Consider the following 51492-nt stretch of genomic DNA (forward strand, 5'->3'; position numbering starts at 1 on the left):
TCCTGTCAGGCCAGACTATCCAACAGGTCTGCATCCTGATCAACATACAGGAACCTGTAGTACCACCTTACACCAAAGGGGGTGCTGTTTGGATCAACATACAGGAAATTGTAGTACCACCTTACACCAAAGGGGGTGCTGTTTGGCTCAACAGGCAATGTGGTCAAACCCTAAGCCACATGCTGGGCTCCTTCACACTGTCACCTATAGGCGTGGAACTTGGACTTGCTCTAAAAGCCACACCGCTAACTGAAGTGTCACCCTACGTAGTTCACAGCTGGCTCAACGAATGCATGGTCACAGACATCAGCATTCCCAAAGCCCACCATCTAGAATGGATAATGGACCACGGCCCCTATGACTTTGAACGCAAGTTAACAGTCATTAACTTAATACCAGCTGCCATGGTCCCAGAAGGAAGCTTAAGCAACACAAGTTTCACAGCATCCTTCAAGAGCATCTCCATCACTTCCATCAAACTGGTACCCACAGAACAGGTGCACAGAACGGAGCTGATGGAGGACAAACACCTTGCAGTACCCACAGTCGCTAACCAGCCTGCCTGTGAAACTCAGGAAAGCGCTGCACCTCGGACAGCCAACCTGACAGCTTACACTACAACAGAGGAGCCCTTCCCAAGGTTTGAGCCTAAAGGCCAACAGATCCAGAAAGATGCAAGTGCGCTAAAGAATGATGCAGACTGTCGAAGACTCAGAAACGTCTTGCACAAATTCAAAGTGACATTTGACAAAGACCTTTTATGCTGTGGTCTCACTAAACTTCACACAGTGCATAGTGCAACACACCCAAATGCTCCTCCCACCTTAATCAGGCAGTACGAAGGTCACATCGCCCCACATGAACCAGTACAGGAGGTTGTTCATTCAACAGAAGGAAAAGGTGTTATCTGCCCATGCAACAGCACCTATTCAGTCCCTACCTGGTCCATTGTCAAACCAGACAGCAAGTGGCGACCCACCAGCGACTTCAGGAGGCTGAACCAGCAGGTGCCACTGCCACAACGTGCCAGAAAGCACAAGTCTGCACGGAGCGGAGATTCAGCGGCCTATCAAAACTGCTATAACAGCACACCAGCGTTGACACTTGAGATACTGGTACCCCAACAACAGCGACCAGCCTGTCACAGATACCTCAAAGAGAATGCGTGCCAAGGAATGCCCACGGCCTATGTCGATGGACGTTCCTACAACCATGAGGGCATCCCACAGGCAAATGCAGGGGTACGATGGTTAAGAAACCAACCCTGCCAACCACAGAACAGCAGGTGGGGTCCCCAGTCATGTCAATATGGTGAAGCAGCAGCTACCCTCAAAACCCTTCACGTCTCCTCAGCTCATAACATCAGGGAACTCATGTGCACAGACTCACACGTTGCCAGACCTTGTTTCACATGCCATCTTCTGGGCTGGAAACAAACTGGTTTCAAGACTGAATGCAACAAGCAGGTGAAACATCAACACATGTTCCAGACACGTGATCACCTCACCCAAGCACACGACATGATCGTTTACTGGGAAAAGGTGAAAAGATGCTTGAAGCAACCAGGGCGTGACAAAGGTGTGAACGACCAAACTAATGCCCTTGCCAAGACTGGCACACTGCATAACAAGCTATGGTCACACCCACCCCATTCACCCACCCTTAGTGTGGCAACAACAACCCGCAGCCAGCGGACTGTTCCTGCAACATTTCCCACCTTACTGCCACTGCCACTGACAACCAAACTTTCCAACATTTCCATTCGACATGTTTTGTACCACCACTCAGACCCCTCCAACCTCCCGTTCCCGGCATCTGGTCCCACGGCGGCCCCTAGCAACAAACGACTGCACGAGACCGACCACATGCTGCGTGTGGGAATAAACTTTCTAAAGTATGTCCCTGATGTCCTCACAGCGCCAAAGCTTGTACTGCCACAGGGCCAAAAGGGGGTGAACTGATATACACCCACGACACACCATGTGCCAAACACCATGGCACCAGAACTACGGACGAGACATTAAAACAAGTGGCGCACTGGCCCAGCATGCAGCAAGATGTGGCAGAGCACGCCAGAGGATGTCAAGTTTACCGTCATGTCCAGACTGCAAACGCAAAGCACCGAGCTTCACTGCAAAACCGAGGAATCACATTTCCACGGTCAGTCGACCAGAAAGACTGGACGGTAAAACCTCCTCTGATGCTCATGGCCATCACAGACACCGTACAGGAGTCAACTCAGGTGTTCCCCACAGAACTACTGATGGCACGGCAGGTGCCACTGCCGTTGCATCTGTACCAACCAGGAGACTTGAGTCTCATCACAGCCTGCTCCCCTCATCAGCATCGCAACAAGCTCCGCCTACAACTGAGAAAGCAACTCGCAACACAGAGCCAAACCCTGCAAACCACCTGCAAATCCTGGAAAGGTATTGCGGTGGTTCTCCGCACTCACAGTTTCCTGCTGATCCAAACTGCGAACTCAAGGAAGCAACTGTTTACAGTCCTCCAGAATGACTTTGCCCAAAATCAGCTGGTTATAGCTCTGTTGACAGACCTGCTGCGAGAAATTAGCTTCTCTATGGACAGAGTGGCTATGAATAGGAGTCCTCAGTATCCTACACAAACTGTGCTGGACTTTGCTACTGGCAGACCCAAAGACATGGTCAATGTCAGGTGGCGGCAACGTAACACCCATGCCAAGAAACACACCTCAGTTGCGGTAGCCTACCACAACAGCAACCCACGGCTGTGCCCGGCTCCCCACTTTCGCAGGTGTAGTTTCACCAAAGACTTTCAGTACTTCTGCCCAAACCAGCTCTTCCTCAGAAACCACACTGAAGGAATGGGCCGGTTGCAGCCCATGACCAGCGACACACGCTGCCCGGCCAAGCCTCGCACCCCAGTTATCGGAACACAAGCCGAGACTGTGGGTGATCGACTGCTCATCCACACCCCCACTCATGCTGCCATCGTAATCTACAATCAGCACAACACCGCCACTCATGTCAGGCTGCCCAATCCAAGTAAGAGGATCCATTTACCCCTGAGTTCCATCCTTTATCACAGCCACCTGGCAGTGCACTGTCTCTCAAGCAAAGAGGACCAGTCAGAACTGGAAATCCCATCTTCCCCCAGGGATCACAATCACACCTTAGATCCAGGAATGGAACTGAGGATTGACAAAGGGGGTCCCAGCTAAGTGACAGTACTCCCACTGATGCAGCCCTCCAAGCACTCTCACGACTGCCTGTCCTGACCAGCTCACCTAGAGCCCGAGCTTGGACTGCTGCCAACACAATCCGTTGCCTCTCCATGGCAATCAAGTACGCACTCGCCCTGGGCCTGGCCTTCATCCTATCCCAAGGGATCAAAGGGATGCAAGAATCCACGGACAGGTGCTTATCTGCTCTCCCTCAAGGACCAGTAGGAACCACCTGCTGCGTGACCATCCGGATCCATGTGCCATCGAACTTGGTTACCGTCCAACGAAGTCCGCACAGGAACTTCGTTGGCCGAAAGGGGGAATCTGTAGCGTATGCACACGTATCAGGATAATCAATAAACTTTGGAATGTTCAGAACGCCTTTAGCATGCTGGACTGGGTTGTAAAACCCCCCCAGAGACTGACCAGATCCACATTCCAACACCCCACACACACAGGGACACACAAAAACACACACACAGACAGACACAGAAACACACAATCATACATTTTCAACTGTATTTGTAAACTACCACTATGCTGAAATATATATTTCATATATTTTTAGGGCCTATGCATGTTTCCTAGTGTTTAAATGAGTGTATTTGTGCTAGTGTGCATTTTAACGATATAATTTTGTCTGTAAACCATAACTTCTCTCCTATGCCTTTCTGACCTATCGAGTTTGGTCTCTCCGTAAAGCTCCGGACACGAGCTAGTCACTGAGATATGTCACACCGCTGATAAATGCATTTTTCTATGTGTTTAATGATACTGTGAAGAACGCACTCCATTTGGAGATCTGATCTGAAAGTCATAAATCATGCAGATTAAGTCGTGAGGCCAAACAAAGGAAAAGCTTTCCCGCCAACTTTGCACCCATGTTATTGGCTACCCCACCTCAAGGAGGTGTGTCGGCTTATCTGTCATAAAAGCAAAGACGCACAATTTCTGTGCTCTCTCCCGATTGTCTCACGAGCATCTCGTGCACGTTTTTCCCGGACCCCTCCGGTGACCACGCGCTGCCACCGCGCTCAGCTTCGGGATCGCCATCTTCCAGCGAAACTCACTCTCGTCCTCAGTTCAAACCTTCCCGCTGAACGGAGGAAGCCAACGAACTGCACCAGCGCTAACCTGAAATTCGACACACGCAACCAATGCAAGTATACTGCCGTTTCTCAATCTTAGATGATGAAACTGATTTCCGTGCTGGCTTAGGACTGGTTGTGAGTTTGCTACTTGCCTTCTCTCTCTTTCCTTCTCTACTTCTATTCTTGTACATAGGTGTGTATTTTCTTGTATATATATTTAGAACCTCTGTATTCGTAGTTTGCATATATTAAAACGTTATTCATGCTCGATTGTTCTGTTTGTTCTTTCAGCGGAAAACCCAAGTCACTTTAACGTTTTTCGATCGCTTTATGCTTTAGTTATTTTCATGGCCAGAGAATAACTCCGTTTATAATATTCTGTGAGGGACTTAGTTTGCTGGACAAACGAGCAGTTTCTCTAAATAATTATTAAACCAGAACTAATCATATATGTAATTGATTATAATTCGTTGTAATTGATTCACAATATATGTTTAATTCCCCATTGGGTCGATATATGAATCATAATTTATTCATAACCTTATGAATTATTATATTCATATTTCATCCATAAATTGATTAATAACCGCTACATTTCGTTACACACTAGATATACCTGTACATCAGAATAAGAATGGCATCTACGCTAATATCTGTCTCTCTGCTTATCCTGAGGTTTGCCGGGTGCTGGATCCAGGCCGTATCCAGATCAGATGGAGAACCTGTGTCTGGACCTGACTACAACGTAGCCCAGGAGACAATGGGCCTAAAGATCCAATTCTGGCTGCATCTATAATTCAGATTTTTAATCCCCGTATCCGCTTACATATATTTATATATAATCTATTTTTAATTTCTATAATAAAAATGTACAATTCAGATTTTGATCTCCATATACATTTACATATATTATATATATCTTCCAAGGGGTTTTTTCCCTCCTAGGACTTTTTTCCCAGTGCTAGCACGCTGGGTTTTTCTCCTAGGGGGGTTTTTCCACCCCTGGAAGTCAGCCGACGTTGGCTTAATGTAGCACCATCTTGTATATGTTACATATTACCACGCTTGTTTGTACAGTTTATTTTTAACCACTTCCCTTTTTTCTGTGCTTCTAATATGTAAAGCTGCTTTGAAACAATTACCAATTGTAAAAGCGCTATATAAATAAATTTGACTTGACTTGACTTGACAGTTGACATTATAAATAAAGGACGTTCGCATTGCCAAACTATAATGTCTCTACTCCGACGTTTAACATGGCAAACTGTCACACACAATTTCATCCTTAAGGCCATGCATATTCCAGGGCATACAAATGTCATTGCTGATGCTCTCTCTCACTCTCGTTTGCAGGTTTTCAGATGTTTTTTACTCAAAGGCATAGCAAAATCTTCTCAAAAGACACCAGACAAATGTTTCCCCATTACACAAAATCTTCTGCACAGACTAGTATCTTCTTTATGTAACAGTTCATTTGGCGTGTACATTAACATCCTATCCTATTCGTAGCTTTCACTTTGCCTTCTTTTATATCAACTAACTAGCTTACACAATTAGTTCATGATTCCATCATGTCAATGTTTCAGCTATTCATGACCTGAGTTTTTATACCTATCGTGGCTTCATTACCATGTTATGTTTTACGGCTAATCATAGCCAGTAATTCATGCCTAACGTGGCTTTATTTATCAGGTCATATTTCACAGCTAATTGTAGCCAGTAATTTTTGCCTAACGCGGCTTTACTTACGTCATGTTTCATGGCTAATCGTAGCCCAGTTATTATGCCTATTATAGCTAGTCACTAGTTGATGTTTCATGGCTTATCGTATCCTTAATTCATAAATGTCTTATATCAATAAGCCTTCTGTGGCACATTAAACATAGTCTTATGATAGATTTCTTTCATGTTAATGTATTACAGTTTACAGAGTTAGAGTTATTTATGCCCATCGCGGCTTTACTTATTATGTTGATGTTTCACGGCTAAGCGTAGCCCAGTTCATTATATCATGGCTTCGTTCAACATCATCTGCGATATCGAGCATTCTGCCAATCGCGGCCTATGTGATTGTCCTTCACGAACAATCATGGCTAACTTTCACGGCTTCTCACAAATTCGCTCCTGCAAACTTGTATAGGCTTATAATTTTCTAACCCATATCTCCTCACCCGATATGAGTTCGCGATAAATGGCTTAGGTGATCTAATTAGTGTTTTTATTTACACATTTCATTATGCCACATTTATAAGCTCATAACAATGTCTATATTGTCTTCCTCACTCAACTCTTGTATTGTAAACTCTTCCACTTACAATTACAGGTTCTTAGGTAAGCACGGATTACTTCTTATTAAAAATCAAGAGTAAGGCATTAAACAGACAAATTAAGTATAAATGATCGTATGTGTATAATTTAATCTTTAAAGACAGGGAAGATTCCCTAATTAAATAAAAAATGTGTGGGAGAAAACAAAAATATGAGAAAACAAAATTCTTTATTAATAAAATCCATAAAGCAGAAGTGTTTTGAGAGCATTCATCACGTGGGTAAACAGCGCCATCTTTCATCAATGAAGAGAGAAGAGGAACTGCAGATTCATCTCGTTCAGACTTACTGAATGTTATATTTTAATATCATTTCGGCAGATGCAAATATGAATTTATTAATGGCGTTTCACAGATTATACCGTCTTTGCACGGTGCATTAAAATGCAAATTCTGTTTTCTTAACTAATGATATAGGGTGGGAGAAATCTGATTAACAAGAGAAAGTATTGAACCGTCGCTAAAATAAAGCAGTTTGGGGGGAAATCCCTTAGAAATAATAGCAAATCAGTCGTTTTTCAAGCGTTTTCGCCGATGAATCGCGGATTTGATGTGGTGGTCACGCGCTTGTGAATCCTACTATGGCGGAGGATTTGCTCATGAATATTACGCACGTAACGCCACGTTCATCCAGCAGCCCTCACCAATTGGTTGACAGGCAAGACATCAGTTAAAGATCTGACCAGTTAGCGGCTCCTCCTAGAGTGACGGCTTGGGATCTGAATATTAATGAGATTTCGTGACCGAACGCTCCAGTGAAATCAGCGCGCGACTGCAGCCTGACTCGATTAATATTCATGAGCGGCGGATCGTGAAGCGCCGCCGGTCAGTCGCTCATTGGTCGCGTCCTGCGCCAATTGCATCGTAATTAGTGCGGCTGCGTTGCGGGGCGATTAATTTGTCTTCGGAGAGAAAGACGATAGGATGAGATAGCGGGACATACAGATGTGTCCTGTCCGATCTGCCCACAGTAACAGCCTCTCTCGCCTGCGGTGTTTTCAGCATCAATAACTGGATTAGGTTTTGCGCTTTAAGGCTGTTGCTGCTTTAAGACGGCTCAGGTGGAGCAGGATAACGGTAAGTCTTTCCCTGGATGAATAATGTCAGTTTATATGGAGGCGACGGGCCGAGGCGATGGCGTATTCAGTCCCTCACAAATACATCCACATCCCAATATCATCCTCATAAATATAGCTGCATCCCTTATAAATGCATCTACATCCCGTATTATTCTCCGTATAAATGCATGTGCATCCCATAATAATGTCATCCGTATGAACAGGCCTATAATGCATCTTTAACACACACGCACACACACACATGGGCCTGTAGAGTCACAGTGATGGTGAATGAGTGAAGCTCAGGATCTGCCCTTGACAATCTGCGCTCGCGGATGATAAACAGTTGCGCAATGTTTGTGTGTGCAGCTGATGCGCGTGTAGAAGCGCGTCTCCGCCTCCTCTAGTGCACACACTGCCGCATCTTCATCATCATCATGGGGAACAGGGGCATGGAGGAGCTCATCCCGCTGGTCAACCGGCTGCAGGACGCCTTCAGCTCCATCGGCCAGAGCTGCAACCTCGACCTGCCGCAGATCGCAGTGGTGGGCGGGCAGAGCGCCGGGAAGAGCTCCGTGCTCGAGAACTTCGTGGGCAAGTGAGTGATGGACATTACAGTGCACACATTTAATAACTGGCAAATCACTACATTTGTTACATTTAATAGTGTGTACTGTAGGTACATAATAATGTGCCAACTACTACACAAAAAGGCCGTAATGTGTTTGAGATTTAAAGGGTTAGTTCACCCACAAATGAAGATTCTGTCATTAATTACTCTCCCTCATGTCGTTCCACACCCGTAAGACCTTCGTTCATCTTCAGAACACAAATTAAGATATTTTTGATGAAATCCAAAAGGTATATGACTAGCATATACTGGAGTAATACTAGAATATATTCTATATATATATATATATATTCTATAATAGAATAAGAGATCAGGATACATTTTGTGTGCAAAAACAAAACAAAAATAACCACTTTATTCAACAATCTCTACTCTTCTGTCATTATCTTACGCTGGTGACGCAGTGAAGCTTCTGTGTTTACGTCTGAACGCCGGCTCAGTATTGGCCAAAGCTGATCACATGATCAGCTGACTCAGGAGCCGGCCAATAATGAGTCGGCGTTCTGACGATGAACCTGGAAGTGCTGGACGTAAACAACGTATGAGAATGACACAGAAGAGAAGATGTTGTTGAATAAAGTGGTTATTTTTGTTTTGTTTTTGCGCACAAATTTTTTGGGTGAACTCACCCTTTAACTAATAATCAGGGCAGGTAGCAGTAAACACAAGAATGTTTTGAGTAATAATAGTAAATAATGAACAAATGATTATAAACATATGGATAACTGGTTTGAAAGTAGAGCTGGAAGATTCTGTCTAATAGAGATCACGATTCTGAACAGACGACAAAACAACAAGTACTGGTTCAGACAGAATGTTAATTGCTGCAGTGTATTTGAAAATATTAAATTTATTTGAATAAAAAAATAATCAGTTTGAATTAATGATTCAAAGACGCATTCATAAAGATCTCACTTGTTTAATTTCTGGATGAATCAGCATTTTTGAACAATGATCATTAAAAAACATGTCGCCACCTACTGGTGTAATCGAAACGATCATTATTTGAGGCTCCAAGTTACTTTCAAAAGGTGATTTACTCTGTTTTGATCACTACCGTAAACATCATGTTTATATCCTGTAACTATAATCTATAATCTTCTATGATCTTTTGAATTATTGAATGATTGTAAGACAGAAATAATGATATTGCGTGTCAACGGCTCTGGATCATCTGCAGCGCCACAGAGATCTGAATGTTCGCTGCGATCGTACTTGTCAGGGGTTTGATAGAAATAGATGAATCTCTTTCATTTAGGAATAAGATCACATGGGTGTTTGAAAAAAGATCACGATTATTTAATGATTAATCGTGCAAGAACGTTACAAGGTGGTTTGTGTGGGCAATAAAACAGAATGAGGAGTCAAATATCACTATCATCAGTATGTGAAGGCCTAACCTCACTGTCAATGTCTAAGAGATCTGAGAGAGATTTTGGGCTCAACTAGCCTGATTTCAGAGTTTAATTTCAGAAAGTTCAGTCAGGAATAGGAGAGATCCGAGAAGCCCTGAGGAACACCTCTGGAAACTGAGACTGTTAGCAGCTGAAGAAGATCATGTTCTGAAGTTTAAATACAATCTCTCGAGTCAGACCTGACTAATGCTGTGAACAGAAGTTAGATGAATGTGTTTAAAAAATATTGCCTGCCTTTTTCTCAAACTTAAAGAGCTCAGAGAATACAAACTTCCATTACAACATATTAGCTCACATTATGGATATACACTCATTAGTAAAATCAAACAACAAAATGTTTCCGTATTGTGTGTGTTAGCGAGGGTTAGACGTGTGAGGAGTTCCAGTGGGATCAGTTCCAGTAACACTTTCTGTTTGTCAGTAATCCCCTGCAAAATAATGTTTTTTTCCTGCTGCAAAAGTCATGATTTTGAGATCTTTTCTTTTAGGCCCAGACTACACAAGCCCGGTAACAGTGACAAAGGGTCCAGTTCCAGGTTTATACTATATTAGGTTTATAATTTTAATCTTTAAATGTTGGATGAATGTCCTTTAAGAGATCTTCAGTCTAAGTGAGTCTGAGTCTTGAACTTTTCCAGGAAGGAAATTCCAAGCATCCCATTACGTTTATATTAGCCATTAGCCAGTTTGGATTTATCCGGTCCGGCGGCCGATATGCAGTTACACAGCATTCCTGAAATTATATGAAACATTTATCACAAAGTTCACTCAAAAATATTGGATGTATTGGAGTGTTCCTCATTATTCTTTGACAAGGCCACCAGTGAGGTTTAATTGGCCATTCATACATGGCGAATTTCAGTTAAAGTATTGTAAAACACCAAATGTTCATGATCTCGGACAGGGTACCAGCAGATTTGACACAGGTGTGTTAATCAGGTGATCAGGCACAGCTATAATAATGTCTGATGAAGCGGTCTAACCCCAGTAACAGTAGACACGTGTAGGATGGCCGTGAAACACATACATCGGTCCTTCATGATGATGTTGTGATGTTGATCCAGTGAGACGGACAGCACTAGTTCGGTTCTGTGTGTTTTCCAGGGATTTTCTTCCTCGTGGATCTGGCATCGTCACTCGAAGGCCTCTGGTTCTGCAGCTCATCAGTGCCAACACAGGTGAAGCCGTTTCTCTGAACTTGAGAATCTGAGTCTGGTTAACATGCATGTGTGTGAGAATCTGTGTGTGTGTGTGTTTCCCGTGTCGTCTCGACTCTACAGAGTGGGCTGAGTTCCTGCACTGCAAAGGGAAGAAGTTCACTGACTTCGATGAGGTCCGTCAGGAGATCGAGGCCGAGACGGACCGCGTTACTGGGGCGAATAAGGGCATTTCCCCCATTCCCATCAACCTGAGGGTCTTTTCCCCGCATGGTACTGGAGCAAAACACTGCTGAAACAAAACCTCACTGCGTATGCTTATATACAACATAACTCATCTTTAATCTGAGGAAAGGTACAGCTAGACTGAGTTTTCAAAGGTTAAGACAAGCTTTGAGGTTATGAGACACCTCAAATCTTCTAGCATTATTCTTTCAGTCTATATCCTGTTTTATTTGCCTTCTCTGCCGGTCCTCGTCACGACTCCTCATCGCACCATCTGTCCTCTTCCCTGTGTGCAGTGCTGAATCTGACGCTCATCGACCTGCCGGGCATCACTAAAGTGCCGGTGGGCGATCAGCCGGCGGACATCGAGCATCAGATCCGAGACATGATCATGCAGTTCATTTCTCGAGAGAGCTGCCTCATCCTGGCCGTCACCCCCGCCAACACTGACCTGGCCAACTCCGACGCGCTCAAACTGGCCAAAGACGTCGACCCTCAGGGTGCGTGAGAGCTGCTGACACACACGGCCAGATTCACTAAACACACACTCTAGCGTGAGAACACAAGCCCATTACAGCGCTGATGGGAGTGAAATGATGAGATGATCTTCTGACAATTAAAGAAGCAGCAGCTCATTTCCATAATGACCAACACAATCCCAGCTAACATGAAGATGTTCTGTGAACGTTTTGCTCACCTTCCCATTAAGTTATGAAAACGTTATTTCTGAATGTTCTCTAAACAGGTAGTGATATTTAAAAAAACACCTAACCCTTCAGAAAAAACGTTCTTTGAACAATATATAAAACATTTATTTGTGTTAACGTGAACTAACTTTGAACAAATGTTCTGTTAGGGTTACTGGAAGAACTGTAAAGTTCACAGCTTTGCCAGAACATTAGCATTACCAAGAGCAGTACAAATGAGCATAGAGCCGATGATAATCAGCAAATTAAAAATAAGGTGGCTTGTCAGATAACATCTTCCTCTAGCAATCCAAATAAATGAAGAGGGCTGGAGAAGATTCGGTCTCTTCTTTCACTCCGTCTGTTTCCTCTCACAGCAAATATCACAGCATGTCAAGCACTGAATGGGTTCAGATGTGCTTTTCTGGGCATTAAATAATAGCAGATACTATTAAAACCGCAAACCTCAGGAAATCATGTTGTGTGATTCATTTAAATACTCTCCTAACATAAATTTTGTGTCTGAAAGAGAAACTGTTACAAAACCACATGCAATAATGTCAGTTACAAAAATAACTCTTTTCATTGCTAATTTCTCACCTAAATCCGTATTTTTTAATTCCAGAAGAGTGTTTGCACAGTGCTGTCTGTTAGTAAATCTGGCCCGTGTTTGAGAATCTTACTCAATTTAAATTGTAAATTAATTCCTTAGGTTTAAGACAATAACATGAAGGCTTATGGTGTATTTTATTTGGAAGACACATTAATATATGATTCATTTCTGTCACGATTAAATTCAGTGGTTTAGTTTTAACAGTGTTTGATTAGTTGTATTCTGAAACAACACTGAAGTCTCGAGGTCTCTCGAATGTGTGTCATTACAGGCCAGAGGACGATCGGTGTGATCACCAAACTAGATCTGATGGATGAAGGCACAGACGCTCGAGACGTCCTGGAGAACAAGCTCCTGCCGCTACGCAGGGGTAAGAAACTTCTTCTCTGTCTAATGTCTCTCTTTTTTCCAGTTTTAGTGAATATTTTTGGCCTCAGATCTCCACCACACCATCACAGCCTCTCTGGGGAGAACTCACTAAACGCTTGTGTGACCTCAGCCCGAAACGTACATCTCTTCCATTATCAGGGTTAGTCTGGGCTGAGTGTGCGGTGTGAGTATTTAGATTCACTCACTGTTATTCTCAAACGCCTGAATGACGGTGTTTAATGATGAAACGATGGAGAAGAGTGTTATAAGCAGGCGTATCTCCAGCGGTTGGGCTCACTTTCAGCTTTTCTCCAGCCGATGGAGGTGTCTGGACCACAGTAAAGCACAGCAGAAGATGAAAGTGCGGTGCACTCATCTGACGACATGTGAATGTTTCCGGCACAGAGTTTGTGGCCGTGTTTATCTGCTCTGTCTAGTGCTTTCAGCGAAAGGGGCACTAAAGCAGCGTTCAGATGAATGAGCCGTGTTTTCTGTGTCTCTCTCAGGTTATATCGGGGTGGTGAACCGCAGTCAGAAAGACATTGAAGGGAAGAAGGACATCAAAGCAGCTCTGGCAGCGGAGAGGAAGTTCTTCCTCTCTCATCCGTCCTACAGACACCTGGCGGACAGCATGGGAACCCCACACCTGCAGAAAGTCCTCAATCAGGTACGCCTGCTCTGTCAGGTGACACCAGACTTCACACGCTTGTAGTTTCCTTTCCTAAACGTGCGTTTGTGTTTCACAGCAACTGACCAATCACATCCGGGACACTCTGCCTGCCTTCCGCAGTAAACTGCAGTCGCAGCTGCTGGCGCTGGACAGAGAGGCGGAGGAGTACCGTCACTACCGGCCCGACGACCCGTCGCGCAAGACCAAAGCCCTGCTGCAGTGAGTGCTTCAGCTTAACTCTACAGCTGACGGCCTCCAGATAACCTTCTGAACAGGTCCTTACAGGAATACTAACCTTTTAAGACCGGGTGGAGCGCCGGCGCTCCCATTTGCATGTCTCTCTTTAAGAGCCAATAAAAACTGAACCCATATAGGTAGCACAAAAATTCTTTTTGCATACAAAACCAGAGACTTTACACGTTCAGATCAAGCCTCCAACATGCTTCTGTTGCGTTGATTTCACCCTCTAATGAGTCTGAGTTATATGCGTTTACAACAATAGCATAGCCGCTAACTGAATACAAATATGTAGATTTCACATGCTCATAACTTGAAATATGCACATCGTTATTTAAAGCAGATTCTCATGATTAAAATGAACCCAAAATCAACATAATATATTGCGTTTATCACAAGATATTACTCAAGGAATGATTTAACATACTTGGCTAAAAACATGCCTCTCATCTCTCCGGGATGCAGTGTGTATTCAGTGTTCCCGGACACATCCATGTTCATTTTATAATGTGAAAAATAGGTATCATCTTAAAGCTTAGAAACTCATCTTTTTAATGCATCTTAACCATTTTGAAAAACTCCTAACGAGTGCTGAGAAGTGCCTATAAACCAGAGTTTACCACCCATGAGCGCCATCTGGCTGCGAAAAAATTAATAGCAATTTATTCAACTATACTTTATGCTATCACCACAAAATTTGAACCAGATGCAGCTCACATGTAGGAGAGCATCACCAGAAAAGAGTTTTTCTCCAATCTTATTCCCTTCCTGAGTTATTCTATGTCAAATTTTAAAAAATAAATTTAAAAAAATATATATATATAATTTTTTTGTCTTTTATCAGCGGTTTCTCAGCATGAAAATGTCCAAATGTAATGTAATTTATATTTTCTATCAAATGATACCCACCTTTTGACTCTCCTTGCTACAGTTTTGGAGTTATGAGTCTTTATTTTTGTGTGTGTCGCTCAGAAAAAACCCCTCTAAAAAAGCCTTCAGGTTTTAAAGGGTTAACAGAACGTTTGTTTAAAGTTATATGGCCTTTAATATTGTTTTCTTTAGCCAAAATACATGGTTTCTAACCCATCTGAGCCAACGCATAACTCAGAGTATCTCGATTTACATACAGCGTACAATACAACATCTTAACTGCTGAACCTGAATCACAAGACAAATCGCCTTTTCTCTGCTGTTCAGCTGAAGCTCAGAATAACACTTTGGTTAAACACGTCACGCAGACGATGCAGATGTCTGTTTGTGTGCGCTCACCTGACAGGATGGTTCAGCAGTTCTCGGTGGACTTCGAGAAGCGCATCGAAGGTTCTGGCGATCAGGTGGACACCGTCGAGCTGTCGGGCGGAGCCAAGATCAACCGCATCTTCCACGAGCGCTTCCCTTTTGAGCTGGTCAAGGCAGGTGTCGGGACACGCAGTCTGAACATTTTGAGTTTGCGTGTTCTTACGTCTTCATCCAAAATGTTCTTGTGTTTCGTGACACAGATGGAGTGTGACGAGAAGGAAATGCGTCGTGAAATCAGCTACGCCATCAAGAACATTCATGGTATCAGGTGAGAGTTTGTTTCACTTGTTCATTTGTCGATTGAGGATGTGGAGATCAAGTTTGCATGACCAGTTTCTGCCTTCCTCTTTTGTTCCTCACTTCTAATGTAGGATCAGATCCATGGATTGTATGATCAGATGTTTATGGTGTTTATAGCAGTGCTGTGGGAACTTGAGCGTAATTCTGTTTGTTTCTGACGCAGGACCGGTTTGTTCACTCCAGACATGGCCTTCGAGGCGATTGTGAAGAAGCAGATTGTGAAGATAAAGGAGCCGTGCATTAAATGCATTGATCTGGTGGTTCAGGAGCTGATCAACACCGTCCGTCAGTGCTCCAATAAGGTAAACAAGTCACAGCTGCTTCTGTATCGCTGAATATAACACACCTGCAACGCTGTACTGACCAATCAGCACTCAGGACCTGAACTATCCTGAACTATGACTGATACAGAAGGAGCTCTAGTTTATACAGCAGCACCAACGAGGATTTGTTCACTTGTGTTGTGTATGAATGCCGTCCGATGGGTCGAGTGTGTGTATCTATAATCTCTGTTCGTATTGCTCTGTGAGGAACCACAGGTGTAGTTCACAACACATTCATCTAATAAACTGTGTCATTATCCGTATCTTTATTTGCTCACCCCCATGTCACTTCTGAGTCCCATGAACCTCACAAGGGGAATTTTGAAGCAGCTTGACTGGAAGAAACCCGCTTGTTCACCAGAAGAGACTGAAGTGAAAAGATAGACAGAGGGCAGAGGGCAGCCTCCCTGAAGCTGTCATCCTGAAATTTCCCAAATCTTTTGATATTTACATGATATACCACCTGAGAACATCCCTGTGAGAGGGACTGGTGGAACGACTGAACACAGAATGGAGATGCCTCTATCAGAACACACTTTTCAAGGTCGACTCTCAGACCCAAATCCATTAGAAGACTAAGAATAATGTCCCAGTGTTGCGTTGCCAGCCGGTCTGAGTGGACTGTCGCCCTGGAGCCTCAGACGGGCTTGTGCTGCATCATGAATGTGAAAGCTTAAATGGAAAGACTCTGAACTCATGTTCCTTGTCAGAATTTGCCTGTATGTGAAAATATTCCTCCCTAGGCATTCGTCAGATCGTCTAGCGTCAGTATTCAGAGACATTATTTCATAGTGAAATTCAAATGTCTCGCATCCAACTCACCATCTTTCTTAGGTACAAGAAGTGTTGCCTCTTTCTACCGAGGAGATTCAGTTTCCTTCACCATAAACAGAGCTCTTTGGCCCGGGTCCGCTCCGGTATCCACACGACTGTAAAAGCGGTTCAGAGAATGGATGGATGGAGAAGCAGAGCTTCTTGTGGAGAATCCACCATGGGAAGAACTCTGTTGAACACGAGTGGATGATGTTGCAACTGAATACCATGCTTTATCAACCAAATGATTTTTGTTTGGGAACAACAAGAAGCATTATCTCTGACACAGAATGATTTGAAGTGCAGTGATTTTAAGAGGCCACAAGATTGCACCATTGCTACAGTTTAGATAAATCTAGATCAATCGTATCACTTTCAATTAATTAAATTACAACTTCAGTTTCTAATATAAAGCTGCTCTTCATGTTTTTACTCGCGTCTGACCTCGACAGACTGAACAATACAAATGAACTGAAGAAGATTTACACCTCAAAGAAGGTGGAGCCTCAGAGCCACACCCACCTGTTACATCATCAACACTGACCAATGGGAGTTTGAAGGTGTTTACCAGCCAGAACAAACTTTTCTGGAAAGTTCACTTTGACAAGCTGTTTCAAATTCCAGAAACAAATGCCAAATAAACTTGGCCTGTTTTTGTTCAAAATGACACCACACAAGTTCAATCTTCAATTTTGCTCAAGTATATTGTTTTTCAAAGTATACTGGTGTCTTAACAGTATCATTACAGTAGTCCATATAATTATCATGCACTATATATAAGTGATACAGTATCCCTGTGCAGAGCCAGATCACCACTGAGTCACGGCTTAACCGAGTGTGTTTTTCGCACTGGTTTGGTAACACTGTTGCAGTGTAGTTTGGTAATATGACAGGCAGCCACCCTAATAAAACTATGGGTCAGATTTTTTATTTTGTATTTTATTTTTCTGCATATTCAGCTGGATTCTTTCCCACGACTGCGGGAGGAAACAGAGCGTATTGTCACCTCTCATATCCGTGACAGAGAGAGCCAAGCCAAAGAGCAGGTACGATATTCCTGCGTATCCGTGAATGCAGGGCTCATAATGAGATTACGGCTCTGTAATGAGATTACGGCTCTGTACTGTTTGTGTGCACACACTGTATGTACATCTGTATGTCTCTGCAGGTTTTGCTGCTTATTGACGTTCAGCTCGCGTACATTAACACCAACCATGAGGATTTCATTGGCTTTGCAAAGTATGTACAACTCTGGGAGATGTTTGCCTGAGCACATACTTAGACATGTTTGATTGCATAAACATACATATTAGATAGTAAATGTGTCATCTGTATGTCATATTCAGCATTGCTTTCTCTCTCTCTCTATCAGTGCCCAGCAGCGAAGTAACCAAGCAAACAAGAAGAGTTCTGCTGGAAACCAGGTCAGTGTGTCCAATATATGTGCTTGTGAAGGCCATATACAAAGTTCTGTCATGAAACTCCAGATGGCGCTGGCTGATAAGTCCTTAACTCAATCTGCTTGCAATCACATCATTTTCTACAGGGCACAGCTGATTGGTTCCTGCGGTATCAGTAGCCAATGAGCTCGCTGCTCAACTTTCAAATACTTGGTCAGCATTTGCTGTAGCATTTTGCAGCACCTTTTCAGAAACCCTCCACCTTCCCCAGCTCCACCTGTATAGATCTGCTATGGGTAATTTGTGTATGGGCTTTAATTTCATCTAACAGTTGGGGGACAATAAACATACAATTTCTCAATTTTTGAAGGGGACACAAATAATACAGCCAAAATTGTTGCTTGTCATTTTATAATTATTAAATTATCTTGCGTCCTCCATATAGGTCAATACAATAGAGGACATCTCTTACTTAGATATTCAACTGCAGCAAACCCACTGATCTGCCACTCAACATCATATTGAGCAAAACCCAACGCAACGCTAGATCTACAATATTAGCCTAATATTAGTTCACACATTAGTTGTAGTGGGTGACTTACTATCCAACAAGCTACGGTATTAAACAAGCTACCAAACAAGCTTAATTTTTTTGTAATGTTTAATTTATGAAAGGGTTAGTTCACCCAAATTTAACATTTCTGTCATTAATTACTCACTCTCGCTTATGTCGTTCCACACCCGTAAGACCTTTGTTTATCTTCAGAACACAAATTAGGATATTTTTGATTGAATCCATGAGGTATCTGAACCAAGGCAGCAACATCATTGCACCTTTCAAGGCCCAGAAAGCTAGCAAAGACATTGTTAAAATAGTCCATGTGACTACAGTGGTTTAACCTTGATGTTATTAAGTGACGAGAATACTTTACCTAAAGGTGGAAAGCAGGACGTTGACTGAAGCACTGTGAGGCAAGGGAGGGGGGACTCATGTTTCTAAACTTAAAACACTTTTTTTGGCCCCATTTGCATTTGTATTGTTCACTACTTGCACAATTATTTAAAGTATATATCATTATATTATTTACAGTTAATAGCATGGTTTTAATGGGGCAACCCTCAGACGGGGTGGGCCCTGACCCCCTGAACCCCCCATGAATTCCGCCTTATGAATTCATGTATGCTTTTTTACAGCAGCAGCAGCATGTCTTACTTGTTCACAGCAGCGTGTTGTGTATGTATTGGCAGTAGCAAGTCCCATAGTTGTTCAACAGCAGCATAAGCAATAACAGCAGCAGCATTAGCAATAACAGCAGTAATAACAGCAGCAGCAGTAATAACAGCAGTAATAACAGCAGCAGCAGTAATAAAGGCAGTAATAACAGCAGCAGCAGCAGTAATAACAGCAGCAATAACAGCAGCAGCATTAGCAATAACAGCAGTAATAACAGCAGCAGCAGTAATAACAGCAGTAATAACAGCAGCAGCAGTAATAACAGCAGTAATAACAGCAGCAGCAGTAATAACAGCAGTAATAACAGCAGCAGCAGTAATAACAGCAGTAATAACAGCAGCAGCAGCAATAACAGCAGCAGCATTAGCAATAACAGCAATAATAACAGCAGCAGCAGCAATAACAGCAGCAGCATTAGCAATAACAGCAGTAATAACAGCAGCAGCAGTAATAACAGCAGTAATAACAACAACAGTAATAACAGCAGCAGTAATAACAGCAGTAATAGCAGCAGCAGCAGCAGCAATAACAGCAGTAATAACAGCATCAATAACAGCAGTAATATCAGCAGCAGCAGCAGCAGCAATAACAGCAGCAATAACAGCAGCAGCATTAGCAATAACAGCAGTAATAACAGCAGCAGCAGCAGTATTAACAGCAGTAATAACAGCAGCAGCAATAACAGCAGTAATAACAGCATCAATAACAGCAGTAATATCAGCAGCAGCAGCAGTATTAACAGCAGTAACAGTATCAGTAACAGCAGCAGCAGTAATAACAACAACAGTAATAACAGCAGCAGCAGCAGCAATAACAGCAGTAATAGCAGCAGCAGCAGCAGCAATAACAGCAGTAATAACAACAGTAATAACAGCAGCAGCAGTAATAACAGCAGTAATAACAACAACAGTAATAACAGCAGCAGTAATAACAGCAGTAATAGCAGCAGCAGCAGCAGCAATAACAGCAGTAATAGCAGCAGCAGCAGCAGCAATAACAGCAGTAATAACAGCATCAATAACAGCAGTAATATCAGCAGCAGCAGCAGCAATAACAGCAGTAATAACAGCAGCAGCAGTAATAACAGCAGTAATAACAGCAGCAGTAACAGTATCAGTAACAGCAGCAGCAGTAATAACAGCAGCAGCAGTAATATCAGCAGTAATAACAGCAGCAGCAGCAGTATTAACAGCAGTAACAGTATCAGTAACAGCAGCAGCAGTAATAACAGCAGTAATAACAGCAGCAGCAGTAATAACAGCAGCAGCAGTAATAACAGCAGTAATAACAGCAGTAATAACAGCAGCAGCAGTAATAACAGCAGTAATAACAGCAGCAGTAATATCAGCAGTAATAACAGCAGCAGCAGCAGTAATAACAGCAGTAACAGTATCAGTAACAGCAGCAGCAGTAATAACAGCAGTAATAACAGCAGCAGCAGTAATAACAGCAGTAATAACAGCAGTAACAGTATCAGTAACAGCAGCAGCAATAACAGCAGTAATAACAGCAGCAGCAGTAATAACAGCATCAATAACAGCAGTAATATCAGCAGCAGCAGCAGCAGCAGCAATAACAGCAGTAATAACATCAGCAGTAACAGTATCAGTAACAGCAGCAGCAGTAATAACAGCAGTAATAACAGCAGTAATAACAGCAGCAGCAGTAATAACAGCAGTAACAGTATCAGTAACAGCAGCAGCAGTAATAACAGCAGCAGCAGTAATAACAGCAGTAATAATAACAGCAGTAACAGTATCAGTAACAGCAGCAGCAATAACAGCAGTAATAACAGCAGTAACAGTATCAGTAACAGCAGCAGCAATAACAGCAGTAATAACAGCAGCAGCAGTAATACCAGCAGTAATAACAGCAGCAGCAATAACAGCAGTAATAACAGCATCAATAACAGCAGTAATATCAGCAGCAGCAGCAATAACAGCAGTAACAGTATCAGTAACAGCAGCAGCAATAACAGCAGTAATAACAACAGTAATAACAGCAGCAGCAGCAATAACAGCAGTAATATCAGCAGCAGCAGCAGCAGCAATAACAGCAGTAACAGTATCAGTAACAGCAGCAGCAATAACAGCAGTAATAACAACAGTAATAACAGCAGCAGCAGTAATAACAGCAGTAATATCAGCACCAGTAACAGCAGCAGCAGTAATAACAGCAGTAACAGTATCAATAACAGCTGCAGTAATAACAGCAGTAATAACAACAGTAATAACAGCAGCAGTAATAACAGCAGTAATAACAGCATCAATAACAGCAGTAATAACAGCATCAATAACAGCAGTAATAACAGCAGCAGCAGTAATAACAGCAGTAATATCAGCAGCAGCAGCAATAACAGCAGTAACAGTATCAGTAACAGCAGCAGCAACAGTAATAACAGCAGTAATATCAGCAGCAGTAACAGCAGCAGCAGTAATAACAGCAGTAACAGTATCAGTAACAGCAGCAGCAATAACAGCAGTAATAACAGCAGTAATAACAGCAGCAGCAGTAATAACAGCAGTAATAACAGCAGTAATAACAGCAGCAGCAGTAATAACAGCAGTAATAACAGCAGCAGCAGTAATAACAGCAGTAATAACAGCAGCAGCAGCAGTAATAACAGCAGTAATAACAGCAGTAATAACAGCAGTAATATCAGCAGCAGTAACAGCAGCAGCAGTAATAACAGCAGCAATAACAGCAGCAGCAGTAATAACAGCAGTAATAACGGCAGCAGCAGTAATAACAGCAGTAATAACAGCAGCAGCAGTAATAACAGCAGTAATAACAGCAGTAATATCAGCAGCAGCAGTAATAACAGCAGTAATATCAGCAGCAGTAACAGCAGCAGCAGTAATAACAGCAGTAATAACATCAGCAGCAGTAATAACAGCAGTAATAACAGCAGCAGCAGTAATAACAGCAGTAATTACAGCAGCAGCAGTAATAACAGCAGTAATAACAGCAGCAGCAGTAATAACAGCAGTAACAGTATCAGTAACAGCAGCAGCAGTAATAACAGCAGTAATAACAGCAGCAGCAGTAATAACAGCAGTAATAACAGCAGCAGCAGCAGTAATAACAGCAGTAATAACAGCAGTAATATCAGCAGCAGTAACAGCAGCAGCAGTAATAACAGCAGCAATAACAGCAGTAATAACAGCAGTAATAACAGCAGCAGCAGTAATAACAGCAGTAATAACAGCAGTAATAACAGCAGTAATATCAGCAGCAGTAACAGCAGCAGCAGTAATAACAGCAGCAATAACAGCAGTAATAACAGCAGTAATAACAGCAGTAATAACAGCAGCAGCAGTAATAACAGCAGTAATAACAGCAGTAATAACAGCAGTAATATCAGCAGCAGTAACAGCAGCAGCAGTAATAACAGCAGCAATAACAGCAGTAATAACAGCAGTAATAACAGCAGTAATAACAGCAGTAATATCAGCAGCAGCAGTAATAACAGCAGTAATAACAGCAGCAATAACAGCAGTAATAACAGCAGTAATAACAGCAGCAATAACAGCAGTAATAACAGCAGTAACAGAATCAGTAACAGCAGCAGCAATAACAGCAGTAATAACAGCAGTAATAACAGCAGCAGCAGTAATAACAGCAGTAATAACAGCAGCAGCAATAACAGCAGTAATAACAGCAGTAACAGAATCAGTAACAGCAGCAGCAATAACAGCAGTAATAACAACAGTAATAACAGCAGTAACAGAATCAGTAACAGCAGCAGTAATAACAGCAGCAGCAGTAATAACAGCAGTAATAACAGCAGTAATAACAGCAGCAGCAGTAATAACATCAGTAATAACAGCAGTAATAACAGCAGCAGCAGTAATAACAGCAATAATAACAGCAGTAATATCAGCAGCAGCAGTAATAACAGCAGTAATAACAGCAGCAATAACAGCAGTAATAACAGCAGTAATAACAGCAGTAATAACAGCAGCAATAACAGCAGTAATAACAGCAGTAACAGAATCAGTAACAGCAGCAGCAATAACAGCAGTAATAACAACAGTAATAACAGCAGTAACAGAATCAGTAACAGCAGCAGTAATAACAGCAGTAATAACAGCAGCAGCAATAACAGCAGTAATAACAGCAGTAACAGAATCAGTAACAGCAGCAGCAATAACAGCAGTAATAACAACAGTAATAACAGCAGCAGCAGTAATAACAGCAGTAACAGTATCAGTAACAGCAGCAGTAATAACAGCAGTAATATCAGCAGCAGCAGTAATAACAGCAGTAATATCAGCAGCAGTAATAACAGCAGCAGCAGTAATAACCGCAGTAACAGTATCAGTAACAGCAGCAGTAATAACAGCAGTAATAACATCAGCAGCAGTAATAACAGCAGTAATAACAGCAGCAGCAGCAGCAGTAATAACAGCAGTAATAACAGCAGTAATAACAGCAGCAGCAATAACAGCAGTAATAACAGCAGTAATAACAGCAGCAGCAGTAATAACAGCAGTAATAACAGCAGCAGCAATAACAGCAGTAATAACAGCAGTAACAGAATCAGTAACAGCAGCAGCAATAACAGCAGTAATAACAACAGTAATAACAGCAGTAACAGAATCAGTAACAGCAGCAGTAATAACAGCAGTAATAACAGCAGCAGCAATAACAGCAGTAATAACAGCAGTAACAGAATCAGTAACAGCAGCAGCAATAACAGCAGTAATAACAACAGTAATAACAGCAGCAGCAGTAATAACAGCAGTAACAGTATCAGTAACAGCAGCAGTAATAACAGCAGTAATATCAGCAGCAGCAGTAATAACAGCAGTAATATCAGCAGCAGTAATAACAGCAGCAGCTGTAATAACCGCGGTAACAGTATCAGTAACAGCAGCAGTAATAACAGCAGTAATATCAGCAGCAGCAGTAATAACAGCAGTAATATCAGCAGCAGTAATAACAGCAGCAGCAGTAATAACAGCAGTAATAACAGCAGCAGCAATAATAACAGCAGTAATAACAGCAGTAATATCAGCAGCAGCAGTAATAACAGCAGTAACAGTATCAGTAACAGCAGCAGCAATAACAGCAGTAATAGCAGTAATAACAGCAGCAGCAGTAATAACAGCAGTAATAACAGCAGCAGCAGCAGCAGTAATAACAGCAGCAGCAGTAATAACAGCAGTAACAGTATCAGTAACAGCAGCAGTAATAACAGCAGTAATATCAGCAGCAGTAACAGTATCAGTAACAGCAGCAGTAATAACAGCAGTAATAACATCAGCAGCAGTAATAACAGCAGTAATAACAGCAGCAGCAGTAATAACAGCAGTAATAACAGCAGCAGCAGTAATAACAGCAGTAATAACAGCAGTAATATCAGCAGCAGCAGTAATAACAGCAGTAACAGAATCAGTAACAGCAGCAGCAATAACAGCAGTAATAACAGCAGTAATAACAGCAGCAGCAGTAATAACAGCAGTAACAGTATCAGTAACAGCAGCAGTAATAACAGCAGTAATATCAGCAGCAGCAGCAACAGTAATAACAGCAGTAATATCAGCAGCAGTAACAGCAGCAGCAGCAATAACAGCAGTAACAGTATCAGTAACAGCAGCAGCAGTAATAACAGCAGTAATAACAGCAGCAGCAGTAATAACAGCAGTAATAACAGCAGTAATATCAGCAGCAGTAATAACAGCAGCAGCAGTAATAACAGCAGTAACAGTATCAGTAACAGCAGCAGTAATAACAGCAGTAATAACAGCAGTAATAACAGCAGCAGCAGTAATAACAGCAGTAATAACAGCAGTAATATCAGCAGCAGCAGTAATAACAGCAGTAACAGTATCAGTAACAGCAGCAGTAATAACAACAGTAATAACAGCAGTAATAACAGCATCAATAACAGCAGTAATAACAGCAGCAGCAGTAATAACAGCAGCAGTAATAACAGCAGTAATATCAGCAGCAGTAACAGCAGCAGCAGTAATAACAGCAGTAATAACAGCAGTAATAACAGCAGCAGCAATAACAGCAGTAATAACAGCAGTAATATCAGCAACAGCAGTAATAACAGCAGTAACAGTATCAGTAACAGCAGCAGTAATAACAGCAGTAATAACAGCAGCAGCAGTAATAACAGCAGTAACAGTATCAGTAACAGCAGCAGTAATAACAGCAGTAATAACATCAGCAGCAGTAATAACAGCAGTAATAACAGCAGTAATATCAGCAACAGCAGTAATAACACCAGTAACAGTATCAGTAACAGCAGCAGCAGTAATAACAGCAGTAATAACAGCAGTAATATCAGCAACAGCAGTAATAACAGCAGTAACAGTATCAGTAACAGCAGCAGTAATAACAGCAGTAATAACAGCAGTAATAACAGCAGCAGCAGTAATAACAGCAGCAGCAGTAATAACAGCAGTAATAACAGCAGTAACAGTATCAGTAACAGCAGCAGTAATAACAGCAGTAATAACAGCAGCAATAACAGCAGTAATAACAGCAGTAATAACATCAGCAGCAGTAATATCAGCAGTAACAGACCAAACGTATCAACATTGTCATATCATTACCATGCTAAACACTCTGAGAGTTGTCATGACAGAACTATGTTTATGACACTCCAGATATTAATGTTATTTAGCTTTTTGTTGCTGTTTGATGTGGCTTTGACTTTCTTTCTGCTCTACTTCTATTACCTTCATTTATCCACTGCAGGATAAATGTCCTTCGGTTTTGATCATGTTATGGACATTTTACGTTTGTACGTTTATGTTCTGAAACACACGTGTCATGTTTTCTTCACTACCCTCCTGTGTGAACGAGCGGCTCCTGCATGACGAGCTGTTGTCTTTTTCCCTCAGGAGCTCCAGGTAAGAGCGACTGTTCTTTCTGCTCTCTGTCTCAGTAGATTGTGACTGTGATGAGAAACTCCTCTGGGGTTGTTGATGCATCATTACAACAGAGCATTCAAGTCCTTTATGTTTCCTCACTGCTATTATGTAGTGTGAAGTCAACTTTGTGTTATTTTTCACATTGACATTTCCATGGTTCTTTCTCTCACCTGACGCTGTGCTCTGTGTACTAGTGATGTCCTACTGCCCTCTTGCAGCGTAGATGTGATGTTTTTTTGTTTGTTTTTTTTAGGTTTTTAACACAATCATTTATCATAGAAGGGTTTCATTTATTTATTTATTTTATTTTATTTATTTATTTTTTGTCAACAAGTAAAAATTCCATTTGCATCATTTTGCACAGGAAAGCATGAGACTTACAGGTGCATACATACAATTGTGCATATGCATGTACACATACATAACCATACAAAATAAAATAATTACAAGATCATTCAAAAAAAGAAAAAGAAAAATCATGATGTTTACACTCTTATTGACCAAAAGGTGTAGGCTGAAGCTAAAGCTTATTATGCCTACTCTTAACTCCACACAAGCAGCACTAATTGACATTTATACTGCAACTTAATTATCTTTAATCATTAATAAAATATCTGTTTACATTTCTGCACTCAGAGAAATGGAACATCTGAAGCATCAAATACAATTTAGAATCAAAGGATGCATTTCACAGAAGATTTAATGCAAAGAGTTACAGGCGGCTGTGTCTCAGTGTCAATGCAGGCTGTATAAAAACATATTTTAACATTTTATTCACATATTTTTAGAAATATAGGGCTGTCGCACAGATAAGGTTTGCCATTAACCACCTAATTAGTCCTGCCTCAGTTTCCTACTGAACCAGAAATTCTCAAAATTCTAGAAAATGTCACTAATAATTACAAAGACATGGCATGTAATTGAATTTGAGTTAAACATGACATTTTGAAGTAGGAAGTCCGAAATAGCTTCATGTAACATATCAAGCTAGCGTACGTTAGCTCATTATCTGAGGTTGACGTTATTTCCAGCGGCTCTGACAGCGTAAGTGTTTTCAGCATCAGAGGAGTGAGTTTCTTCATCATGTTCAGATTTAAAGTTAACTTTACAGCGTTTTCCTCTGGTGGAGCAGCAATCCTGTGGGAGACACTGCGAATAATCACAGCTTTGGCTTTATGTTGCGTAAAAACAGGTAAAATAATCACTTTTCAATTACACTGGCCTATCATGTGCTGGGAAACGCTGGACTCTGACTCTGAGTTTTGTGACTGTTCAGGAACGTGTTGGTGTTCCACACGTGTAATTTGGCATCAGTGTTTCAGTCGTGTTAGTGGAGCTTTGAGTGTTTGATCACCTGACAGGTTTCAGTATCGGCTGTATCAGTTATCTGCAGCTCATGTCTGTCGTATTCATTGCTTATTTGTGGTCAGTCTCTTAGTAAAACACAAGCAGGCGTTACTCTGTTTACTTTAGCGTAGTGTGGTAAAGTTGGTGATTGGGAGAGGGAAGTGAGAGGGAACAGGGAAGTCCAGCCCTGAACAGGACGATCCGGTCTCTACTGTCGTACACATGAGCGCTGATTGGGTTTGCTGGCTTAAGGAGCATGTGTCCATGTGTGTCTCTCTTTTCAGGCCTCGTCTCCTCCAGCTTCGGGCATCATTGTAAGCCGTCAGGTTCTTGTGTGTAATAATAAATGCACTGGAGGTGAAGAAGAGCACAGCCGTAGTTCAGTCGAGCACTGCACGCTTCTTCACATCTACTGTCGGCTCTCTCACACGCATTCAGAAAGTGTTCATAACCTCATGGGAACATTAGCAAAACATTCCTGAAGCGTATTTTTGTTAGCTGGGCAGACCGTCTATAGAACAGCGCAAGTTTGTTCGAATCGTGTCCAATCATTTGAATTTGCCACAGATTTTCTGATCACTGCATCACTCCAGCCTCCAAAAGCAGGTGTTCAAAGCTTGTGCCGTCAAACCCAAGAAGACTGAGGCTGGAGTCGCTGCAAATCGTGTCTGAATGTGATGTTTCAGTTTTTTAATAGATTTGTGAAGTTATCAAAAATGTGTTTTTTGCTTGGTCATTATGTGGAACTGAGTGTAGATGGATGGGAAAAGTAATGAGCGTAACAGATGTGACGCACATGAGGGGCTCTGAACACTTTCTGAACGCTGGAGGTGAACACACTCACTCATGCTTCAGTTCTGTGTAACGTCTGTGTGTCTCCACCAGAGACTTCACGCATGCTTGAGCCTTTAACTCATTACAATCACTTTACTCAGACTCTGGTTTAAATAACGACCGTATTAATAAATGTAATGCAACAATAAATAATTGACAGCTGTAATCCTGATGCTGATACTGCGTTCCAGCTGATTCCACCATATAGTTACAGCTTCGGCTTTTACATTCCAGAGCTGGTCAGTATTTTGGTTGAATGTGAATGCTTTCTGTAGTAACACAACTACACCAGTAGGTGGAGACAAGTGACTGTGTGTCATTAAAGCAGTCATCCAGTGGAAATGAAACACGTGACTGTCCGCTCCGTACACATTCGCTCCTGTATCTGATATAGTGCACTATGTTCACAACAGGTTATTTCTCCAGGACTAAGAGCTTGTGGAGTTTTTCATTCCTTGTCACAGATGCCTGGAGCAAAGATATTTTATACACGTCTCACCTGGTTGATTTCTCACATCGATCTTTATTCACCCACTCTTTGCATTGATCAGTGTCGTATGTATTGATCACTGTTGTGTTGAATGTAGCCGAGTTTGCGATGTGACGTGTCTCATTTTCTCCGTCAGGTCATTCGTAAGGGCTGGTTGACCATCAATAACATCAGCATCATGAAGGGCGGAGCGAAGGAGTACTGGTTTGTGCTGACCGCCGAGAGCCTGTCCTGGTTCAAAGACGACGAGGTGAGCGCTTCCGTCCGTCCGTCGGTCCGTAATGGGACACTTTCCAGAGTGACGTTCAACAACGTCATCTTATACATCACGAGCTGATGATGGTGAAAAGTGATTCTACATGAAAAATTAGAGGATTGGTAACATTTTTTTATTAATTATTATGCACAGTATCATTTTCAACATGAAACAAAATGAACATGAACATTAAGCAAGCAATTAGTGTCCGTTTCATGCTCCCTCAGCGTGACTTGAGTCTGTAGAGAGCTGTGATGATGATGGCCAATGATCCTCCGTCCCTCGGAGCGAATGCATGTGTTTCGCTGTCTGTCTGCCTGTCTGTGCCTGCTGTACAGCCTCAGGATCCTCTGCACAGCAAGTGTAGACAGGCGCACACACCTCGACCACCTCCTAATGATGCACACAATCAGACAAGATTGATAAACTCGTTTCCATAAAGCTGGAGTGTGTCATTTCCACCAAACAGAACTGATAAAATAATCAATGGTTTCCCCCCATCTACCATTGGCCAGACAAACATATAGCCCCTCCCCTAAACTCGCGCCATTGGTTGAGTCAGTGTTGAGACACATTTTCAGACAGATCAACCAACGAGGGTCATTTTAACCGTTTTAACATCTTAAACACTCCAACATTTCACAAATAATTCTGTCTTTAAATAATACATATTCTCCGTCCAGTGTTCAGTTCAAAAATATTCACGTTTTCACAAAACCATGTTTATTACTGAAGAATGAAGTCATGTGATATTCAGTTAGGTTGGCTGTGAAATTATGTGTGAAATGTCTTCAGTTGAAATATTCACTGCTGTTAATGCAGTCTTTTTACTCTGAATACAACTCAACATGAGATTTTGTCATTAATTTACTTAACAACACCCTGGCAACCACCCAGAACACACTAGAAACCACACAGAACACTCTAGCAACTGCATAGCGATACCCTGGCAACCATCCGGAACATCCTAGAAACCACACAGAACACTCTAGCAACTGCATAGTGACACCCTGGCAACCACCCAGGACACCCTAGAAACCACACAGAACACTCTAGCAACTGCATAGCGACACCCTGGCAACCATCCGGAACATCCTAGAAACCACACAGAACACTCTAGCAACTGCATAGCGATACCCTGGCAACCATCCGGAACATCCTAGAAACCACACAGAACACTATAGCAACTGCATAGCGACACCCTGGCAACCACCCAGGACACACTAGAAACCACACAGAACATTCTAGAAACTGCATAGCGACACCCTGGCAACCACCCAGGACACACTAGAAACCACACAGAAACATGCAAAAACCACACAGGATGCTTTAGCAGCTGCATAGCAACACCCTGGCAACCATCCAGAGCAGCCTAGCAACCCCATGGCAACACTAAACACCCCTCAGAACAGGCATGTCAGATTTTCTTCAGAAACTGTAAGAATGTATCTTGTTCTAATGATTGATGAGAAGCGCACACACCATCATACGGCGCTCAGATGAACATGCGTTTGAAACTGATGACTTCAGTCACACTTCATGCTCTTACAGTCACGAGTAGCACTGAATCCAGTATCTCTTCACACACACACACACACACACTCTACTGCTGCACTAACTCTCTCGGTCGATCCTGTGATCAGCTCACACCTCTTTTAAAGCTGATAGTGAAGTCAGAGTCATTACTGACACGCTCAAATACCTCACAGGATCAATATGGCTGTGTCTGTGCTGTTTCACTATAGTATTCTAGCCAATACCACACTTCAGCCATCAGCACACGAATGCATGAAACCCTCACGTCACTCTGAGAGCAAACGAGACGGTTTATATGAGCACACATTCATACAAACACCCACAGCATAAGAGATGTGCTGAGGGACCGAAAGAGTCTCAAATAAATGATTCAGACGCTTCTTTGTTCAAATGTACAGATCTGGTTTTGTTAAGATTTGATTGACAAACTGTTGCACATTCTCTAAAACAACATTTACTCTCTCCCCCCTTTTTCCACATCAGAAACGTCTTCATGTTACTCTATACATCTGCTGTTATTATTGTGACTTTAACTTTAATATGTTGCACTTTTGAATCATATAAATCACTGAAGTGAGCAAACAGTCGATGTGTTCGGGACTTTTAGCATTATGAGATTCTCATTTGTTGGATGAAAACTGGATAAAGCTTTTGTTAAGCTCTCGTGTCAGAACCGCAGCATTCCTGAGCTCGCATGAGTCCGTGTGCGGCGGAGCTAAAAGCATTTGAGATGAAATATCCTCGCTCAGTGTTCAGTGTTTGTGCGTACTGTCAGACTTCAATTCATCTCATTCGCTAGCACTGGAATCAACTGCATCTTAAAAGAAAGAGCAGAGAGAGGAAAAGCAAGCAGGTTATTTACAATGCTTGTGAAAGACTGTGACACAGTCCTGAAACCGACCCAAGAATCACATCCTCAAGTTTACAAGGACTCGCGGTGAGTTTTCCTCACCCAGTCTAACCAATGTGCAGACTACTGTACACTAGCTTGACCATGAACAGGTAGTCTGAACACTGGGCAGACGGAGCGTGACACGGACCGAAGCCTCCTCTTCATCTCCGAAACACACGGTCCCGGCGTCGAGTTCGATCCCACCGCTCCTGTCCCGCATCGTCCCGTGTGGCTGCGCAGGCCGAGCGCCGGATCCAGCCTTGACGTGGCAGTCGAATCTGGGCGTGCTTTCGCACAAATGCTGCTGCAGGAGTGAGAGAAGAGCGACGGAGAGAGGCGGTGAAGGACGGAGGAGGGACTTCAGACCGCTGGACGGTCCTCTGGGTGCAGGACGTCTGGAGCCGTAAATCCCAGTAACCCAAATCCATCCTGACTGCTGAGCGCTGAAGTCTCATTCGTCCTCCATCATGCGTTGATTTTGTCTGTGCTGTTCTGCAGAGGTTTGCCGGTGAAGTTTCATGCGTCTCTCTTTCTGAGCTGTTAAGCACTTCCAGATGTTCAGATTGAATGCCAGCCTGATGTTTAATCTCCCTCTCTCTCTCCTGATCCGAACGCAGACAGGAAACGGGCCCCTCTGCAGCGGGGGGGAAATATTCATGAAAACCCAGAGGAGGAACTGCAGCTCTCAGACGTTCACGTCGGTCTGAAGTTCACAGAGTTTCACACACTCTCATGAACATGAGCTCACACTGCAGCCCGAAATTAAAAGAAGAAGATCAGAAAATAGATTTATGAAACTAATTTAAACTAATTGAAACTAATTTATGAGATAAAAAGACTCACAACATCACAGCTGTGTTTCAGTCCTTTATCTTTGCAGGTTTCACAGAACTTTCTTTTTTCTCATTTACCTGCATTTTCTCTCCCAACTTGGAAATATATAGTCAGATTTCACAGCTGTTCTTTCATTCCCAGAGGCTGTTGCATTAGGAGTTTTTTAGTTTATAAAAAGAATGTGATGACTCCATGAGTTTGCTGTCAAACGCTCCTGCTGATCCCACAGGAGAAAGAGAAGAAGTACATGCTGCCCTTGGACAATCTGAAGGTCAGAGATGTGGAGAAGAGCTTCATGTCCAGCAAGCACATGTTTGCCATCTTCAACACAGAGCAGCGGTAAGACTCAGACAGATATCACTCTCTCTCTCTTCTTTTTTTTGTTTTTTGGAAGTGGTCATGGTCAGAGCTGTTTGAACTGAAGTGATTTCATGTCATCAGTTCTCAAAGAACACATCAGATCTTCATCAGCCGTTCACACCAACAACGATAACTATATTTTCAGTGAGAATAGCAAAGTATGAATACCAACTATGACATATTGTGTTGTTATAGTTGGTATTCATACTTTGCTATTCTCACTGAAAATAAGGAGCGATTTCATTTCCAGCTGATGAATGATAAAAATATTGACAGCCAATCAGAATCCACCCTGCTTTAATGAGCTCCAGCATTTAAAGTTACAGATGACAAAACTGGAGCGCACTTACAATAAATAACGATATTGTGAGTTTGTGCAGACGCTAATGTCGCTATATCCCTTTACTGCAGAATGAACTTCATTTGTGCCTTCTTTGATTTGTTTTTCTTTGTGGCCTTTTTCTGCAATTCACTTTAAAATCAAGAAGTTTGGAAGTTAATCATATTTTTTTATTTCATTCACACTTTGTTTATTATTCTGATGATGGCACATACACAAAAGCTTGGGTTAATCTTCATACCATAGACCCTTCCAGTGAGATTTGTCATGCTTCAGGCATCTTAGTTGAGTTTTTTGATTTTGTCCAAGAGAGTTTTAAGAGGTCCTACCATATTTTGTTGTCTATGATGATTTATGTAATCAGATATTTTACCCTCTGGTAAATGTTGGAAGAACCTGGAGGATCATTTGAATGATGGCTTGTTTTCTCTCAGGAACGTCTTTAAGGACAATCGTTTCTTGGAGCTGGCCTGCGACACTCTGGAGGAGGTGGAGAGCTGGAGGGCGTCGCTCCTGCGGGCCGGCGTCTACCCGGAGAAGGCCGTGGTGAGGAACGGCTCATGTTTGAGACATCAGTACACATTTGATATCACCTACATGAGATTCACCTCAAAATGTGAAGCATGAAACCTTATCGCTCATCTTAACCTTCTGACTGCTGTTGGTCTCTTTCTGCCAGGTGGAGAGCGATAGTTCTGGTCCGTCAGAGAACTTCTCTATGGATCCTCAGCTGGAGAGGAAGGTGGAGACCATCCGCAACCTGGTGGACTCCTACATGGCCATCGTCAACAAATGCATCCGTGACCTTATGCCCAAGAGCATTATGCATCTCATGATCAATAATGTAAGGAGGATGCACCATGAACCATCGCTGTTAATAACATCAAATACGAGACACTATATCTGAGAGAGGGCAGAAAACTGGGAATGTTACTGCATTTACACAATCATCTATATGCTCCAACTGAAACACTGAATGTGTTATATACAGGTCATGTCGTGAACCTGAAATTTGATCTGACTGCTGAGATGGGAAAGCATTGCCAAAAATTTGATTGATTTTCAAAGTTTGGCAAACAGAAAGTGTCTAATTATTACTTCATATAAATGAAACCCAGCAAACTTCAAACTATTTAAAGGTTTTTTAAAAAATATGTGTTTGTGCTATATGTCTTGAAAATCAATTACACTTATGTTGTTATATCATGCAAAGACATGCATAAGTTTTAATTGTTTTTGGGGCCATTGTACATATACAGCAATACTCTCTCATGTGTAGCGCTCATTCTCAAGAAGCATCAAGAATTCTGTAAACCGCTTTTATTTTATTGAAGCATCTGATGCTTCGGTGCAGTTGATCACAAAGAGTAGATTCTTGGAAAGTGTAAGTGTATTTGCACAAGAATATGACCTAATAAGCATCACGCTCCTCTTCCTAAGGTGAAAGACTTCATTAACGCAGAGCTTCTGGCCCAGCTGTATTCGGCCGGAGACCAGAACGCACTGATGGATGAGTCTCAGGAGCAGGTACAGCGGAGGGAAGAAGTGCTGCGCACACACCATGCCCTGAAGGAAGCTCTGGGTATCATCGGGGATATCTCCACCTCCACCATCTCCACCCCGCTGCCGCCTCCGGTGGACAACTCATGGCTGCATGCCGGCCAGGGCGGCTCTCGAAGGTAACTCTCCGACCTAGATCATGGATGATGTTCAAATGTCAAAAGGCTGCTGAGCCCTGGGGTAAAGCTGGCCTGTGCCTCAAACATAAAGAAGTGTGAACCCTGTGTAAACCCTGCTTAAAAATCCAGCATTACTGATCCCCAGAACAAGGTATGAGTTGACCAGCTGGACCAGCACCATACTAGCTCTATCCAGCATAAACCAGCCTGGACCAACATGGACTTCATGCTGGTTTATGCTGGATTTCTTAAGCAAGGACGTACAACGCAGCGATCCAGTGGGTAATCTGAAGGTGCAGATCATGGTCCACTCAGCTCTGATGATGTTGTGTAGGTGGAGGACTCGAGGTGTCGTCTACCGATGCATCATGCAGACTGAACCGTAAGACACTAGAAACTGTGGTTAGGTCAAGGTTGACTATGAATCAGGCCAATACTAGGTACTCAGTCAATGCAGTCATTTCTGCATGGTGGTTCTGGTGTCAGAACCGTCTGGCTGGACCAGGTGTCCTTGGACTCCTTAATGCATTAGTTGCATGACTGCAGCTGCGCTTGTGAGGTTGCTTCAGCTGTGGCTCCACTGCCTCTCTTTGGAAGTGGACATGATAGAGTCCAGTTGTATAACGTTCCTGCCAAGATGCCAAACATTGTGATGTTGGCTTCAGATCATTCCCTCTCCAACTTCACAACTCATAAAACAGGAAAGCAAATTGAGCGAATTGAGCAAATTAAACTCTGCTGGAAGGAGCAGAATTGGACACCCCTGTACACTCTTAAATCATAACACCTGGCATTCTGGGAGACTTGGAAGTGTCCTTGAGCCCAGCAGCGGCACTATGCGGTCCATGCGAAGATGAGGAGTGAAGCACAGATCCTGTGAAGCTCCGATCAGAGAGCTGAGACAGAATCTGATGACTGTGTTGAAGGCAGTGGACAGGTCTGGTCAGATGGTTTGGAGTTAGCTTTAACAGTTTCATTGATGGACCATGGGTCACCATGGAACGAACCCAGCAATAGTGTGTATAGTTCTCCTCTTTCTTTGCTGTGAGCATCTCCTGGTTTTTAGGTCTCCTCCGCCCAGTCCCACGGCTCCGCGCAGGATGTCTGGAGGACAGAGACCAGCGGGTAGGGGCGCTCCTCTGCCTCCGTCTCGTCCAGGACCTTTAGGGCCCTTGAATAACAGCGCTGACAGCCCACAAGTTCCCAGTCGGCCCAACAGGGCACCGCCCAGCATTCCCAGGTGAGATCTTACCCATGAGCCCTTAAATGTCTGCTTTTCTCCCACACCTCTTAACTCTTTATTTAACACATTCTTTTCTATTTCTAATCTTATTAAAATGTTTCTCGCAAGTGTGCAAACACATGCTTGATTCCCCGGCCAAATCATTGCCAGTATGCAGTACATTTGCACATACTTAATGTGCTTCTCTTAAAGTACTAAAGTGGCTGCAAGTCTCTAGCTAATGTCATTAAACCAGATTACAACTTGTCAACAAACTTGAACTAACGTGCTCACCAAAAGTGTCTTCAAACTGTTGACATTAGTTGAGCTGATGGAGATGACGCTTTTCACTATTGCCCACTATATACTATATACTTGCCTCACGAATTGTGTTTTTTGACTTATTTCAATACATAACAGCGTATGAAATCAAAAACTTCCCTGTATATGCTGGTTAGGTGTGTCTTGAAGCATGGGAGCTGGATTGAGCTGGTCAAGTGCTGGTCCTCAGCAACAAGCTCCAGCTCAGGACCAACTAAGGACCAGGATAAACATGCTTCAAAACATACCTAACCAGCAACAGGGTTGTCCCTATAGGCCCCATTTTTGTACCCCTGTTAGACGCAAGGTCAGGCTCTACACACTTCACTACACTTTGTCCAGTTTGTACAAGAGATTTGCTAAATTTAAGTGCAGTTTCCATGCTAGTGCATCTGTGACTTTCTATATTAACAGACTGTCTTTTCTACTTCAGGCACTACATTGGCTACAGATACTAATTCTGTCTTTTTTATCTCTTACTCCACCATCCATTCCAACAACGCTTCTGCTGTCATCAACCACCTTCTTCTTCTTCTTCTTCTTCTTCTTCCTCTAACACAGTCGTCGTCCTCCACCTTCCCCAACCAGACAGGTTCCCCCTTAAGGGGCCGTTTTATTTCCTCCTGGATCGAGTGCGATATTCCAGGCCCATTCTCATGTGAACAGTACACCAACGTCAGTCCTGTACCAAAGCTCCTGCATGTGCTAGTCCTCTCCCTCCCGTGTCCTGCTCCAGTGTGACGGTGGTGTCTGTGATAGCAGTGCTCGTTGTGTGTCGTCTGTCAGTGCCTGTGATTCAGTCTGGTTCAGACTTCGAGTCTCATCACGCTTTCCTCCACTAGTCTCCACCCAAACCCCAGCAGGCTCTTTCCTCCATGGTGAAATCATTTGTGGCAGAGCTGTGCTTCCCGTTCCTCACAGCGCTGACCCTTATAGCCACGCATGTGTGTTTATTTCAGGGTGTTGTATGCGTGTCCACACACTCGTGTCATATTATAGCATAGTGTGTGAGTGAAATATCTTAGTATAAGCTGGGGAGCGTGTGTGTGTGTGTGTGTGTGTGTGGCTGAATTAAAATATAAATGTGTAAAATAGTTTAAGATTACGTGATGTTTGTGTTCTGATAGCAGTCACTGTTTGACATTTAAATTATTGTTGTTGTTTTTTTTATTTTAATGTTGTTTGTCATTAAAAGGGTTTATTTGACTTTACGGTGTGTTCACACTTGGCAGGTTTGATTCCATTAAAACAAACTCAGTTGTGTTAGTGCGGTTCGGTGTTGAAAACGACAGTGTGAACGCTAAACGAACCCGGACTTTCTTTTTTTTCTGGACCAAAAGAACCAGGAGAACCGGACTACAAGTGTGAACACTCCCTGTGTGATTTGCTGGTTTAGTTGTTTCAGTCTTGCTCACTTTAGATCTGCAAACACTTATATGAGCACCACAATATGAAGTATCATATTCATCTTCTCGAATAGCGCCACCTGCTTGCAATACTAGTTCATGACAGATAATCCAAATCGTCAACCAAAGTCCCTGGAGCGACGCTTCTGTTCTGTGTGTGTGTTTGAGATAACTAACGCTAGACACGTCACCAGAGCAGAGTCCCATTACTGGCAATAACTCCAGCAGTAGTTGTGTTGTGTCTGTGAGTCTGTTCATTACATTAGTGAGATTTATTTGCTACTCTACTCATGTTAAGTAACTACAACACTACTCTTCGTTTGAGAATATTATAGCGCTCTAAAGGACTAGATAAGGAATGTAAGCATGCAGGGACTCATGGAAACAGCTGGTGTATTATTTTTAATTATTAACATGAATATATGGATATATTATCTGTAGGTTTGTGAATCAGAGACTGAACTTTGTACTTGTTTCATATGGATGTAAAGGTGTGTCATGCAGTATTTGTTGGCTTTAGTCCTCCTCGCTCAGGTGAAGGATCAACTAACCCTTCGCTGTTCACTCACATAAACACAGAGATCAGGGACAGACTGAACAACACCATCTCAGAACGAACATGTTATACTGAGAGACACTTGCTGGACCAGCTCAGATCATTTTAGAGTTTCACACACTATCTTCAGAAAGGGTGATCAGACAGGGATGTTAGTCTCTCAGACTGTAGCTGTGCACAAAGCCAGTGTTTTATATCAGATCTGAGCTCACATTATTATACACTCAAACGGTGGGACAACCGAACGCTTCAGCCGTTTTCTCCGAGAGACACAGACGGAGTCTTACACGAGTCGAGATCTGAGAGTGTTTAACGTGAACATCTCACTCTCTGTATGTTTCATTATGGCTTGATGTACTGTACCTCTATATGTATGAAATAATATGTATTAAGGAAAATGAAATAAAATGAGAACCTGCAGTGTATAATTACTGTCCGTTTCAAGTGGATTGTGGTGTGAACTTTCTTTAAAACGGTTTTCGACTTTCACAAAGAAGCTGATCTGAAATATGAAGACAGATCTGACCATGTGTTGTGTGGCACTGCTGGAATATGAGTCTGATTTATACACACATTACTGTATCTGAACAGTGTCTCTGAAACAGCAGATGAATGACTGTAATGACCTCAGATCGACATCTCCACACGCCATTATAACACATGTAAACATGTCATGCTCCAGAAGAATACAGACAGAGCCACTGAAAGAAGACATGAGAAAAGAAAGAAAGAAAGCTGGGCTGGTGTATGGATGATGGGGTGAATGAGACAGGAGCGCACGGTGAGCGTTATGATCATCATGAATCATTCTAATGTGGTCAGAAAATTAAATCAATCCAAGACTGGAAAGAGGCGTTTAAATCACTAGATGATGTTACCAGAGCACAGTTCAGATTATTCCCCGGAAAAACAGTGATTTCAGATAAAACTGAGGAAAGACGTTCCCTGCAGCCCACTATCCACACTATCCTCCCTAAATAGTGTTGAATATTACTAATGTCACATACGATTCAGGATAGTGTGCACACTGAGACACTGATATGAAACTCCTCAATATTCACTTTGCTGTGATTTGAAACTTCTTGTTGAAGTGGTAGTGATAAAATATGGTACATTATATGATATAAGACTACATATTTAACTATGAATGTAAATGGATATCTAAAAAATCTAATTTTACAGATTTAAAAATAGAAATAGGCCTCTATCATAATAGATACATGGAAATGGAAAATAAAAAGCAAAAAGAGATGTGAATTAATGCTAGTTATGAAGCTGATCTTTTTGTTTATTGTCCTTTTCAATACTAATGCTGCTATTTTTGAGAATTAATTTCTGTTCTTCTTTATTGGAAAATGCTGATGTTGTGATTGTTGTACGGCAGCGCGCGCCTGTGACGTCACCCCGCCATTAACCAAAGAAGAAGGAAAACAGGAAGAGCGAAAGATCGTCTAAAATGCGCGGGACAGTTGCTGTGGAATCGAAATAATATTTCTACACTTTACATTAGGCTCTGGCTGTGATTTCAAGTTTGTTAGAGTCATTATGTAGCTGTAGATCATTTTCCACACAGGCGATGAAGCAGCGTGTGGACTGCTCGGTCACGTGATACTCGTTGCTTTTCTCAGCGCTGCTAGAATGGACCAATCGCGCGTGAGATCGGTGGATCATCCGCTTCTTTATAAACTTTATTTTATAGACGGTGCTGAGGCAGATCCTCTCAGTGTTTCACACACTGAACCTTGTAGATAATACATTTAAATGATTGCGCTTTTAAGAGTAATAATGTTTCCTGTAAGACGAAACTGTGTTCAGAAGCGGTGAAAGTGTAAAGTTCATTGATTTCTCAGACGTCACTGATCAAGAAACGTGAATCGCGATTGTTTATCGTTCGTGTGTGAGGACAGATCTCCAGAAGACGGAATAATGTGTGGATGATGAAGATCCAGCTGCTGCTGCTCTGCTGCTGTTTCTGGTGCGGTATATACTGTATTACTATCATTCATCTGAGTGTTTATATTATCATTATTCATCTGAGTGTTTATATTATCATTATTCATCTGAGTGTGTATTATATTATTATTCATCTGAGTGTTTATATTATCATTATTCATCTGAGTGTGTATTATATTATTATTCATCTGAGTGTGTATTATATTATTATTCATCTGTGTGTTGTGTTTTATAAACTGTGTTTATGTAATAAGCAAACAAAAACACCATAGTAATAGCATGGGCTCTTCTGAACCTTTACCATGGTATTATTCGGAGCTCAGTGTAAATGCAGATGAATATGTCAGTCATCAGGTTTATGTTCATGTGATTCATGAAGAACTTTGATTGACAGACCTGAGGTCAGAGACACTGAAGTGAAAGCAGCTTCACAACATGAATGTGTGTTAGTTACAGATGTTTACTGTACTACACTTTATATACAGTGTATTTATATATATGTACAAAATAATTTGACTCTAAAATTGCTATAAAATCAAAGTCATGTGTCTAATAAAGTTTAAGGTGATATCATGAACTGAGGTGTGTGTCTCGTTCCTCCGCAGGTGTGCTGCACACGGCCTGAGCTCTCCACACGAGGACACGCACACGGATCCACAGGTCTGAAACACGCCAGAGAGCTGCTGTCATGTGACGTGTTTGTGTGGTGTCGTATATGTCACATGTGTTCCTGTTCTCGTCATGTACAGTCATATGTGTTCATTCAGCAGTGACTTACAGTGTGTGTGTGTGTGTGTGTGTGTGTGTGTGGTTCTGTTGGCAGCTGGTGATTGACAGCGGCAGTGAAGTGGAGTCACAGTCTTCCTCTTCCTCACAGATCCCGGACGTCGTTCCCGTCAGTGCCGGTCCTCATGTGTCGGGATCCTCCGGCCGGTCAGTCTCCACGTTCACTCGTTAGCCTTCAGGAGTCGAGGGAGTTTGGATCAAGATAGCAAACACATGTAGATTATAATGTACAAATAAAATTTATTTAGATTCAAAGAAACTCATTTCTGACTAGGAACAAAAGTTTACCGCTGAATGATGGGAATGTTGGGATTAAAAGTCTTAAAGGATTCGTTCACGCTGTCATTAATCACTCTCCCTCATGTTGTTCCACACCCGTAAGACCTTCATCATCTTCTGAACACAAATTAAGATATTTTTGATGAAATCCGAGAGACTCGTCCATAGACGGCAATATAATCAACACTTTCAAGGTCCAGAAAGGTACTAAAGACATCGTTAAAACAGTCATGTGACTGCAGTGATTCAACCTTAATGTCATGAAGAGACGAGAATACTTTGTGTGCGCAGAAACAAAACAAAAATAACCACTTTATTCAACAATCTCTTCTGTGTCATTCTCATACGTTGTTTATGTTAATTATCACTCATTATTGGCCGAAGCTGATCATGTGATCAGCGTGTGATGCTGAAGCAGGAGCCGGCCAATAGCGGCTGAACAGCGTAAGAGAATGACGTGTGGTGTTTCTCTCAGGGATCGCGGCTCTGCTGACCGTCTCGTGTCGGACGCGTGTGACGCTGCAGAAGAGCTGCCGTTCGACCCCACGCTGCCCAGGTACTGAAGTCACGTGACACCTCTGAAATAATCTGAAATAACCAGAAACGAGTTCTCCATCTGAGGTGTTTTATGTGTTCTTCATCTGTGTCTGTCTGAAGTTTTCCAGCGGTTCAAGAGAACGTCAGCGTCCGTGAGACGAGAAAACCGGGCAAAGGCCAAACTAGGAAGCGGAGCAACGCCTCCCACGTCCTGAAAGAACAGGTGACGCTTCCTCAAAGACTCGGACAGAAGCTCTGCCGATGTGATTCTTCCTGTAACATTTCTCGTAATTCAACATATAATAAATCCAAAATGTAAAAATATGCAGTCTCCTTTAATTCAGCGACGAGCTCACGCCGTGATGCGTGTCCTTCAGTTCAGATCTGTGTTATCTGGTGTGAACGGGTGATGCGGAGCTCTGAATGATTCATCAGCTGATCCGTTCTCTCTGTTAAATGACTCCCTGTGAATCTCATCCTCTGGATCTGCTGTTTCTGACAGGGATCCTCCGACACGGACCCTGCGGTGCCCTGCCCTGACCAGGAGATCCCCACCTTCGACGAATGGACCAAGATCATGATGGAGACGGAGAGGAGTGAGTAGTTTTCTGCCGGAGCGTCTGAGGCGCTGCTCTCGCTGACGGCTGTTTGTGTCCGTCAGGTCAGGTGACGCCTCACGCTCCCGACGGGAAGAAGCTGCAGCAGACCATCACCAACTATGCCTCGGTGGAGTGTGGAGCCAAGATCCTGTCCTCCAACCCGGAGGCCAAGGTACTCGTCTCTCGACACGTCACTGACCACACTAATCTCGTGACTCTGGGATGATTTCCACTGTATGTAGGGTTAGTTACAGTCATGTCAGTGAGTTCACTGAAGAGAGTAAGTGTGATGAATCCGTGTTTGTGTTTCAGAGCACCTCAGCTGTCCTGATGGAGAACATGGACATGTACATGCTGAATCCCTGCAATAACAAGATCTGGTCAGAGTGTTTTCTGTATTTGACGCCAAACAGAGCTGAAGATTGTTGTGTGTTGCCATGATGTTTTTCTTAAGATGATCTCCAGTTCTGCCATCATATTTGCTGTGTGAAATTCACCACCAGCGATCAAAAGATTGCAGTAATTACAATGTTTTAATGTTTCTGCTCAAGGCTGCATTTATTTGATCAAAAATACAGTAAAATAGTGAAATATTATTCCAGTGTAAATCAGCTGTTTTCTATGTGAATATATAGTAAAGTGTAATTTATTCCTGTGATCAAAGCTGAATTTTCAGCATCGTTACTCCAGTCTTCAGTGTCACATGATCCTTCAGAAATCATTCTGATATGATGATTTGCTGCTCAAGAAACATATAATTATTATCAATATTGAAAACAGTTGTGCCGCTTCAGATTCTTTTTAAATTTCAAAGGTTAGGGGTCAGTAAGACTTGTTTGTTTCCACATAAACATGAAGCAGCTCAACTGTGTTCAGCATCGATGATGTTTCCTGACGTGAAGATCAGTAGAGGAGCGTCGCAGTCATTGGTGGATCTCAGGAGGGGGCGGGGTCTCTGTATGCGGTCACTCTGAGTGTGTGTGTGTGTGTGTTCGACAGGTTCATCATCGAGCTCTGTCAGCCCATTCAGGTCAAGCAGCTGGACATCGCTAACTTTGAGATCTTTTCCTCAAACCCCAAAGACTTCCTGGTGTCAATCAGTGACAGGTCAGCAGCTTCGGCTTTATCAAAGAGCCTTAATGTTTTTGTTTTTTAATTTGTGAAGTTATGTAATGCTATGTTTTGATGTAATCTGTTCATTTTGTGAGTGTGTGTTTCATGACATGTCTGTACTCAGATATCCAAACAAGAAGTGGGTGAAGCTGGGGACGTTCCACGCGCGTGACGAGCGGATGGTGCAGAGCTTCCCTCTGGATGAGCATCTGTTCGCCAAATACGTCAAGGTGAGCGAGAGCGAGCGACACTAGTGTGTGTCTGCAGTCCCATCATGCCTTTCTCTCAGCTCTCTCTGTCTCTTCTCCTTCTCCTGCATCAGATGTTCACCAGATACATCAAGGTTAGAGTGTGTGATCGGCTTGAGCTGGGTTTGCTGTCTACACACACACACACACACACACACACACGTACGTTTATGACCTCACATATACACACACAAACATACATTCAAACAGAGTTCTCCCACCTCAACTTCTTCAGAGCAATCTCTCTCTCTCTCTCTGTCACACACACACACACACATTCACAAACACACACACATTCACAAACACACACACACACATTCACAAACACACACACACACACACACACACACACACACAAGAGCTCTTCTCAAGTCCTTCTCCTGTGTGTGTGTGTGTGTGTGTGTGTGTGTGTGTGTGTGTGTGTGTGTGTGTGTGTGTGTGTGTGTGTGTGTGTGTGTGTGTGTGTGTGTGTGTGTGTGTGTGTGCTTTTGTTTATATTACATTGTGGGGACCAAATGTCCCCATGATGTAATATAAACCTGAGTTCACCTACATCGTGGGGACCAGCCAGCGGTCCCCACAATGTAAATGGGTTTATAAATCATATAGAATGAGTTTTTGTGAAAAAGTAAAAGTTTGCACAGTTTCCTGTGAGGGTTAGGTTTAGGGGTAGGGGCAGGGTAGGGGGATAGAATGTACAGTTTGTTCAGTGTAAAATGCATTGAAGTCTATGGAAAGTCCCCACAATTCACAAAAACAAACATGTGTGTGTGTGCGTGTGTGTGTGTGTGTTGAACGTGTGATCGCTCTGATTTCTCTCTGCATGTGAGGTCTGCAGATAACACTGTTTGGAGTTTCACACACATGATCAGTGTTTGTTGTTTGCAGGTGGAGCTGCTGTCGCACTTCGGCTCAGAGCACTTCTGTCCTCTCAGTCTGATCAGGTCTATATCTCACACACACACACACACACACACACACACACACACACACTGACAGTTCAGGCAAGACATGTCAGGTCAACATAGGGTTAACTAACAGATCTCACCTTACTTCACCAGTTCATTCATTGATCACACATTTATCAGTCATGTTAATCTCTCTCTCTCTCTCTGAAGGGTGTTTGGCACCAGTATGATGGAGGAGTATGAGCTGAACTCGGAGCCGTCAGACAGACACACACACAGTCACGATGACTACGGTAACACTCGCGTCTGCAGTGACCAATGATCTGCTTGCGCTCGGTGTCTGTCTAGTTGGTCATGTGTTTTCTCTTGATGAATGTTTAGATCAGCCACCTGACTTTCTGCCAGTAGATGACAAATCCTCCAAGAATCTGATTGGATCTGCCAAAGGTCAGTGTGTGATCATGTGATCATCAGTCCCAGCCTGAACCTGCAGACACTGAACCGCTGATGATGTCTTGTGTTTTCAGACGCTCTTCTCACCATGGTGAACAACATCGCTGCCAATGTGCTCGGAGGGCACCCGGAGAGCGCAGGTCTGTTCTGACATCACTTCCTGCTGACATCTGACAGCTCAGCACCTCTCATGAGATAGAACAGCTGTATGAATGAGACTGTGTTTGTGCTCTTCAGGAAACTCTTCCACTGACGGTTTGAACGCGTCAGACGTGGTTCTCCCTGCTGGAGCGATGCACTCTGGGTACGTGACCGTGCTCTCGCTGTCAGCCAGTCATGCTGCAGCTGCTGTAATGTGTGCAATCATGAAAGCGACCAGGAGAAATGACCTGTATCCAGTCCAGCAGCCATCACATGTTCTCCACTGTTCTTCATATCATATTCGTATAATTTCCCTCCTTTTTCCATTCAGGGCAGTGGAAGATCAGCTGGATGTCACTGGGGTTACAGAAACCGTCAGCATTGCATCAGCGACACACACAGACGCTCCAACCCCTGAAACACGTCCCGCCGAAGACAGTCCTATCCGAACCGAGCCAGACGCAGAGCAGATCGTCACTCTGCTGCCTGAGGTGGAGGATGAATCGGATCAGTCCTCTGGGGCAGAACTGGGCCAAACAGAACCGCAGAACGGACGTGTGAATGTAAACGCAGTGCGCTCTGAATCACACATCTTCTGTCTTCACGAGTACCTTCTGCAGCGCTGCTCTGTTCAGAAGAGGAAGACAGACTCACGCTCGCGTTCGGCTGTAAAAGCCTCATCTATGAGCACAATCACAGAGAGTCCCGTCATTCTCACTCCAGACGCCCGTTTGGAGCTTCGGCCGGTCGTGTGGGATCTCGCACCGAGCCTGACTTCAGATCTGCTGGTTTCTACTGACCGTCTGTCCGTCAGCGAGTGCCTTACAGCGACGCTCCCTCCACAGAGCACTGATCGTCTGCTTGAGTCCGGTCAGAATCCTGATCACGTGACGCTCTCGGACCTCATGACCCGCTCTAGTGGAGATGAGGTAGATCGTGAGCAGATCTCGGCCACATCTGGCCTTCAAAGTGACATTTCAACTGCTGCTGTTTCCATTAGTCCAGTAGATGAGTCTCAGTCCGTGTCCGCTCCTGTGGATGAAGCAGCCAGTGTCACGCTGACTCCTGCCGAAGCCGCTCACCCTTCAGATGGACCCGTAGAGTCAGCCGAGGCCAAAAGCAAGGAGCTAGTGGAGGATGAAGGCAGCGCTCACATGGAGCAGCCCTCCTCGGAGATCTACGGCGAAACGCTCAACTCCAGCGAGGCGCCCGCGCACGGCTCCAGTCAGAAAGAGTCTGTTTTCATGAGGCTCAACAATCGCATCAAGGCTCTGGAGATGAACATGTCTCTCAGCGGACGCTACCTGGAGCAGCTGAGCCAGAGGTGAGTCCAGCCGACACCAGCCGCTGTTAGTGAGCCAGAGAGATAAAGGTCAACTTCAGTTTCATTCTTCACTCAAGAAGTTTGAAGTTCCTGAGCAGCGATATACTGTTAGCGAACATCCCGACACCGCCCGCGTTTAGATGAATATGGAAATATGTGCTGCGCTCTTTCCTCTCAATAACAAAATACACACACAACAAAACTGAGAAACTGCAGTTAAAGTGTTAACTGAAGGAGATTCTCACCTCAAAGAAGGCGTAGCCTCAGAGCCACACCCACCTAATACATACTGTCACATGGGAGGGTTTACCAGCCAGAGCAAACATTTCTGGAGAGTTTGGTTTGAGCTGTACGATTCTGTCGGGGTCTTTGATGCCTAACAGTGTTTAGTAGGGCTGAGCGATATGACGAGAATGAGTTTACAGTTATAGCGCAGTATCTAAACATATGCTTACAGCTTTCAGTGAATAAGACTGATTAAAGGATTAAAAAGACATATATTGGCAAACATTATTATTTTCCACCCTCATTCTGCAGGAAGTAGAAAATGAGTCTGCTCTTTTTGCAGTGAGGAGGAAACAGTATTTTATGGTTCAGTGACTTCTTATGACAAAATATCAAAGAAAATGTGATTCCTCATGTCATCATGACCCTGAAAATATAACAAGAACTTAACACCGATGTGCGCCTCAACAGTGAAATACACACAACGTTGTGTCACAAGACCCGTTTCGGGCGAGTATTCACATAAAAGTCTTCACACTCTGCTTTGTTGGTTTCGCTCACCCAAACGATTACGTTTCTTTTGTTCTTATTGTATTACTTGGAGAGTTCTGGAGAATCGTTCAGTTTCACTGGATCTAAAATGTTGGGGATGTTGAGCACATGAATCTGTATTGTGATGGTGGAATGAGACTTTGGTCACACTGAGACTGATTGGTGCTCGTGTTGTGTGTGTGCAGGTACAGGAAGCAGGTGGAGGAGATGCAGAGAGCCTTCAACAAAACCATCATCAAGCTGCAGAACACCTCCAGAACGGCCGAGGAGCAGGTCAGAGACGAGCTCCGGACCAGATCTAATGCATTAGACCCAAGAGATTCACATGAGACTGACTCGTGTGTGTGTGTGTGTGTGTGTGTGTGTCAGGACCAGAGGCAGACGGACTCCATCCAGGTGCTGCAGGCTCAGCTGGAGAACGTGACACAACTCGTCCTCGGCCTGTCTGTCAGCGTGAGTCATCTACAGCAGGAGGTACTCATTCGTCACCTGTTCTCCATCCGTTTACAGTGACGAATCACATCTGTATCAAGCCTGTCGGATCAGAGATCCACCGATATCAGCGAATGAAGCTTTCAGTCCACATTACTCACTCGAAGCAGTGTGACTGTATTACAGATGCTACGATGGGTTATTAAATGATATTAAGCTAGCGTATTGTGTGCCATGTCGTCCTGAAGATCATTTTCAGGTTAGGGTTAGTGACATTCTGATATTGTGATAGAAATGTATAAACATTTCAGTCGATGGCAGGAACCTCGATTTTTATGACACAACTTGATTAGACGTGGCTTTGATTTTAGACTCAAAAAATACATGTTTTGCATAAAATATAACATGTTTAGTACAGTACATTTGCTTTTATAGTAAACTTACACTTCTAAAAGTTTGAGACGAGGAGAGAAGAGATCAGAGATTCTCTGCTAACTCAAATATACCAGAAATTATCGCTGAAGATATCTGCAGATTCTCAGAATGATGATGATAACTGAATTTTCAGTTACCAGCTGATCATTTCTGATAAACTGCAGGAATTACACCACGTCATGAACAGAGCTGTGAGCTACTGCTGCTGGCTTTGAGCTCATGATGATGATGATGATGATGTTCTGCAGGTGTCTGACAGGCAGAGCTACATCCTGCTGTGTCTGGTCCTCTGTGTGCTGCTCGCGCTGCTGATCTGTGTCAACTACCGTCAGATGTGTGAGAGTCCAGCGCTCGACACGCACAGATCCTGCTGCCCTGAGAGGTGAGGAGACGTCACACGTGTTGTGTTGTTGTGTGTTGTTGTGTGTTGTGTGTTGTGTTGTGTTGTGTGTTGTTGTGTGTTGTGTTGTGTGTTGTTGTGTGGTGTTGTGTGTTGTGTTGTGTGTTGTGTTGTTGTGTGTTGTGTGTTGTGTTGTTGTGTGTTGTGTGTTGTGTTGTGTTGTTGTGTGTTGTGTTGTGTTGTTGTGTGTTGTGTTGTTGTGTGTTGTGTTGTTGTGTGTTGTGTTGTTGTGTGTTGTGTTGTTGTGTGTTGTGTTGTTGTGTGTTGTTGTGTGTTGTGTTGTTGTGTGTTGTGTTGTGTGTTGTGTTGTGTGTTGTGTTGTTGTGTGTTGTGTTGTTGTGTGTTGTGTGTTGTGTTGTTGTGTGTTGTGTTGTTGTGTGTTGTGTTGTGTTGTTGTGTGTTGTTGTGTTGTTGTGTGTTGTGTGTTGTGTTGTTGTGTGTTGTGTTGTTGTGTGTTGTGTTGTTGTGTGTTGTGTTGTGTTGTTGTGTGTTGTGTTGTTGTGTGTTGTGTTGTTGTGTGTTGTGTTGTGTTGTTGTGTGTTGTGTTGTGTTGTTGTGTGTTGTGTTGTGTTGTTGTGTTGTTGTGTGTTGTGTTGTGTTGTGTGTTGTGTTGTGTTGTTGTGTGTTGTGTTGTGTGTTGTGTTGTTGTGTTGTTGTGTGTTGTGTTGTGTTGTTGTGTGTTGTGTTGTGTTGTTGTGTGTTGTGTTGTTGTGTTGTTGTGTGTTGTGTTGTGTTGTGTTGTGTGTTGTGTTGTTGTGTGTTGTGTTGTTGTGTGTTGTGTTGTTGTGTGTTGTGTTGTGTTGTGTTGTGTGTTGTGTTGTGTGTTGTGTTGTGTGTTGTGTTGTGTGTTGTGTTGTTGTGTGTTGTGTTGTGTTGTTGTGTGTTGTGTTGTTGTGTGTTGTGTTGTTGTGTGTTGTGTTGTTGTGTGTTGTGTTGTTGTGTGTTGTGTTGTTGTGTGTTGTGTTGTTGTGTGTTGTGTTGTTGTGTGTTATGTTGTGTTGTGTTGTTGTGTTAACCCAGCTCATGCCTGTTTCCAGAGAGCTGCTGTCTGAAGAAGAGCCGGTGATGCTGAGACGCAGAGCCTCTGATCCGCCCTCGCTCTCGTCCCTCCAGACGCCTGAAGGTCAGATCATGACCCACATGTCTGGGATTCAGCGATTCCTCACATCATGTGTGTTTTTCAGGGATCAGTAAAACACTGCTGCTGTTGCTCTTTATTTCAGGAGGTGCAGAGCAAACCCAAACCCGGAAGCAGTGGAAACAGAGTCCAGTTAGTAGAAAAGTACGATGACTCGATGAGGCGGTGCTGTAGACTGCAGTTAAACCCAGAAAGCTTTCGTAGCGTTTATCGTTGAGGAAATATTCACTGCTCGTCTGTCTTTCTGCAGAAGAAGCACAAGCTGAAGCTCAGCAGGAGTCCAGAGACTCGAGCCGCTCCGCCGGTCACTTGTGTGATTCCTCAGAGCACCATCGGCCCTCAGGAGGTCAGAGACGTGATGTCGGACGGATCCGAGGGCTCCTCGCATTCTGACGAGACACTGTTCTGCGGAATCACCAGCTGCACGCGTCTGTGTGAGACGATACCGGCGCCGAGACGCTGGACACAGAGCAGACGGCAGAAGACCGCAGAACAGCTGCATCAGCCTCCGCAGCGCAGCGTCCCGTATAATCTGACCCACACTGACCCGCACTGACCCGCACTGGACACACTGACCCGCACTGGACACACTGACCCGCACACTGACCCGCACTGGACACACTGACCCGCACACTGACCCGCACTGGACACACTGACCCGCACTGGACACACTGACCCGCACTGGACACACTGACCCGCACTGGACACACTGACCCGCACACTGACCCGCACTGGACACACTGACCCGCACTGGACACACTGACCCGCACTGGACACACTGACCCGCACTGGACACACTGACCCGCACTGGACACACTGACCCGCACTGGACACACTGACCCGCACTGGACACACTGACCCACACTGACCCGCACTGGACACACTGACCCACACTGGACACACTGACCCACACTGACCCGCACTGGACACACTGACCCGCACTGGACACACTGACCCACACTGACCCGCACTGGACACACTGACCCGCACTGGACACACTGACCCGCACTGGACACACTGACCCGCACTGGACACACTGACCCACACTGACCCGCACTGGACACACTGACCCACACTGACCCGCACTGGACACACTGACCCGCACTGGACACACTGACCCACACTGACCCGCACTGGACACACTGACCCGCACTGGACACACTGACCCACACTGACCCGCACTGGACACACTGACCCACACTGACCCGCACTGGACACACTGACCCGCACTGGACACACTGACCCGCACTGGACACACTGACCCGCACACTGACCCGCACTGGACACACTGACCCGCACTGGACACACTGACCCGCACTGGACACACTGACCCGCACTGGACACACTGACCCGCACTGGACACACTGACCCACACTGACCCGCACTGGACACACTGACCCGCACTGGACACACTGACCCGCACTGGACACACAGACCCGCACTGGACACACTGACCCGCACTGGACACACTGACCCGCACTGGACACACTGACCCGCACCACTGACCCGCACTGGACACACTGACCCACACTGGACACACTGACCCGCACACTGACCCGCACTGGACACACTGACCCGCACTGGACACACTGACCCACACTGACCCGCACTGGACACACTGACCCGCACTGGACACACTGACCCGCACTGGACACACTGACCCACACTGACCCGCACTGGACACACTGACCCACACTGACCCGCACTGGACACACTGACCCGCACTGGACACACTGACCCGCACTGGACCGCACTGACCCGCACTGGACACACTGACCCGCACTGACCCGCACTGGACACACTGACCCGCACTGGACACACTGACCCGCACACTGGACACACTGACCCACACTGACCCGCACTGGACACACTGACCCGCACTGGACACACTGACCCGCACACTGACCCGCACTGGACACACTGACCCGCACTGGACACACTGACCCGCACTGG

The 51492-nt window shown here is 43.7% G+C and overlaps 2 protein-coding genes across 5 annotated transcripts; both read left to right on the top strand.

Annotated features, from left to right (window-relative positions):
* The first annotated feature begins 8118 nt into the window (after positions 1-8118).
* LOC137002418 (dynamin-3-like) lies at positions 8119-36658 on the top strand. 3 transcript variants are annotated; one of them, XM_067362039.1, is made up of 21 exons: positions 8119-8279; positions 10832-10905; positions 11008-11157; positions 11406-11609; positions 12680-12778; positions 13284-13444; positions 13524-13666; positions 14961-15096; positions 15184-15251; positions 15447-15585; positions 17379-17465; positions 17588-17658; positions 17792-17849; positions 19071-19073; positions 28751-28864; positions 32362-32471; positions 33267-33375; positions 33512-33676; positions 34273-34511; positions 35578-35751; positions 36616-36658. In XM_067362039.1, exons 1-21 carry the CDS (start codon positions 8119-8121, stop codon positions 36656-36658), a joined length of 2508 nt encoding a protein of 835 aa, XP_067218140.1. The 3 variants fall into 3 exon arrangements, with proteins under 3 accessions (XP_067218140.1, XP_067218138.1, XP_067218139.1); XM_067362037.1 differs by lacking the exon at positions 19071-19073 and adding an exon at positions 27575-27604 and having other exon boundaries at positions 17792-17843; positions 33267-33378; XM_067362038.1 differs by lacking the exon at positions 19071-19073 and having other exon boundaries at positions 17792-17843; positions 33267-33378.
* A 2769-nt stretch (positions 36659-39427) lies between these two features.
* Positions 39428-50247, top strand: LOC137002600 (SUN domain-containing ossification factor-like). Of its 2 annotated transcripts, XM_067362354.1 has the most exons (23): positions 39428-39991; positions 40575-40629; positions 40793-40902; positions 41510-41590; positions 41692-41794; positions 42074-42167; positions 42233-42342; positions 42483-42550; positions 43170-43277; positions 43408-43513; positions 43606-43626; positions 44420-44475; positions 44650-44732; positions 44821-44886; positions 44967-45032; positions 45130-45196; positions 45365-46357; positions 47320-47407; positions 47504-47608; positions 48250-48383; positions 49439-49524; positions 49625-49683; positions 49790-50247. In XM_067362354.1, exons 1-23 carry the CDS (start codon positions 39951-39953, stop codon positions 50093-50095), a joined length of 3006 nt encoding a protein of 1001 aa, XP_067218455.1. In that variant the 5' UTR covers positions 39428-39950; the 3' UTR covers positions 50096-50247. The 2 variants fall into 2 exon arrangements, with proteins under 2 accessions (XP_067218455.1, XP_067218456.1); XM_067362355.1 differs by lacking the exon at positions 43606-43626 and having other exon boundaries at positions 49790-50245.
* Positions 50248-51492: the final 1245 nt, after the last annotated feature.

The sequence above is a fragment of the Chanodichthys erythropterus genome, chromosome 16, assembly GCF_024489055.1.
Source record: "Chanodichthys erythropterus isolate Z2021 chromosome 16, ASM2448905v1, whole genome shotgun sequence".
NCBI lineage: Eukaryota > Metazoa > Chordata > Actinopteri > Cypriniformes > Xenocyprididae > Chanodichthys > Chanodichthys erythropterus.

Bases quoted from the DNA above. Each gene is read 5' to 3' on its own strand.
- LOC137002600 (XM_067362354.1), top strand. From the start codon at position 39,951: ATGATGAAGATCCAGCTGCTGCTGCTCTGCTGCTGTTTCTG. The intron at 41,795-42,073 runs GTGACGCTTCCT...TGTTTCTGACAG, and splicing joins CCCACGTCCTGAAAGAACAG to GGATCCTCCGACACGGACCC. The intron at 42,551-43,169 runs GTCAGAGTGTTT...TGTGTTCGACAG, and splicing joins CCCTGCAATAACAAGATCTG to GTTCATCATCGAGCTCTGTC.
- LOC137002418 (XM_067362037.1), top strand. From the start codon at position 8,119: ATGGGGAACAGGGGCATGGAGGAGCTCATCCCGCTGGTCAACCGGCTG. The intron at 10,906-11,007 runs GTGAAGCCGTTT...TCGACTCTACAG, and splicing joins GCTCATCAGTGCCAACACAG to AGTGGGCTGAGTTCCTGCAC. The intron at 15,586-17,378 runs GTAAACAAGTCA...CTGCATATTCAG, and splicing joins TCCGTCAGTGCTCCAATAAG to CTGGATTCTTTCCCACGACT.